Genomic DNA, 71,071 nt, shown 5'->3' with positions numbered 1-71,071 from the left:
CAACGCGTTTTATTCCTGTACTCCAATTCCCAATAAAAGCCAACACGCCATTTGCCTTCTTAATCGCTTGCTGCACTTGCTAACTTTTTGTCTTTGTGGTGCGAGTACATCCGAGTCTTTCCGAACATCAACATTTCGGGCAGGATTTTGTGTCCTGCGGGTGGGCGCCTGGTAGACCCGATCGAGCGTGAAGCCACGTGCGATGTCGTTGGCAAGTGTCACGACGTCATCGCGCACTCGTGCGTGCGATGTCGTTGGCAAGTGTCACGACGTCATCGCGCACTCGTGCGTGCGATCTCCCGGTCGGCGGGCGCGTCCGAGAATCGGCAGCGCGCCCACCGACAATTAAGAGGCCTATTAAGGCCCTTAGCAGGTAGTTAATTCGTATTTTTCGCTGCCCATCCAAGCGTTCGGTTGGCGGGCGGGCGAATTGGCCAGGAGGCCTCTGGATATTTTTATGAAACCTCATCCACGGGCGGGATGTGGCTTCCAGAAGTAATTTTTTTTAAAAATGTAAACATTTTAAACGTGTTTAAACTCTTCATGTGACTGAGTCACACGTGGGGACTATGTTTCTCTCATTTTTAAAATGTTTATTTTTGTGTCCACAGTTCTTCAGTTCCCTGAGGCAGCTCCGATCCCTCAGGGAGCTTTCAGTGAGCACTCCCCACCCCACCCCCGCCCAACGCATGCGCAGACTTCGGCACTCGCACTCCTCCAGCCCTTATCCTGGCCGCGCTGAGCTTCCGTTAATCGGCCAGCCAGCGTGAAATTGCAGTCGGGGCCTGATTGTGGACCATTTCGCAGCTGCGCCCAATGACCCCGCCCAATGACCAGAAAATCCTGTCCTTACAAGTTTCACGCCTTTAAAAAAAAATTCTGCTTTTCTATTCTTATGAACACAGTCAGACCTCCACACATTATACTCCATCTGCCACCTTGTTGCCCAACCATTTAACCTGTCCATATCTCTTTGTGTCCTCCTCACAGCTTGCATTCCCACCTAGCTATGCATCAGCAAAGTTAGATACATTACTCTGCCTCTTCGTCTAAGTGGGGAGACGGTGCCCAAGTAGTAATGTTGCGGGACTAGTAAACAATTCAGAGGTTCAGGCTAATACTGTAGTGGGATGGATTCAAATCCCACCAAGGTGGCTGGTTGAATTTGAATTCAACTTTAAAAAATTAGTCTCAGTAATGGTGACCATGACAATTGTCATCGATTGCTGTAAAAACCCACCTGGTTCACTAATGCCCTTTAGGGAAGGAAATCTGTCATCCTTACCTGGTCTGGCCTACATGTGACTCCAGACCCCCAGTAACGTGGTTGGCTCTCTGAAATGGCCTAGCAAGCCACTCAGCTCAAGGGCAATTAGGGATGGGCAACAAATGCTGGCCTTGCCAGTGCTGCCCACACCCAATGAAAGAATAAAGAAAAAAAAGTAATTAATATAGATTGTAAATAACTGAAACCCCAACTCTGATCCTTGCGGCACTCCACTAGTCAGAGCCCGCCAACTTCAAAATTCCCTATTTATCCCTACACTCTGCTTCCTGGCCATTAACTAATCCGCTATCCATAATACAAATCACTCCCAACTCCATGAGCCCTTATCTTTCTTTTTAATTCATTCATGGGATGTGGATTTCACTGGCTGGCCAGCATTTATTGCTCATCCCTAGTTGCCCTTGAGAAGGTGGTGGTGAGCTGCCTTCTTGAACCACTGCAGTCCCTGTGGTGTAGGTACACCCACAGTGCTGTTAGAGAGGGCGTTCCAGGATTTTGACCCAGCGACAGTGAAAGAACGGCGATATACTTCCAAGTCAGGATAGTGAGTGACTTGGAGGGGAACTTCCAGGTGGTAGTTTTCCCATCAACCTGCAGCCCTTGTCCTTCTAGATAGTAGTGGTTGTGGGTTTGGAAGGAGCCTTGGTGAATTCCTGCAGTGCACCTTGTAGATGGTACACACTGCTGCTACTGCGCGTCGGTGGTGGAGGGAGTGAATGTTTTTGGATGTGGTGCCAATCAAGCGGGCTGCTTTGTCTTAGACAGTGTCAAGCTTCTTGAGTATTGTGGGAGCTGCACTCATCCAGGCAAGTGGGGAGTATTCCATCATACTTCTGACTTATGCCTTGTAGAAGGTGGACAGGCTTTGGGGGATCAGGAGGTGAGTTACTTGACGCAGGATTCCTAGCCTCTGACCTGCTCTTGTAGCTACAGCATTTATATGGCTGGTCTAGTTCAGTTTCTGGCCAATGGCAGCCCCCAGGATGTTGATAGTGGGGGATTCAATGATGGTAATGGAGTTGAACATCAAGGGACGATGGGTGGATTCTCTCTTGTTGGAGATGGTCATTGCCTGGCACTTGTGTGAATGTTACTTGCCACTTGTCAGCCCAAGCCTGGTATTGTCCAGGTCTTGCTGCATTTGGACATGGACTGCTTCAGTATCTGAGGAGTTGCAAATGGTACTGAACACTGTGCAATCATCAGCGAACATCCCCACTTCTGACCTTATGATGGAAGGAAGGTATCTGGTATATTAACCTTTTGTGTGGCACCTTAACAAATGCCTTTTGGAAATCCAACTATGTTGCATCTACTGGTTCCCTTTATCTTCCCTATTGGTTACATCCTCAGAAAACTCTTATTAAATTTGTCTGATAGCATTGAGCTGGTGGACTGCAGGTATTAAATGAGCAACTCCCCATCCTGTGGTGCAGCCAGCCTATTCTGGGCCCAGTATATGATTAGTCTGGTTATGGGGTAACTATGTGGAGTCCGGAGAGGACTTCTGCTCCTCCTGGACCCAAAAATAAATTAAAACTAACCTTCTGGACTCCTCTTTGGCTCGACCACCAGCAGAAACTGTGCAGCGTGTGCATGCTCCACACAGTAAAGTCCCAAAATAGCACTCAAGGTCCCATGCCCATCGTCACAAAAGAGCCTATGGCCTGACTCAGGCAGGTGCCCCAATCTTCCAGCAGTACATCTTGGGAAGGAAGGTTGCTCATACCATTGACCAAATGGGGCAGTAAGTCATAGCCTGCTATGTTCAGTATACTACCACCCTGTTTCCACTGGGCGCAATGCCTCAAAATCCCCCCCAACTCCTCCCCCTCCCAGTAGGCTTGACAATTGCAGTCAACTTCATGTGAACATACCTGATCCAGATGCAGGATGACAAAGAAAAACCAACATCCCATTCATTCTCACTTGTACAGAGCCTCAACCAACCAGACGTTATCTCAGTGAACCCAAATTGTGTCCTGTTCACTCTAGTTAAAATTCCAAAGTGCTAAATCTCTTCAGATTGACATGGAAAAGACTGGAACAATGTAATTCACGTTTCAGTTGGAAAATTCATATAGGTATAAAAGAACTGCGTTGTAAGTTTAGATTGTCTAACTATTTTTTTCCCATGTTTTGAATATTTAAACTGTTCTCTTTCTCTTTGGCAGTGAGCTCTGAGGTTGGTCGTGCTGTGTGGCTCCGTTTTTCCCCTCCTCTTCCTTCTTCTGGCCCCCAGCCTAGTTTCATGGCACATCTGGCTGGTGCAGTGGTGGGTATCAGTATGGGACTCATCATCCTGCGCAGCTACGAGGAGAATCTCCACCAGCAGTGTGCCTGGTGGGTCATGGTCTTCTCGTATGCCATCTTTGTTGTATTCGCAATTTTCTGGAACATTTTTGCCTATGATCTCCTGGGTGTGCAGATCCCACCTCCGCCATAGGTAGGCAGACCTCGGCTTTGGAACCTGTCCCAAAAGAGGGGTTTATTTGGCTGCAGGACCTCTTTGTGAACGAAGAAATGTGAGGTGGACCTTCAATGAGCAACTGTTAAAACTGGCCTTTTGACTACCGATTTTTATCATCATTGTGATTGGCAGGATTTGTATCTCAACGACTAGACAATGAGTAAACACCGCAGAAGTGGTAGACATCACTTACAAATTATGGGATTTTGAGAGTATAGATAAATGAATGAATTTTATTTTGGTGAACCAGGTGTTGTGGAAGTCTAACACTGTGCTAAAGAATCTCCAAGCCAAACCACTGAAACATCTGTATAAGTGGTGCTTCTGTTTAACCTGATGTGGAGGGGTACATTCATTTCCTGTAGGCATGCACCCCGCCTGTATCAGTCGTGAGTATTTAAGCGCAGGTTGGAACAAGCCAACCCTTAGGAACCAAGTGTGCACAGGAATATAGCCAAGTGTTAGCAGCTAAACTGATTAACAGGTTACAAAGCACCCTGGCAAGCTGCCTGCTGCTTGTCTATCTAGACCATCCTTATCTGGTAATGATGGGTCTACACAGGAATTTAGGTTAGAAAGCCCAAACGTAAACACACACAAAATTCATTTTACTAGCTCTCCATTTTTTCAAGCACCTCACCGTATTTTGTGTACATAATCATCAAATGGGATGTGAAAATATATTGAAAAAAATTTAAGTGACAAGAATCATATTGTGAACAATGAACTCCACCATCCTCCCGTTGACCTATAAAGTCTAGTTAAACTGGTTAAGTCTAACGTGTTAAATTTCATACAGATGTTTTCAAGCTAAAATGTCTCAATAAATATTGACCTTGATCTCAAAAGGCTGTTTGTACATGTTTGAACCAAGCTCCAGATTGCTCGGTGTTGCACGAAGAGGGATCAGTGGCACTAGGAGCGAAGACGATCATTGTCAGATATTTTCACTCGATATCTACAACGTTAATTACCATAATCCCAAAACCATGGAGATAGCAGTTTTAAAAATTTCTATTGGAACTTCATCCAAAATTGAATACAAGGGAGGCTCCACCAGGCTCTGAATAAGCGAGCCCAGTACTTGTACCCAAGATTGAGACAAATCTAACCCAGCATTCTGCAGACTCGCCAGTTTTGCATCGATAACTCATAAAATAATAGAACCAATTATGAGGAGAAAACTCAAGGAACTGCCTCAACAGAAATAGTGTAGCCACAGCCAACATGGCATCAAGAAGAGGAAGATTCTGCCTAAACCAACTTTCTTGACTGTTTCAAGAAAGTGGAATTTTACGTGGAGGGTGGGAAATCACATCGTGCGATGCACTTGGATTTCCCAAAAAGCCTTTAAATTCCTTTTGAATGACTAGCGCATGAATGAAAATAGTAGGATTTTCCCAGTGTAACTTGTTAGAGGAGTGATGTTGGCTTAGATTCAGAATTCACATGCAAACAGGCCAAATTTACAGATGATGCTAAACTTGGAGGAGGGGAAGTACCCGGGGATAGTAAAAAATAGCTTGATGGAATATCTGCAAATGAGCAGAGCAGTGCCAGGTGAAATTTAATACAAACAAGTGTAGGGTACTGCCTATTGAAGAATGTACGAATACCATAGTGTACAATTTAGATATTGCTAAAAAGTGAAAGGGGTTCAGACATGACATTAAACTTATTACTTAATATGGTCCATCTTGTTTTCTGGCACAGTTAAGAGGTTGTTGGCTGCCTCAACATAGTTGTTCTTTTTAAGTCCCCTTACTTGATCCGAGCATTGAAGACTGAAAACACATAACAGGACAAATGAAGTGTGGTCCTACCTTGGAAAGCCAAACACCCAGCAACAAAATTCCACCGTCCCCAGGTGTATTCTGAGCGCTCATGTCACAGAACCACACAGTGCAGAAGAGGTCCTTCGGCCCATCGAGTCTGCACCTACTCGATGCACCTAGGTCAGGTGAGAAACACCTGACCTACCTAACTAATCCCATTTACCAAACAATCTCATAACAACTCATGTTATCTCACTGCACACATTTGACTAAATGCAGAGCCTTGATTCTCGGCTTGGCTGCATTGGGAGATGCAGAGCTGAATTTTCACAGAGGCGTTGGTAACCCGATACCAGCACATCTTGGAGGCTCACCACCAACCTACCTTTGTGGGTGGCAGCCAATTAACAGGACGGCTCCACATTCGCCGACTAATTAGGGACACCGAGTGTCACACAGGCGCAGGAGGGCCAATGGAGAGACCATAGTGGGCGGCTGGCCAACAGGCCCACTGGGAAAGGGGAGTGCTGCTGAAACAGACAAAGGGTGAGAAGGCACAAGGTGCAGGCATTTAACCAAAGATCCAAATAGCATTGTTTAAATTATGGCCAGAACCATCTTGGGAATCATTGTGCAGGGGGATCAGTTCCACATGCCAGTGGATGTGCTGCTTACAGTCTTTCTGTTCACTTTTACTTGACTCTAAAAGATCTGGCACTCTAAACTGCCAACGTGAGGCCACTTTGGATGCACTACCAGGTTCCTGGCACAACAGGAGGCCCAGGCAGCATCTAGGAAATTTCAATGCATTATCATATTAAGTAACTTAATTGGCTCCCCACCACTGTCATTATCATTGGGAGCCTACCTCCAGGAGAAGCTCATGGACTTGAGAACATGTCAGGGAGCTGGCCCAATAGGCTGACTCAAATTTCCACTTTCCCCCACCTTCACTGGGCTGGCTAGATTCCGGCTGCAGAGAGAATCAGGCTTAGGGTAGGTTTTAGGAGCTGGTTCTCATGACTAAAGTCATGGTTTACGGGGCAGCAATGATCCCTGCGCTCCTATATGTTTCGGAGACTTGGACAACCTACAGCAGGCACCTCAAAGCACTGGAGAAGTGTTACCACCGGTGCCTTCGCAAGACCCTCCAAATCCAGTGGAAAGAAAGGTGGTCCCACAGCAGCGTCCTCTCCCAAGCCAACATGTCCAGCTAATCACTCAAAACTAGCTCCACTAGGCAGGACATGTCATTTGCAAGCCTGACACCAAACTCCCAAAGCAACTGTTCTATTCAGAACTTGGTCACGGTAGAGATTCCCAGGACAGCGGAAACACTTTAGGGATGTCCTCAAACGTTCCTGCCGATTTCTTGGGCTTGTGAGCGACCAAGATGGAGGAGCTTCATTCAGGAAAGCACGAAACACAATTAGAGACTTTGTCAGGAACACGCAGATTAAAGATCCTTACATGCTGAGTCTTTGAACAATTACATGTTAGAACTTACAATTAGCAGGGCCTAAAATTTTGCATTATTCTCAAATAATCTTCTTCTATCCTCTATGATTTATCGAGTACAGATTGAACTTTCTTCTATTTTAGTCCAGTAATTGAAAAGCCCAGGAGTCTGTCATTCTTTTTCATGTGAGAACCACAAAGTACGGAATTGCATGAACGTTTGGATTTTTCCAATGTACTTACCAAGGTACAGCGTCAACTCTTCAACTCTTTCAGATAGTTTTTTCCTGTTTAGGTTGCAATATTCAAAGGGTAGTATGCAGCATGCAATGTGTGAGAGATGAAATGTAAAAGAATGTCAAACTTCAAAGTGTAATTTCTTATGTCGAGGGAAGTAGACTATTCACCCATATCAGCTGCTTTTATTTCATATTGAAGATCAAAAGCAATGATTTGTTCATTCAAATGGACGCATTTTTTGATCTGTAGAATATTTATCTACCTGCAGTGAGCAAGGAGCTATATAATTTTCCAGGTTTGAATCAAAATCAACTTGCTTCACTGTTTCTGTTATCGATTTCTTATAAATTCCTTTCCAAACTCTTTCACTGAGGATGTCCAAACCTCCCCCACTTCCACTCATCAGCAACCAGCCCCTCCTCCTGGAAAAGCATTCCTTTTGGCTCACTCTGAGGAATGGCATGGGAAATCTGCCTGTTTGCATGTCCAGTGTGTTTTGCCCATTTAAACCCTGGGCCGTAACCCCTGCGCTCCCCAGCCGGATTTCGGGGGTACCTTAAAGATGCACTGGGTAAACCCTCTGGGAAGTTCCCAGGTAAGGGTTTGCATGGCAAATTGCCCAGAAGTGCACACTTCCTCCGAACAATTGCGCTGCCCTGGGAACCATCAGAGAATACAGTTTAAATCGCAAAATTCGGATGGTTCCGCAGGGGTTATATCAATCATGACCCAGAAAAACTTAGAAGAATTAAAACCTCTTTTGGCTTCTGGGTAACTATTGTAAAGACCATGACAGGTCCCCCCAGGGGACTCCCCTCACAGCCCTGATCCCACAGGGGACTCCCCCACACCTGACTAATACCCCTGACCCCCTCTCCCATGTCCAACCCACACACCCTCAAATTCCAACCCCTCCCGAATGTCCGGCCTGATCCACTCCCCCCAAAGCCTGAACCTCCAGCCCCCCACCCCTCCCCGAACGTCCGACCCCCCCCAAACCCCCCCCCCCCACCACCCCGAAGGTCAGACCCCCACCACCCCCACAAATATCCGGCCCACTGCACTCCCTCCCAATGTCTGACCCCACCAGCCCCTTCTGATATCAGACTCCTCCCCAACCCCCGAATGTCCGATCCCCCAATCCCCCCCGAATGTCCAACCCACTGCACCCCCCCCTCCCGATGTCCGACTCCCCCCACACCACCTCCGATGTCCGACCGCCTTCTCCATCCCCACCTGACCTCCGAACACCCCCACCCCCCCAAATCCTTTTCACTTACTGCAGGCACTTATCTTCTCCCTGAGCCTGTCGATTTCAATGGGATCTTTAAACTTACCTGCTTTACGGCAGCTAGTGCTGTCAAAAAGGGACGCGTCCTCCTGCAATTCGACAGAGCTGGACTTTGACGCTGGACTTTGGAGACAGCTGCGCTGCCTGGATCTCGCCTGGCCTGAGTCGGAAGGTCGGGTGAGACAGGCACGGAAGGAATTTGACGTAGGCAAGTGGGCACGAAGTGGCAACCCGACGCCGATTGCCACTCCGAGGAAGTTACGGCCCTCTGTTTCTCTCTCCGCAGATGCCATCTGACCTGATGAGTATTTCCAGCATTTTCTGTTTTTATTTCCAGCACCTGCAATATTTTGCTTTTGCACGCAAAGCGGTTTCTGTATCACACTTCAAAATAAAGTATTTTGAAAGAGACAATTACAAACTTAGCTGGAGTCTACGGATAAACTGCAGAGAAACCCCACCAGCCACAGATTATCCCTTTTTGACCCTTGAATCAGGATGTGTATAACTTCCAATTACCTTAGCAATCACACTGAAAAGAAAAGCCAGCTTGACCTGTAATTAGCTGAACATTAATTTTAACAATGCAAAGCAATTATACTTCATAGTCTACAGTTTAGCAGCAGGATAGTACAGATTGTATTATGTGGCGTAATGTTCCTTCTGTGAAGTGACATAGACTCATAGATTAGTACAGCGCATACAGAGGTCATTCAGCTCACCAAGTCTGTAAGGGCTCTTCTGATTAATTCAGTCAGTCCCACTCCCCCTACTCTTTTAACATATCCCTGCAATCTTTTAACCTTCAAGTATTTATCCGTTCCATTTTGAAGGTTACTATTTAATCAGTATCCATTACCCTGTCAGGAAGCGCATTCCAAATCCTAACCATTTGTTGCATGAAAGGTTTTCCCTCATGTTGCCTCTGGTTGACAGATACTTTATCTTAACATGAGGAGCACTATGAGAAATCCACTCATATCTAAATATATTTTAAATGGAATAGTAACCTGGTTTTAAGGCGGATGTCTCAAGATGGTCTGGCTGTGGGAAAACATAGACCTTTTAATCAGGAATTAAGATAAAGCTTTTTTTGATCTCGTTTTCAATTGATTTGTAGATAACACTTTTTTTTAAAGGTGTTGGGCGCTTGCACTTTAGGCCACGTGGGTTAGAGTTTCCGCCTCTTGTCCAGTCGGCAATCCAAGTGCACGTTGCATTCAAACTTGCACTAGTTCTCAGAAGTGATTTTCAAACATCCACTGAAACTCATTTTAACATATCCCTGCAATCTTTTCACCTTCAAGTATTTATCCTTGTATTTGTATATCACACGAACTTAAAAAATCTGCCACAATCAAGCAGCATTCTAGAAAGTATTTTTTTTTAAATGATAAAATATTCCTTAACATATTTAAGAGCAGTAATTTGGTGCAGTTTTAATGCAGCTGAAAATGAGTTCATCACAGAAAAATAAATATTTTAATCAATGTAATGTTGTAATCAGATTAACATGCGCGACTAGTCTGCTTTTAAATAAGTGAAAATGACTTTAAAAACTATACAGAATTACTAGATTTATTGGCGGCCTGTTTCTTAGCAAATTATTTTTTTAATATTTAAAAGCGTTTAAAAAGTGTTATTGTGCGAGAAAAAAACCAGCTTAATCTGTGGGAGCTTCTTGATGACCAACAAACGGGTGGTTAACGAAAACTCTCCTGCAATATGGGGCTGTCGGATGTAATTTGCGCCTGAAATTTGTCGACCTTCTGCCTTAGTTTGGCTAATTTCAGGTGAATTGCACTGGGGGGGAAAAAAAACTCAGCAAAATCTGGCAGAAACTCCAGGCCACAAAATTTAGGTTCCCAGGGAATTTTCATTGTGTGCTATTGTGATTTTGAGGCTGCAAGTGTTGGAGTAATTGTTCTCATTTCATTGAGAACAATTTACAGGACTGTCTGCACAGGAAATTAAAAAGGTATATGGCATTAAAAAAAAAACTAAGTGGGTTAATGTAGGGCAACCTACTCTATGTAAAACTACTCCAAATAATTTACCTTCAAATAAGCAAATCCTGGGGGCTACAGGCTGTCATTTTCAATGCTAATTAAAAGGGATATTCATCTGCTTTGATTTAGAAAGCTTTGGCTGTCATTTTACTGGTAATTTACAGCGAGTTTTGCTAGGTTACATGCTTTTCAAGTGCTTCAAATGCCTAGGCAATCCTCTGAAATTTTAAGGGATCATTTCTTCAAAATGGGCATCAACAAGTAGAAGGAGCAGGAGAGGCTGCAGCTGGAAGGATATCAGCGGGCAGGAACTGAACACAGAAATCATTGAGTATCAGTTTCAGTTCTGATAGGGCTGGTAGAACTGCTCTATACTGGAGGAAAATACTGTCTTAAGGTAAGGGGGAACATGTGAGAAAATAAAATATTGCCCAATGTGCTATCGATTTCAATCCGACACAATATGTTCACTGCACAGGGGTAAACTTCATGCTCCGCTCCCCCCACTTTGAGCTACTGCATATCTTTACTGTAAAGATTTTCATCTCAATACTACTACATCTTGATTTATAAAAGATTTCTTGTAAATTAAAACCCAGAAGAATTTATATTTGACATTGAACGGATGCTTTGAAATAAATCCCACTCTGTGTAAGTTAACTTGGGGACGGAACAAACACTCGGACCAACTGGAAAACACGAGGAATTTATCCAGGTGATGCTGCGAAGCTACCACGGTTATTATTATTTTTCACTTTAAGTGGAAGTGTTGTGAAAAATGCCTTTAATGCAGGATATTATTTTTATTGTTCATTCATGGGATGTGGGCATCACTGGCTAGGCCAGCATTTATTGCCCATCCCCAATTGCCCTTGGTGGTGGTGAGCTGCCTTTTTGAACTGCTGCAGTTCATGTGGTGTAGGTACACCCACAGTGCTGTTAGGGAGGGAGTTCCAGGATTTTGACCCAGCGACAGTGAAGGAACAGTGACATATTTCCAAATCAGGATGTTGTGTGGCTTGGAGGGAAACTTACAGGTGATGGTGTTCCCATGCATCTGCTGCCCTTGTCCTTCAAGATGGTAGCGGTCCTGGGTTTGGAAGGTGCTGTCTAAGGATCCTTGGTGAGTTCCTGCAGTGCATCTTGTAGATGGTACACACTGTTGCTACTGTGTGTTGGTGGTGAGGGAGTGACTGTGGTGCCAGTCAAGCAGGCTAAACGGTAAATCTGATTCTCCCTCCACAGATGCTGTCAGACCTGCTGAGTTTTTCCAGCATTTTCTGTTTTTGATTTATATGGCTAGTCCGGTACAGTTTCTGGTGAATGGTAATCCCCAGGACGTTGATAGTGGTGGATTCTGCAATAGTAATACCATTGAATGTCAAGCGGGGTGCGATGGTTTGATTCTGTCTTGTTAGAGATGGTCATTGCCTGGCACTTGTGTGACACAAATGTCACGAGCTCTTTTTCAGCCCAAGCCTAGATATTGTCCAAGTTTTGCTGCATTTGGACATAGACTGCTTTGGTATCTGAGGAGCCGCAAATGGTGCTGAACATTGTGCAAATCGTGAGTGAACATCGCCACTTCTGACTTTATGACGGAAGGAAGGTCATTGATGAAGCAGCTGAAGATGGTTGGGCCTAGGACACTATCCTGAGGAACTCCTGCAGTGATGTCCTGGAACTGAGATCATTTGACCTCCTACAACAACAACCATCTTCCCTCGTGCTAAGTATGACTCCAACCAGTGGAGAGTTTTCCCCCCCATTCCCACTAACTCCAGTTTTGCTAGGGCTTCTTGATGGCACACTCTGTCAAATGCTGCCTTGATGTCAAAGGCAGTCACTCTCACCTCACCTCTGGAGTTGAGCTCTCTTGTCCCTGTTTGAACCAAGGCTGCAAGGAGGTCAGGAGCTGAGTGGCCCTGTTGAAACCCAAACTGAGCATCAGTGAGCAAGTTACTGCTGAGTAAGTGCCACTTGATAGCACTGTCAACACCACCTTCCGTCGCTTTGCTGATGATCAAGAGTAGACTGATGGGGGTGGTAATTGGCCGGGTTGGATTTGTCCTGCTTTTTGTGTACAGGACCTGGGCAATTTTCCACATTGCTGGGTAATTGCCAGTGTTGTAGCTGTCCTAATGGTGTAATAATGGTGATCATCATTGATTGTAATGGATATGCTACTCAGGAGATGTATGCTGGTTCTAGGGTCAGTACCAAATTTGACAGGGCTAGTTCTGCATCCAAAGCTGCCAATTTTAGTAAGGTTCTGACCAGCGAGCTGAATTGGGCTGCCTAAGCGGTGTCCACAGTCCCCTAATGGAGACCGAGGCCCAATTTGTGACCGTTCCAGGCCTCCAAATTCAGGTGTGGTTCTAGGTGTGTCACATTTTATGCCAGTTCCGGCAGCAACTGAATCTGTAGGCTGTTGATTCATATCTATTTCTTATAACTTATTAAAATTTCATAAATTGTTGAAATAACTCAAGTTACACGACATGCAAACCTGTAGTCCAGAGTTAATGTGTTTCCTGGTTTAAAAAAAATTAGGGTTTAGTTTATTGCTTTTTTTTAATATCTTTCTGGTCTTCCCTTGGAGAATAGTGGAAAAATTCACAGGCTGATTAACAGTCATAAAACAGCTAAAACCATCTTAATACCAACCAATTAAGCTGGTGTTAGGCTTTTATAGACTGTCACAGTTCATACAATGAGGGGGAACGTCACATACATTCAGTGGAGGAGAGTATCTTAAGATAAAAGCAAAATACTGTGAGGATGCTGGAAATCTGAAATGAAAAGAGAAAATGATGGAAAAACTCAGCAGGTCTGACAGCATCTGTGAAGAGAGAAACAGGGTTAATGTTTCAGGTCCGTATGACTCTTCTTCAGAGCCCAAGAGAAATGTGATGGATTTTATACTGTTAAAGGAGGGATGGAGCAGGTGGGACAAATAGGTCGGGGATAGGTGACAGCTAAGGAGAGATTGACAAAGATGTCATGGACACAAAATAAAGGGAGTGTTAATGGTAATGATAAAGAGTAAAGAAAGCACTGATAGTGGCATAAAGGTAAGATAGCAGAAGGTGTTAATAGCAGAAGAAGGGTCTGTACTCAGTGAAAGCAAAAGATAAAAACAAGCGCCAGATGGCCCTGTGGGGGGTAGGGGGGTGGGTTTGGGGAAAAAGGATTTTAAAAAATTAACAAATAAATAAAATAAAATGAAATTTTAAAAAAACAAATAAAACTTGGATTTAAAGGGAGTCAAGATGGAGGAGAGAGTTCATGGTCTGAAGTTTTTTTTTACAAAGACAAACTTTATTACAACTTCTCTATATACATTCAACACTCCAAGATCCAAGTGAGATGTTATTGCTGCAGAGTCCGTCAATGCTCTCTTCAAATGGGCTGAAGAAGCACACAGTCAGTCAGTCTGTCCACCAGAGAGGATCTTCGCCAAGCACAGGCAACTGCTCCTGTATATAGCCCGTGCAGATCTGTCCAAGGTCATGCAGCCCTATGAATCTATTTATGCCTCTGGGTTCCTTTCGTATTTCTCATAGGCAAATTCCTCGGTGTGAGTACAGTCATTGCACACAGCAACGAAGTCAATTTCTAGTTGGAATGGCCCATTCACTTTGTCAACCAGCGTGAAGCCAATTGTGTTGATCTTGTCCAACCACAATGGGTTATCCTGGATTTGACCCCGACTGGGCAGGAAAAACTTGGAGAACGGAATCTTCACATCCTGCCAATAGGGGCTGCCTCGGGTGAAGAGGAATTAATTGTAGAGGTCATCCTTCTGATGGGTGAAGTACATCTCACTGTTGATGCTCGCCATCTAGGTCTGGCTATCCCTTCAGTCCCGCCAGTGCAGCATGTTGAAATTCGACAGGTACAGTACTTCTTGAGGTCAAAGGCACCCTCCCCGCAGCCTCTCTCTCAATAACCACTACACAAGCTGTTGAACTCAATGTTACGTGCAGAAGGTTATAAGGTGCCTAATCAGAAGATGAGGTGCTGTTCCTCCAGTTTGTGTTGGAATGTTCACTGGAACATTGCAGCAGGCCAAGGACAGACATGTGGGCATCAGAGCAGGATGGTGTGTTGAAATGGCAAGTGACAGGAAGGTCTGGGTCATGCTTGTGGACTGAGCGAAGGTGTTCCGCAAAGCGGTCACCCAGTCTGCGTTTAGTCTCCCCAATGTAGAAGAAGCTGCATTAGGAGTGGCGAGTACAGCAGACCAAATTGAAGGAGGTGCAAGTGAAACGCTGCTTCACTTGAAAGGAGTGTTTGGGGCTTTGGACGGTGAGGAGGGAAGAGGTAAAGGGGCAGGTGTTGCACTTTCTGCAGTTGCATGGGAAGGTGCTGTGGGAGGGGATGAGGCATTGGGAGTGATGGAGGAATGGACCAGGATGTCCTAGAGGGAACAGTCCCTCCAGAATGGTGACAGGGAGGGGTGAGGGTAAGATGTGTTTAGTGGCGGCATCATGCTGGAGTTGGAGGAAATGGTGGAGGATGATCCTTTGAATGTGGAGGCTAGTGGGGTGAAAAGTGAGGACAAGGGGGGCCCTATCATGGTTCTGGGAGGGACGGGAAGGGATGAGGGCAGAGGTGCAGGAGATGAGGACACAGTTGAAGGCCCTGTAAACCACAGTGCGGGGGAAACCTCGGTTAAGGAAGAAGGAAGACGTCAGAAGCGCTGTTTTGGAAGGTGGCATCATTGGAACAGATGCGACGGAGATGGAGGAAATGAGAGAATGGGATGCAGTCCTTACAGGAAGCAGGATGTGAGGAGCTGCGGGAGTTGTTGGGCTTGTAATGAATATTGGTGAAAAGTCTATCACCAGAAATGGAGACAGAGAGGTCAAGGAAGGGAAGTAAGTGTCAGAGATGGTTCATGTGAAGATGAGAGAGGGGTGGAAGTTAAAAAAGAAAAATCGATAGATTTTTTCAGGTCCAGACCAGAGCATGAAGCGGCACTAATAAAGACATCGATGTACCAAAAGAATAATTGTGGGAGGGGGCCTGGAACAGGGAATGTTCCATATACCCAACAAAAAGACAGGCAGAACTGGGGCCCATGTGGGCACCCATAGCCATACCTTTTATTTGGAGGAAGTGAGACAAGTTAAAGGAGGAATTATTCAGTGAGAGAACAAGTTCAGCCAGACGGAGGAGGGTGGTGGTGGATGGGGATTGTTCGGGCCTTTGTTCAAGAAAGAAGCGAAGAGCCCTCAGACCATCCTGGTGGGGGATGGAGGTGTAGAATGTCTTGCTGGACATCAACCTAGAATTGAGAGCTGGGACTATCTGAAAATGAGCAGGACTTAGGCAGGGATGGCACACTTCCCACTCATCACAATAGGCAGAAGTTGAAAACTACCAGTTACTATTCATTTAGCATTAATATTCACTCGAGCACAACCCGTTCTTAACTATTCTTTAGTGAAAGTGTCTGTTTTTGTTTGATGATTTTTCCGTGAGGTGCCTTGGGGCATTTTACTGCATCAAAGATGTTATAATGTAGATATGAGCTGCTGTTGTTATTGAATGCTCTACTATAATGCACTAACAGACTGTGCCACAATCTGAAGTCGATTCTTCATCAAGACAAACCTTGGAAAAACATTGCGCTCTGAAGGGTTCACTTTGGATGACTCCTGCATCCAAATCTCTGCAATGCACTGAATAAAGTTGGTGGACATGACTGGCCTTGTAAACTTTCTACTGGTCCCTGGCTTTTATTAAAGGCACACACTTACACTTTCTATTCAACTGCTACATTTTATTAGAAAGGAATACATATATTCTCCGCAATTCATTTAAAAAAATACTGCAGTACAAGTGAGATGAAAAGGTTGGTAACATAAAAAAAAAAAATCGCTTTTAAAGAATTCAGCTAGAAAAGTTTGATTTATGAATCAGTGTTATTAAAGGTCGCCCTTAGCTATGGCATTTCTAGTACGTGACTCCACTGCAGATGGAATGTGTCACGGGTGGCAGTGTGGTGTTACAGTGAACAGAGGTACATGGAGTAATATCAATTTGCATGTCCAATTTATGACCAGACGCCAGGCACGAAATGATCATACAACAGACAATAAGGGGAAAATGTTGTTGTGTTATAAAGCAAAGTAACAGGAGGGTTGCAGGATTTGGAATGGCAAAATGTTCCCAGGTTAGGAATTTGGGAAGAATAGCAAATTGAACCACAGTAAACAGCTCAGTTGAAAACTGCACAATGCGCAGAGATTCTAAGGCAGTGAATTCCTGCAGAGTCACACTCACTGCTCACCGTAACTGTTGTGAAAACCCCAAAACGAACGGCATAAACAAAACCAAGTGAACCCCCGTGGTAATTCATCTCCAAGTATATAATCCAAATAAGGGGGTGAAATCTTCATTGCTTCAGATTGCACACTCCACCTGAAACTCAGCATGTACTTACAGAAAAACAATCACTATCTCCGCCTTCAAACTGTGGCCCAATTTTGACACTAAGTTTTGCGTGAGTTAAAGGCGGGGCCCTGAGTTTCTTATGGTTTCACCTCAAGTGAAACATTTTTAAATGTGTAAAGTCAGTTAGCGGATATTCAGGCCAGGAATTTCCTCAAGGCTCTTCTGATTGGCGGCCGTGACTGACGAAGAACCTGGGTAGACACAGAAATAAGGTTTCTGCCAAACTTACAACAAATGATCAACAGAACACCTGAGGAAACTCCTGGCGTAAAGTACTTTGTGAATGGGGCCATCAATTTTCAATGATTAGCGATGCAGTTCACTGCTCTATTAAGCAGAATATTTGGTCCCATTATAAGCAGCTCTATATAAAAGTTGTCAAAATGATCTTTGTTTTCATCAGATTGTATTGATGACACTTCTGATAAAAATCTACAACCTGATGGGTGTTAAATTTTCATATTTACACTTTGTGTATCCTCTAGTTCAGAATTTTAAGTTTATTTGTATCTATGTATTTAGGAATTAGGAATTACAGCCAATATCATGCCCGGGTGCAATCATCACTTCAGCATTTGTCATTTTGCACACAAACTTGGAGCATCTATAGAAGCTGTGGGAAACCAGGAAACAGCCAACTCATTACGCCGGAAATCATGTAATTCACTCAGGCATCAGCTCTGACTCATTTTTGTGTGTGTCACTATTTCATCTAACTCTTTTCTTGCCTGTACAAGTGGATCTTCTATAACACTGTTTGAGGTAAACTGGAGGACATTGACAGGAGCATATACCATGTAACATGCAATGCATTATTTTCTGTCAAAGTGGGGATATTTTAACCTGGTCTGCCCCTTTAAGACCATAAGCCAGATGTTTTAATGGCCATAATGTGAGGTCAATAAGTGGTTACACACTGTTGGTGAGCCAAGTGTGTAGCTGCTTATAAACTACACTATAGTTTTTACCCATTGAGGTTGGCTGGTTACTAAGGCCACAAGAAACCAGCAATAAATTCCTGCCTTCAGCCATTTTTTGAAATTGCACTTGGCTCATTGGGAAGTCACTTATCTGTTCGATGGGATTATTGGCTCATAAAATGGCAAAATAATCCCAATCAGGTCACATTACATACATTTTATACGTGCAACGCTGTCAAGTGTAACGGGATATGTTAGATGCAAGAATACATGAATAGCAAGAATTTTTTTTTATGCTGTGTGATGCCGAGGGATAATAATGTTGCTTGCCCTGCTTCTGGGTTCAATATCACTCTCTATTGTCTGGTTTTACTGCACAGTTTCATTCCTCAGTATTATTTGCTGCATCAACGAAGTGTTTGATGCTGGAATTTAATCTCTTACTCATGGTGTGGCTGTTTTCATCAAGGACTGATCAGCTCATCATTGCGTTTTCTGCCTTTTCACAGGTCTCGCTGCCATGACTTTTTCTTTGTCCACTGTTCTGTTTTGATGCAGCATGATGCCCTTCAGCAATGAGGGTTTAATCCGTTGGGCCACAGCCCAGGTCCAAAGACACTGTTCGATTCTGTGAGGGGTCCAGTCCTTCACCAAATCATCTGTAAAAGGTGAACCCATAATAGTGTTTGTGATCCTGATCTTTGCAAATGGAGGCATAGCATACAACAGCTTGGAAGTTATGGTAAACTTATATAAAAGGTGAACCCTCCATTACCTCATGGAAAAACCAAGTATTGTCATGTCACATTACAGTGTAGCACAGGCCATCACTGCATAATGCATTCCCTTCTAATAGAACTACACCACTGGGTACTGCATGTCTCAAAACAGAAGGTATAAAACCTCACACCAAGAGGTGAATTTTTAAAAATTCATTTATGGGGTGTGGGCGTTGCTGGCTAGGCCAGCGTTTATTGCCTATCCTTAAATGCCCTTGAGAAGGTGGTGGTGAGCTGCCCACTTGAACTGCTGCAGTCCATGTGGTGCACGTACACCCATTGTGCTGTTAGGGAGGGAGTTCCATGATTTTGACCCAGCGACAGTGAAGGAATGGAGATGTTTCCAAGTCAGGATTATGAGGATGGATGTTCTTTAATATTTTGGGAAATATTGTGTTTTCTGTAAGGAAGGCTGGGTGTCTGTATGTGTATGTATGATTTAATTAAACTGGGCAGAGTTTGATAGGAGTCAGTTTGTCTAGGGAGTTTAAAACATGAAAATAATAGGTTAGATCTAGCATTTGCATTTTTAGATAAGTTGAGAGTTTGTTTGAATATCAAGGGGAGTCAGAGGTAACAAGAAACATGTTTGCATCTTGCAGGAGTTCAATAGGTAAATAGTAGTGGGGATATTATATTTTATTCACCCAAAAACAAAGACAAGATGGAAACATGAAAGATCTTATATTTGGAAGGGTTTGAGTTTCACGGAGGTGTGAGAACAATGGAACGGAGATGAAAGGTGAAAAAAGTATATTGGAGTTACTGTGGATAGCTGCTGCTGTTTGAGCTGTTAAGCTATAGCTGGATTGGGATGGGAGAGGATGCAGTTTGAATCACCCATCCAGTCAAGCTAGAAAAGTCTTGGGCTGCAGTAAGCAGTTTTATTCTGAATGGATTCCACCGCAGGGTGGAAGAGAGTAAAGGTCATGTGGTATGCCTTTACTGAAGCTACAGCAGTTTGCCTTGCGTAATATCACTGGATTTCAGAGTAGACATCTATAATGGAGTGTTGCCTGGGTGGGTTCATGGGTTTCACCAAGTAGAGGGGTTTTGGGGGAATGTTTTATAAGGCTAACCTTAATTGTGCAACTGCAATCTTGTGTGCTTAAATTTTCTTTTACTTTTGTTCATAAAACTTCCACTTTTAATTTTTAAAATCCCAAAAGTGTTACTGGGCCTCTTACTGCTGAGATTGGTGCGTCTTCTTCTCGGTTTCAGAATACAAAAAAAAAAAATTATGGCCCGCAAGCCAAGTTTCTCTCTGGGATTTGCTTTGTGCAGCAATTAACACCGGCTGTGGTCATAACAGGATGGTGAGTGGCTTGGAGGGGAGCATCCAGGTGGTGGTGTTCCTATGTGTCTGCTGCCCTTGGTCCTTCTAGATGGTAGCGGTCATGGGTTTGGAAGGTGCTGTCTAAGGATACTTGGTGAGTTTCTGCAGTGCATCTTGTAGATGGTACACACTGCTGCCACCGTTCGTCGGTGATGGAGAGAGTGAAAGTTTGCGGTATTGCTGCCGTTCAAGTGGGCTGCTTTGTCCTGGATGATGTCAAGCTTCTTGAGTGTTATTGGAGCTGAACTCATCCAGGCAAGTGGAGAGTATTCCATCACACTCCTGACTTGTGACTTGTAGATGGTGGACAGGCTTTGGGGTGTCAGGAGGTAGGTTACTTGCCACAAGACTCTGACCTGCTCTTGTAGCCACAGTATTTATATGGCTAGTCCAATTCAGTTTTGATGGTAACCCCCAGGATGTTGATAGTGAGGGATTCTGTGATGGTAATGCCATTGAATATCAAGGGGCAATGGTTAGATTCTCTCTTGTTGGAGATGGGCATTGCCTGACACTTGTGTGACGTGAATGTTACTTGCCACTTGTTAGCCCAAGCCTGGATATTGTCCAGGTCTTGCTGCATTTGGACATGGGTTGCTTCAGCATCTGAGGAGTCATGAATGGTGCTGAATGTTGTGCAATCATCAGCGAACATCCCCACTTCTGACTTTATGATGGAAGGAAGGTCATTGATCAAGCAGCTGAAGGTGGTTGGGCCTAGGACACTACCCTGAGGAACTCCTGTAATGATGTCCTGGAGCTGAGGTGACTGACCTCTAACAACCACAATCATCTTCCTTTGTGCAAGGTATGACTCCAACCAGTGGAGAGTTTTCCCCTAATTCCCATTGACTCCAGTTTGGCTAGGGCTCCTTGATGTCACACTCGATCAAATGCTGCCTTGATGTCAAGGGCAGTCACTCTCACCCTCCCCAAATCTTTCAATGGTTCCTACTGTACATATAATGCAAACTCTTATTTACTTCCTGTTATTCTGTGGAATTATGGTAGATTTATCTGTGAAGGACGGGGTGTGTGAGGGACTCCCTGTTTGGAAAATTGGAAGGACATTGAATTTTGGACACTCATTCCCCCGATTTGTTTTTAAAAGTCTACAAGTTTAATTCTGGGCTGCGAATATGCTATTTAAAAAAACACACAGGTCAACAGCTAGATGTCTGGCTGGATCACCTAGTGAGAGAAGAGTTACTTTGTTCATCCGAGTTAAAGAAGAACTGTTGTTGCCGGGCCAGGGACTCTTGCGGATTGCTTGAAAGCAACTGGCCTGAGAGAAGTATTCTCTGAACATTTTATCCTCTTGAAGTCAAAGTGTGTTTGTGTGTGTGTGTGTGTGTGCCTTGACAGCAGGTTGCAAAAGGAAGACTCTCTCACTCTCTGTCCCTATTGTGAGTAAAGTTAAGCCTCAGTCAGAAAATTCTCATCGGAATAACTCATTTGTGTTTTGAAAGTCTGCAAGTTGTGACCAGTGAGTTATCAAAGACAGTGTGTCACCAAGGATCCATCTGAAAACACTTCCAGATCCACGGTGATCAGAATTCTGTTAGATCAACAGAATGAAGACCTTTTTGAACTTTATCCTTTTTAAAAATGTTCCTATACTCCAGCCACTGCAAAGACAGTGTTTGTTTTGTCCTCTCCTGTGTTTGTGTGTGTGTATGGGTGTTGGGATATCTGTTTTGTAAAAAAAAAGGGGGAAATTGTTACACTTCCAAATTACAAATTGCATGTTAACCGGTTTTGCAACTTGTTTTTAAAAAAGTTTGTTTTATAATAAATCAAGTATTTTGTATTTATTGAAAGAAGCCTGTTTAAAGTATTTTTATGCTGGGTATAGCAGTATCACAGGTAAATAATTGGCCAGTTTGGTGAGGGAATTAAACATTTAAACTATTGTTTCAACCTGTGGAGAAGTGGGGCTGGAATTGACCTCGCTCGTCTCCCATCACGGTCTATAACAGCTGTAATCATCATCCATTACTTATATCAACACCACTTACTCTGTAAATCTAGAAATGGTAGAAAACTTATTATTGGCGATTTCTTTCCCTTATTTTGTCCAAAGTGTCATCTGAGTTGTCTGAGTGAGAAAGAAGCTGTTAGGACAGCTTGCTCAAACTAGCCCTGAAAATGTGTTCAGAATCATAGAATAGAGCAGTGCAGAAGGCCATTTAGCCTCTTACAGCAATCCAGTTAGTCCCAGTCCCCTGCTCTTTCCCCATATCCCTAACATTTTTTTCAAGTATTTATCCAATTCCCTTTTTCAACCTGAATCCACCACCCTATCATTCCAAATCCTAAACGCTTGTTGAAAAGTTTTTCCTTGTGTCACCTCTGCTTCTTTTGCCAATCACCTTAAATCTGTGCCCTGTTGTTATTGGCCCTTCAGCCATTTGAAATTTCTCTTCATTTATTCTATTTAAATTTAACTCTATCTTAATGAATTTAACCTCTTCTATCCAATCTCCTCTTAGCCTTCTCTGTTTTAAGGAGAGCAACCCCAGCCTCTCCAGTCTATCCATATAACTGCAATTCCTCATTCCTTGAAACATTCTAGTGAATTTCTTCCGTACCCTCTCCAAAGCCTTCGTTACCATCTTGAAGTGTGATGCCTAGATTTAGACACAGTACTCCAGAGGGAGCCAAACTAATGTTTTACATAGCTTTACCATAGCTTCCAATCTGTTGCCTTCTATGTCTCCATTTCTGAAGAGCACTTTCTTAACTGCTTTGTTAACCTGTCCTGCCACCTTCAAATATTTTGGGTACAAATACTCCAAGGTCTCCTTAGTCTACACTCCCTTTAAAATTGTACCATTTAGCTTGAATTGTCTCTCCTCATTCTTCCTACCAAAATGTAATACCTCACTTTTCTGCACTGCAAGAGAACGAGGATGAAGGTATCGAACTCGGGGAGAGAGACTGCGAGGTTCTTGAGCAAATTGATTTGGGGAGAGACAAGGTATTGGAGGTGTTGGCAGGCTTAAAAGTGGACAAATCTCCAGGTCTGGATGATTTGTGTCCCATTCTGCTGAGGGAGGCAAGGGAGGAGATCGCAGGGGCTCTGACCCAAATTTTTAATTCCTCTCTGGCCACGGCTGAGGGGCCAGAGGACTGGAGAACAGCTAATGTGGTTCCGCTATTTAAGAAAGGTTGTAGAGAGAAGCCAGGGAACTACAGGCCAGTGAGTCTCACGTCAGTAGTAGGGAAACTACTGGAGAAAATTCTGAAGGAGAAAATCTATCTCCACTTGGAGAGGCAAGATTTGATCAGGGATAGTCAGCATGCCTTTGTCAGAGGGAGGTCATGCCTAACAAATTTGATTGAATTTTTTGAGGAGGTGACCCAGTGTGTAGATGAGGGTAGTGTGATTGATGTAGTTTATATGGATTTCAGCCTTTGACAAGGTCCCACATGGGAGACTTACAAAGAAGGCAAATGCACATGGGATACAGGGTAATTTGATAAGGTGGATTCAAAATTGGCTGAGTTGTAGGAGACAGAGGGTGATGACAGAAGGATGCTTTAGTGACTGGAAGCCAGTGTCCAGTGGCGTACCACAGGGATCTGTGCTGGGTCCCCTATTATTCGTCATTTATATAAACGACATAGATGACTATGAGGGGGGTAGGATTAGTAAATTTGCGGATGACGCAAAGTTTGGCCGGGTGGTTAATAGTGAGGTTGAGTGTCTTGGGCTACAGGAAGATATAGACGGGATGGTCAAATGGGCAGATAAGTGGCAGATGGAATTTAACCCTGAAAAGTGTGAGGTGATACATTTTGGAAGGAGTAATTTGACAAGGAAGTATTCAATGAACGGCATGGCACTAGGAAGTTCTGAGGAACAAAGGAACCTTGGCCTGTGTGTCCATAGATCTCTGGAGGCAGAGGGGCATGTTAGTGTGGTGGTGAAAAAGGCATATGGGACACTTGCCTTTATCAATCGAGGCAAAAATTACAAAAGTAGGGAGGTCATGTTGGAGTTGTATAGAACCTTGGTGAGGCCACAGCTGGATTACTGCGTGCAGTTCTGGTCGCCACATTATAGGAAGGATGTGATTGCACTGGAGGGGGTGCAGAGGAGATTCACCAGGATGTTGCCTGGAATGAAGCATTTAAGTTATGAAGTGAGGTTGGATAGACTTGGGTTATTTTTGTTGGAGCAGAGAAGACCGAGGGGTGACCTGATCGAGGTGTACAAGATTATGAGGGGCATGGACAGGGTGGATAGGGAGCAGCTGTTCCCCTTAGTTGAAGGGTCAGTCACGAGGGGACATAAGTTCAAGGTGAGGGGCAGGAGGTTTAGGGGGGATGCGAGGAAAACTTTTTTACCCAGAGGGTGGTGACGGTCTGGAATGCACTGCCTGGGAGGGTGGTGGAGGCAGGTTGCCTCACATCCTTTAAAAAGTACCTGGATGAGCACTTGGCACATCATAACATTCAAGGCTATGGGCCAAGTGCTGGTAAATGGGATTAGGTAGGTAAGTCAGGTGTTTCTCACATGTCGGTGCAGACTCGATGGGCCGAAGGGCCTCTTCTGCACTCTTGTGATTCTGTGAATTTCATCTGCCACGCGTGTGCCCATTCCATCAGCCTGTTTACGTTCTCTTGAAGTCAATCACTATCTTCCTCATGGTTTGCTACACTTCCAAGTTTAGTGTCAAGTGCAAATTCCAAAATTGTGCCCTATAGCTCACAGCTCAAGTTATTGATGCATATTAAAAACAGTGGTCCCACTACTGAACTCTGGGTGTCTTAACCATATACCTTCTTCCCGTCCTCAAATCAGCCATTCATCACAACTCTGTTTTCTATCCCTTAGCCAATTACGTATCCATTCTGCCACTGCCCCTTTTGAGCTTAAATTTTGCTAATAAGCCTAACCTGTGGTACTTTGTCAAACACCTTTAGAAAGTCCAGATACACAACTGAAAATGCAATTGGCTATTCTATCATACAAGCCTACTGCAGTAGTAGGTTCCAAGCTTAGCCCTACTTTTCCCAAATGGATCATTTCATTCAATAAAACCACAGTATCGTATTTGGGCAAGCTGGACCTGTCAGAGACGTGGCTAAAGAAAGATAGAGCCTGTATTTATCGAATATCTCTCACAACCTCAGGAAGTTGGAAAGTTCTTCACAGGCAATGAATTACTTTTGAAGTGCTGTCACTGTTGTACAATGGAGCTATACACTGAAAAAAATTTGAAACAAAGAAGTATCAATTTCAGCACCATGCAGATTGACTTCACGTAAGGCTCCCTTGCTTACTTTACCACAGTACAACAGCCTGCTCCCAACTCTTATTCAACCATCAATCTCTTTCACTGGTCCCTGTACTCATCCTACATAAAAAGTAGGGCCTTTGCAAGAGAATGCCTTTAATACATTGCTTAAAGTGATCAGTAAGCACATCGCCCTGTTCAGGCCAGTATGTGCAACGTTAACTCCTGGCATATTCTCAGCATTATTACATTAACACACCAGCAGGATTTCCTTTGGCGCACAGCAAGTGAAGAAAGTGTACAGCTGCGAAAATAGGAGAAACTTACTCTTGTTGAGTTGTTTTGCACACTCCCTCACTTTATCCAAGTATAGGATGTAGTGTTTAAGTGTGTACTTGATGGGAACCAAGCCTGGGATTGACTCCACCGCTTCATCAGCCATGAACGCAGCTTCTTGAGGAGCACCAGCCACAAGCACAGCTAAGCATGATTGAGAGAAAAGTTTTCATTAGGATACAAATGTATTGCGTGAACAAGTAATGCAAGTAATCTGACAATTGTTTTCTTTTCTACCTGATGCAGTAGCAGGTCCTACAGCTTTCAGCTTACTGATCTCTGTGATTGCAGCTGAGATGTCAGGAAGCAGCTTGAAAGCTTTCTGTGTGCAGGCCTCCACAGTGTCACTGGAATTACTCATTACCATCTGCTGGAGTGTTGGGCGGAACTTGCCTCTCTACGGGTATAGAGAAAGGAAAGGGAGAGAAAAATCAAATTAAAATGGAGTCAAGTTGAATGATTTCATTTGCGCTTAAAGATTTTAAAGTAAATAAATAAGTAATTGGGTCATCGCTTGGATCATTACACTGCCAACTACATCTATAGGCAACACAGGTTCCCATTCTGGTAACATTACACCTATATGGTACATTCCCCTTTAAGGCAATGTGACATCCTGGGACACTACATGTTCCTTTAATCCACTTGTCCTCCCATATCTACATACTTAAGATCCATTGGATCCTCTTCTAGTACAACCAGCTTATCTCTTTTATGAAGATATATTGGCATATCACAAGAATGGTAGGTCTAGTTCCAAGGGTACAATATCTGAATGTGAAGATATTTCAGGCTCTTGTGCATTTTTATACTGTGAAGGAGAATAGCATTCTGTAGCAGACTGCGATGCACTAGGAGAGTGGGCCAAAGTCTGGTGAATGGTGTTCAACCAAGAAAAGGTTACATGAAGAGAACGGAAATGAGTTGAGAGAGAACAGGATTTTACCGATACAGAACATAGTTCTCTAAAGGTATATGACTAGTGCCAAGAAGCCATAGCCAAAGCAAATAGGGTATAGGGTTGCAATACTTGGACGATTCGATATAGAACAGAAGAAACTATTTTGACACTGTACAAGACTTTGGTTAGACTGCATTTGGAATATTGCACCCAGTTTTGGTCACCTCAATCATTGGATGATGTAGAGACTTTGAAAAAGGTTCAGGAGGAGGGCCACTAAAATGATTCCTAGCTTTAAAAAATCTTAAGTGCCGAAAATAAGTTGAAAAAGCTGGGTCTATTTATGTTAAGGTATAAAACTAGTCAAAGCAGTAGACTGTATTCTGATAGATGGATTAGGGGAGACTAGTGTTCATCCACACAAATTATGCAAGGGTAGGGCCAGATTACTTTAGATAGTTATTTTTTCCCAGAGGAAAGCAGACCCATGTAATAAATTGTTCACTCGCTGCAACCTTTCAAAAGAGAGCTGGACTAGTCCCTGGTTGAGGAAAGAGATTACATTTTATAAAGAGGAATGTGAAATACCAGGTAATACAAGAAGGGTCAATGTGGTTTCCTGGCCCTGTAGTTGACTGCCAGGAGGATTTTCCAGATTTTGTTCCCTTATTGTACTTGGGTTTTTATTTGGTTCCTCCCTGGAGATTACTTGGCTTCTGGAGGGGCTGGGGGAAGGAGGTATCTAATCATGATGCTTCATCTATCAAGAATCTGTAGGGCACGTTTGCTGGATGAGTTTCTTTTTCCTATCTGTCACGTTTGTAGTACCAGAATTCACTTCAATGAGTAAACTCCAGGTATTGCCACACAGTCTACAGCCTTTGCACGGTAGCAACAATGGGCTTTTGAGATCTAGAAACACAATGGGGAAGACAGTTTGGTTACTGCACCAAGACAGAAGGCAAGTCACTCACCATCCTGACTTGGAAATATATCACCGGCCGTGGGTCAAAATCCTGGAACTCCTAACAGCACTGTGGGAGTATCTACACCACAGGGACTGCAGCGGTTCAAGAAGGCAGCGCACCACCATCTTCTCAAGGGCACTAGGGATGGGCAGTAAATGTTGGCCTAGCCAGCGAAGCCCACATCCCGTGAATGAATAATAAAAAAAGTCCAGAGGGAAACATCATCCATATAATAATACATTTTCTTATGATCCCAGCTGATGTTACTACTGGACAAGTCAGATCTCTGGGTGGAACCTGGCTTGATAGATCCTAACTCTTACTTTTTGTTTAGAAAGTGGAGGGCGGCTAGTGAACAGTCACTGGAGTCAGCTAATGAACTTTTAACAAAATAATAAAACATTTATTAAACAAAAAAAGATGAACTATATTACAAAATAATAAAACATTTATTCAACAAGAAAAGATGAACTATATTACACTACTCCTTCACTCACAACCATACCTTTACAGATATATACAGATTTGTAAGGATAACACAAGTTACAAAATCTATCTTGTGCTCTAATGTTCACAGTAAATATACAGTCTATGTAAAGGAGTAGGCGACCTGTGGTCGGACACCACACTCTGAAGCCTAGCGACAAGTGCCACCCAAAGCAGATGCTATGGATCCCTCATCAACTCTCCCAGACATTTGTCACACTGTGAGCCAACTGGTTTCACTGAAATGCTGTCTTTCACACGAGGGTTTCTAATCTCTGCTCTTGAAGAACTTGCCTTGGAACCTTCTCCCAAACGACGCTTTCTCTCGACGTCTTCAACAAGGGTCCACCTCCAGGGTTTCGATCCCTCCTTCCCATGTTCCTCTCCCCTGGAACGCTACATGCATTCAAACTTCCCCTTCCATGCACTCTTTCGGATACTCGACCGTGCCACAGAACACCACTGCTTTACAGGCCCGTATTAAGGAGTCACCAACTTTTGGCTGTCTCCTCAGATTTTCTGGCTTCTTGCAAGCCCACTTTGCCTTAATTCTGTTTGCAGCAGCTTTCCTTCTTTAACTCCGAGCCTTTTCCTCTGCTCCTTACTTTAACTGCACTGAACAGGAACTGCTCCAGATTCCTGTCCTCGTTCTTTGACTTAATTGGGATGTTTTCTTGTCTCACTCCCTGGTTTTGGGACTTGCTCTCTGTCCCTTTCCCATGTCCAGCTTCTTCTGGCACTGTCTGCCGAAAGGCGCTCTCCTCTGGGCCGCCTGACCCTCTTTTCGCACCGCTTCACTTTCATTTTCTTTTCTTCTGTGCGTGCGCAGAGCTGGCTTTAAATCTTAAAAAAAAATACTGGGCCATTTACCGGCCTAATGCCGAGAAAATGTACGTGTGGCCATTCTCCAGGCTGCACGCGCACAGAACCCGAAGATCGGGAAAAAAAAGAATGATCTGCACACGTGTGGCCTTTCCAGAGCTGCCGCATGTGCAGAAACTGCTGGGGCCCGTTGGGAACTGTAGTTCCCAACTCCGAGGGCCCGATTTTTGTTTTTTTTAAAAAGGTACGTCTTTTGTTCTTCTTCTTTGGAGGCCTGTAACGATTTAAACCTAAATAAAACGCTGTTGTTTAGAGTTTTCCCGGAGATTGTGGCATTCAGAGCTTCCTTGTTTAAATGGGAATTTTGTGTTCATAGAGCAGCTTATGACATCCTCAGGGCATTAGGGAGAACTGAGAGGAGAAGGAACAAATAATAGTTAACAATAATGTCACTAAAGACCCTGACGACCAGAAACAAGTTATATCAAATCTTAATCCCACTTACAAACATTAATGACAACTAAAAGGCAGGGATTTCTGTTACTCTGTCCATAATTAGCCGTAGTCCATGAGGGACTTGTTTGTGGAACTTCTCTGTTTACAGAGACAAGTGGTTATAGTTGAACATATCAAGCGTGACTGATCAAGAATCTGTCCCGCTTTTACCACCTGTCATTGGCGTATTGGAAGGATTAGCAGGTTAATTGTCAAACTGTTTAGCCACGTCATTCAAGCTATTTCTGCAGCCAACAAGTCCTGGACAGGGATTTGAACCCAGAGCTTCTGGCTCAGAGGCAGGGGTTGGCTACCCACTGCGCCACAAGATCTTCCCTGTCAGTCTGTACATGGGGGAATAGTCTTCCAAGATTTAAACATGAAAAGATCTCCTCCGAAGGCCTGGTCAGAGAATAACACTCCTCTGTGCAACACTAAACCACAGACTCAAAAGTGTCAAGTTTGATTCTAGCCTGCGCGAAGATAGTGGGTCTCAGGCCAGGAACAACATCTATACTCTCTTCCCTTAGGTGTGGAGGATGGATAAAAATAGTAATGTTCTCACTGTTGAATGTCATATAGAGATACACAAACATCCAGAACCAAACTTGATTTTTATGACATTTAATATTTAAATCCAACACTGCCCAGCAGACTTACTGTCAGTTTCCATTCCATCAATTGAATCAGCTCGGCATGAGTGAGGTATTTCTCTGCGCGACTACACACGGCTCCTGGTAATTCTTCTTGATACCTGAAGGATTAGAAAAGGAAGTATTGGCCAGATTGCCCATAAATAGCTGTCAGAGTGACTGAGTGAGCAAGAGTTTTAATGAACTTTTCCCCTTCCCTGTTATATTCCACACACCATTCATTGCCAGTCTACCGCTATCGACCCTCTCATTGCCTGCCTCCCCCTATCGACCCTCTCATTGCCAGCCTCCCCCTATCGACCCTCTCATTGCCAGCCTCTCCCATCGACCCTCATTGCCAGTCTCCCCCTATCGACCCTCTCACTGCCAGCCTCTCCCATCGACCCTCTCAATGCCAGCCTCCCCCTATCGACCCTCTCAATGCCAGCCTCCCCCTATCGACCCTCTCATTGCCAGTCTCCCCCTATCACCCATTCCTAAAGTGCAATTCATTCTGTATGAAGAAGCTCCATGTCCTCACCTGTAGAAAGGTTCATATGCCCATCACTCCTGCCCTCACCAGACTCAAATGGTTTTTTGTGTTGTGGAGAATCACCTTTATGATTCCTGTCCTCATCTTCAAATCCTCCTACCCTTGTTTCTCCACACCCCTATGACTTCCTCCAGCCCCCTGTGCTGTATGAACTCTGGTATGGCAGTACCAGCCTACTTTTCATTCCCTCTGTTCCACCATGGGCAACCACTCCTTCAGCCACCTTGCTCCCATACTCTGAACTGCCCACCCTCAGCAGTCTACTTTGCCACCTCTCTAGTTGCTTCAAAACTTCCTTATGACTATTTTCTTTGAGTATGAATTTGCTGTGTCCTGAGCCTATTATTTCCCACTCTGCTCTGTATGCTTGGAGATTTATCTTTCCACATGATGAGCACTATAGAGATTTAAGATACTTCTCTGTCTTACAAGCTGTTATAATAATGGAAGTTATTAACCACAACACTCATTTTTGGTGGTTTTAAGTTAAGGTATATCTTGTGTGAAGGGCACTTTAGCCTTCATCTTTTACCCATTACATCTGGGAGCGAAACAAGCAATGAAACAAAATATGAATGGAAGCAGTGAAAATTACCGGTTTAAGTAAGTGAACTGCAGTTTTCTAAATCTAGAACAGTTTTAGGGCTGGATTTTCCCGTCCCAATGTGGACTAACCGTATCGGGCAGGCTTTAAAAGTGCTGGGTGGGACCCGATTCCAAGATTCCCGCCCAATCCCATCACCAGCAATTTTGACCAGCGTGGATAGAGTGTGTGGCACGAGTCTGCATACAGCAATCCTGGCCATGCCAGCTCCATTGCGAGGGTGGGCATTTCAGACCCCTCACAATTTTTATGGAGTCAGGCCGGCTTTTGGAGGCGATGTGGTTCACGCCATCTCAGAGGAGTCATGAACCATGGGGAAACTCTGTTCTGGACTTGGGAATCGTTTTCCTAAGTTCAAAAGGTGTTGCTAACTTCACATCTCATAATGAAATGCTGTGTAAGTTATATATGTTTTTCATACAGTGCTTGAAGATGGGGCTTTGTTCTTAAAAGTTGTGAAAATGGATAAGTCTTCAGATGCATTAGAGTATGTTATCCACTGGATAAAACTTTCTTCTGCAGAGTAAAATACTCAAATTCTTTTTGACTGTGTCAATTGTCACCGTGCTCTACTTTTTAAAATTTAGTTTCAGCTAAGTCAAGTGTTTCACTGCTTTAAGGCTTGAACGGATGGTTGAGCTCTTTGAATGACTTCAAAGGCTTTAACATATCCAGTGTTGTGTGGCACTACTGCTGTGCTAAACGGGATAGATTTTGAACAGATCTAGCAACTCAAGACTGGGCATCCATGAGGCGCTGTGGGCCATCAGCAGCAGCAGAATTGTACTCAAACACAATCTGTAACCTCATGGCCCGGCATATCCCCCACTCTACCATTACCATCAAGCCGGGGGATCAACCCTGGTTCATGAAGAGTGCATGCGAGGAACAGCACCAGGCATACCTAAAAATGAGGTGTCAACCTGGTGACTACTTGCGTGCCAAACAGCTTAAGCAGCAAGTGATAGACAGAGCTAAGTGATCCCACAACGAACGGATCAGATTTAACCTCTGCAGTCCTGCAACATCCAGTTGTGAATGGTGGTGGACAATTAAACAATTCACTGGAGAAGGAATCCCCACAAATATCCCCACCCTCAATGATGAAGGAGCCTAGCACATCAGTGCGAAAGATAAGGCTGAAGCATTTGCTACAATCTTCAGCCAGAAGTGCTGATTGGATGATCCATCTCAGCCTCCTCCAGGTGCCCTCAGCATCACAGATGCCAGTGTTCATCAAAATCGATTCACAAGATATCAAGAAACGGCTGAATGCACTGGATAGTGCAAAGGCTATGGGGCCTGACAATATTCCGGCAATAGTACTAATGACTTGTGCTCCAGAACTTGCCGCACTCCTAGCCAAGCTACTCCAATACAGCTACAACACTGGCATCTACCTGGCTATGTGGAAAATTGCCAGGTAAGTCCTGTACAGAAAAAGCAGGACAAATCCAATCCAGCCAAATATCGCCCCATCAGCCTACTCTCAAACATCAGTAAAGTAATGGAAGGGGTCATCAACAGTGCTATCAAACGTCACTTGTTTAGCAATAACCTGCTCACTGACGCCCAACAGCACCTTCCAAACCCACGACCACTACCATCTAGAAGGTCAAGGGCAGCAGATAGATGGGAACACCATTACCTGGGAGTTCCCCTCCAAGTCACTCATCATCCTGACTTGGGAATATATCGCTGTGCCTTCAAAATCCTGGAACTCCCTTCCTAACAGCAATGTGGGTGTACCCACACCACATGGACTGCAGTGGTTCAAGAAGACAGCTCATCACCACCTAGGGATGGGCAATAAAGCTGGCCCAGCCAGCAAAGCCCACATCCCGTGAATGAATTAAAAAAAAAGCTCTGGCGGTTTTGTTGACACAGTTGTGCAATGGAGTCTCATTATGAATGCTTGGCTGAGCTCCAAGCCCACTAATGGATTCAGCTCAGCAGGGGTTGTTGATAACTGCTGTCAAGGGGAGTGAGAGTTTGGTTATTTTGACAGTTTTAGAATAACTATAACTAATAGAATAACTTTATTCCCCCCCAAGTGATATTTGAATGACATTGTTTATCTTGACAGTTTTATGAGATTCTAATAGGATGATAGTTCTTTTCAAGTGCATTATTAAGTTTTTTTTTTATTTTGACAGTTTTATGTGCGTCTTAAAGATTTCCCAATGTTATTATAGGGCTGAAGAAAGAGATTTTTTGTCGAAGCTTTTCATCTTGCACTCATCAGGACATTTCGCAAGAATACCAAATGTAAAGGGAACAACAATTTATGCTGTATGAGAAGACAGTGCTAATTGGCTGGCAAGTGGGCTCTGATTGGTAGAGAATGAACCAGTTGATGGCGACTGACAGTTAACTGCCAAGCATCGTTTGAAATTTAAACCAGGCAGCTTGACTCTGATCTGTCAAGGCATAGCCATTCGCTGGTTCATTCTTCAAGGCAATCACTTATTTTGTTTAGCTGAAACAGGCACAATGTGTGTACATGTTCTTTCTGTCCGCAAAGTATAGGGACCTGGGTATTAATATATATAGCTTCCAGTACACGTAAATACACCATACTGTGAGCCCGAGTGATAATCTTAAATTGGCTGTCAGCGTGATTCTTAGCATACTGAGGATTGTTTAGTAAATGTTGTTCGATCGCGGAATCACATCTAACATTGGACACGGTGTCTTGAGTTTTGCATGTACGGGCTGGATGGGTACAGTCTGTACCTTGCCCGTTGCAAACAGCAGAAGGAACATGCTGTTTGATACGATCCGCCAGTCTTTGGGAAATACGGCCTACATACCTAGCATCACACTGGCACTGAAATTCATATACTACATCACTCATTTGTGTGATTGGCAGAACGTCATTTTGGCTTGACAGCAGCACCCTGTTAGTGGTGAATACCGCTCGTGTTGCTACTGCATAGTAGCAGCGTGAAACAACTTGCTTCACCTGCTGCTCAAATTTTTGAGTTACCTTGCACTTCAAGGGTAACCTGAGGTAGACTGGGCACTTTTCAGGGCCGAAAGTGACAACTTTAGGCCCGTTCATGAGTTTGTACAATATACAGCGTGAAATGATCTGACCTGGGTAGCCATTATCCTGCAGGCTGCCTCTATTATGCCCTATTTCAGCATCAAGCTTGCATGGTGAGCAAATAGCTCTGGCCCTATTTACAAGGCTGCCGATAAAGAGGGAGTGAGGGTTAGGGGAGCCTCACACTGGCCCATGTCCCAGTAAATGGAAGTGGGCCTTCTAACCCGCCCACCTCAGCATCCACCTCCCTCCATTTCCACTTCGGGCTTACTTCCAGAGGCAGCAGACCTGACTCCAGCCCATCACTGACTCCCCACCATGACAATAGAACACAGCCAGGCAGGAGGTGGGATCGTGACGTCACGAAATGGCCCGACTCCCACCTCCAAGATGAAAATCTGGCCCTTAGTTTCAGACCTGAGTGTATAAATTAGCCAAATTGAAAAAAAAAGCAGAACAAGAGTTTTGTTCCCCCACTAGATTTTGTCTTTCTGCTTTAGCTGCCCCCCTCTAAATTATGAAAGATCTACCTCTCACCATTTGTCCAGTGCAGCCAGTTTGCCTGCCTTCCCTCCTTTCGATGCTGTTGTCTTTGCTTCAACCACATCCCCATAAAGAGCAAACACAGACCTCCATACAGCAGGATCCTTGCAGTTATACAATTCTCCACACATGGCTTCACTCGCCAAGCAGTTTCAACCTGTAAAGAAATGTCATTTAAAATGACTCCGAACTAGGTTTCCATGATTAAAACATTGCTGTACCTATTGCCATTGAGACCTAAAACTTTAAAGATTTGCCTGGCATGGGAAAAAAGACCCATAAAGCTTATCATTTTATCCTTAAATATGGGATTTGCTGGGTGACCAACTGCACTGTATTTTAAGGGGGTGTCTCTTATTTTGACTATTGGTTTCATGTCCCTTAAGGGACACCTTTTGTTCTGCGTTTCGAGGACAGCCTGTGGGAGACTAAGCCTGGGAGCCTCCAGAGTGGCTTTGAGTGAATCGAGCAGGACTGCAAGTGAATGAGCCGGTCATCAGAGAGATAATAACGTTGTGACTCAGCAAGATAAGTTGTAATAAAACAAAATACTGCTGGATGCTGGAGGTCTGAAACAAAAACAGAAAGTGCTGGAAAAACTCAGCTGGTCTGGCAGTATCTGCGGAGGAAGAAACAGAGTTAACATTTCGAGTCCAGCATGACCTTTCTTTGGAATTGCTGATAAATTGCAAGTTTTAGCTGATTTTAAACCCTTCCTCCCCTGGTCTGCTATTATGGTCTCAAGACCCCATCTCATTTTGAAAGCATCACTCCACTCCACCGCCTCCCTCAAAGTGTCCCTGAATTGACTTCATCAGATAAAAGCAAAAAACTGCGGATGCTGGAAATCCAAAACAAAAACAAAAATACCTGGAAAAACTCAGCAGGTCTGGCAGCATCTGTGGAGAGGAACACAGTTAATGTTTCGAGTCTGAATGACCCTTCAACAGAACTAAGTAAAAATAGAAAAGAGGTGAAATATAAGCTGGTTTAAGGGGGGTGGGGAGAGCTGGATAGAGGGCCAGTGATAGGTGGAGATAACCAAAAGATGTCACAGACAAAAGGGCAAAGAGGTGTTGAAGGTGGTGATATTATCTAAGGAATGTGCTAATTAAGGGTAGAAAGCAGGACGAGCAAGGTACAGATATCCCTGGTGGGGGTGGGGTGGGGTGAAGGAATCAAAAAAGGCTAAAAGGTAGAGATAAAACAATGGATGGAAATACATTTAAAAATAATGGAAGTAGGTGGGAAAAGAAAAATCTATATAAATTATTGGAAAAAAAGGGGGGGATCAGAAAGGGAGTGGGGATGGAATGGAGAGAGTTCATGATCTAAAATTGTTGAACTCAATATTCAGTCCGGAAGGCTGTAAAGTGCCTAGTCGGAAGATGAGGTGCTGTTCCTCCAGTTTGCGTTGAGCTTCACTGGAACAATGCAGCAGGCCAAGGACAGACATGTGGGCATGAGAGCAGGGTGGAGTGTTGAAATGGCAAGCGACAGGGAGGTCTGGGTCATGCTGGCGGACAGACCGAAGGTGTTCTGCAAAACGGTCACCCAGTCTGCATTTGGTTTCTCCAATGTCGAGGAAACCGCATTGGGAGCAACGAATGCAGTAGACTAAATTGAGGGAAGTGCAAGTGAAATGCTGCTTCACTTGAAAGGAGTGTTTTGGCCCTTGGACGGTGAGAGGGGAAGTAAAGGAGCAGGTGTTGCACCTTCTGCAGTTGCATGGGAAGGTGCCGTGGGAGGGGGTTGAGGTGTAGGGGGTGATGGAGGAGTGGTCTAGGGTGACCTGGAGGGAACGATCCCTGTGGAATGCTGCCGGGGGGGATGAAGGGAAGATGTGTTTGGTGGTGGCATCATGCTGGAGTTGGCGGAAATGGCGGAGGATGATCCTTTGAATGCGGAGGCTGGTGGGCTGATAAGTGAGGACAAGGGGGACCCTATCATGTTTCTGGGAGGGAGGAGAAGGCGTGAGGGCGGATGCGGGGGAGATGGGCCGGACACGGTTGACGGCCCTGTCAACGACCGTGGGTGGAAAACCTCGGTTAAGGAAGAAGGAAGACATGTCAGAAGAACTGTTTTTGAAGGTAGCATCATCAGAACAGATGCGACGGAGGCGAAGGAACTGAGAGAATGGGATGGAGTCCTTACAGGAAGCGGGATGTGAGGAGCTGTAGTCGAGGTAGCTGTGGGAGTCGGTAGGCTTGTAATGGATATTGGTGGACAGTCTATCACCAGAAATTGAGACAGAGAGGTCAAGGAAGGGAAGTGTCAGAGATGGACCATGTGAAAATGATGGAGGGGTGGAAATTGGAAGCAAAATTAATAAATTTTTCCAGGTCCAGACGAGAGCATGAAGCAGCACCGAAGTAATCATCGATGTCCATGGCCCTCTATCCAGCTTTACTTGTCCCACACCCCCTACCCTTAAACCAGCTTATATTTCACCTCTCTTCTATTTTTCCTTAGTTCTGTTGAAGGATCATTCGGACTCGAAACGTTAACTGTGTTCCTCTCCGCAGATGCTGCCAGACCTGCTGAGTTTTTCCAGGTAATTTTGTTTTTGACTTCATCAGAGTTGGTCACCCTGGTGACAGGATCCCTCTGCTCAAAGACTGAACGTTTGAAACTTGCGCCAAAACTCCCAGGAAACAAAACCCGACCTCAGATTAAAACCAAACTCGGAATGCTGGACGGAGGTTTCATTTCAGCTGCTCCGATGAAGTTTTCATTTATCGACAAGAGAAAAATTGCGCCAAATCCAAAGTCGCTGACAAAACTTTTTTAAAAAAAAATAACTTTCAGAACAAAGGAATCTGCCTGACTCCCTCTTCCTGACGATCAGGTTCACACCGCTGGATATTTCTGCGATTTAATTGATTTTTTTTTTACCCGGGTCCATCAATCGGATTCAACGGTCTCTGGGGGAAACTTGCATTGTCAAAATGGCGACGCTCCGGCTTTCCTGGGACGTCGCGCTTGGCTTCACGCGCCCTTATCGGCGCGGAAAGATGACGTCACTTGGCCTGAGTTGGGTCACCTGCCCAGCCTCGGCCCACACAGATGATGTCAGCGCCTGTGCGACGTCACTGGTGGGCGCCGTTGGATGACGCGGCTGGTTACCTGCGGTTTGTACACAAACAGCGGCCGCCGCTGTGGACACTCTTTTCGCGATCGGGTTCCCCACCCCCTGCCCCGCCCCCTCCTCCTCCTCCTCAGGCCGGATCCCCGAACCCCCGCCGGCCACCTCTGAACTGCATTCGGCCTGAAGTCACTCGGAGACCCCTCACCTCCCTCACACACGCTGGGCCTGGTCCCCAGCCTGGGACTCTTGCCACCCAACTACAGGCCCCTTAGCAGCTGCAGGAAGCCGGTTTCTTCCCCCTCTTACCCCTTCCCCCCCCCCACCCCACCCCACCCTTCTCCTCCCCTCCCCATCCCCCTCCCCACCCCTCCCTCAGCCCGTCTGTCTGCATTCACCCAGGGGGAAGGAACAACAACATGTCCGGAAGCCCCGAGAAGAGCCTGACCGCCCAGGAGCTGAAGGAGCAAGGGAATCGCCTGTTCCTCAGCAGAAAGTACCAGGAAGCTGCGGCCTCCTACAGCAAGGCCATCGTGAGTATCTCAGCCAGGGTCAGAGGGAGAGGTCATAGAGCAAAAATAAGCTCAGCTTCAGACACACTGCCCAGAGCACATGCGGTGCCCGTCATTCATTGTGCTTTGTCATTCCTGCTTTATAGTATTTGAATGTCAAACGCCAGAATAAAAGGGTTCATCTGACTTGTTTAGCATCAGCGATCGTGTTCAGGCTCTGGATGTTTCCATAGACAGTCCACCAGTTTGTTCTTCTGCCATATTCAGTGCAGCTGTAACCTAATCTTGATAGTCCAAAATCCAGCATGTATAGCATTTATTCTATGCATATGTACACATAGGGAAATATATATGCCATAAATTACAACACACCTGATCCAAAGTGGATGCCAATCTAAAGATATGTTTATGAACTTGTTGCATAATTGGGGAGGCGGGTGGATTTGCGGGGGCGGGGGCGGGGGGGGGGGGGGGTGTGGGGGGCAATGTGATAGACGGCTGTGTGTTTTGGAAAACTTCTGAATTGTGCATATTGATCATAAGTTTCCTAAGATTTGTTCTTAGTTGTTGATAATGTCATCAAAATCATTAATGGATCACACTGTTGTAACAGGCTTAAAAATTCCTTGTTCCACTCAGGCATTTTAATACAGTAATATTGGGATAAGATACAAAGATAGGTATGAAAGCAAGTGTGCAAAGAGACATGGATTAATTGAGTGTGGAAAAATGAGAGATTGTCCACTTTGGGAGGAATGGAAAAGCAGAATATTATTTAAATGGATAGAGACTGCAGAATGCTGCAGTACAGAGGGACCTTGGTGTCCTTGTACATGAATTACAAAAAGTTAGCATGCAGGCACAGGAAATAATTAGGAAGGCAAATGGAATGTTGGACTTTATTGCAAGGGGGTAGAGTATAAAATGTCTTACTACAACTGTTGGTGAGACCACAATTAAGTACTGTGTATTATTTTGGTCTCCTTATTTAAGGAGGGAAATACTTGCATTGGAAGCAGTTAATTAAGTTGATTCTTGGGATGAAGGAATTGCCTTATGAGGAAAGATTGAGCAGGTTGGACTTATACTGAATGGAGTTTAGGAAAATGAAAGATGATCTTATTGAAACTATAAGTTTCTGAGGGGGCTTGACAGGGTCGATGCTGAGAAGATGTTTCTCCTTGTGGGGGAATCTAGAACTAGGGAGCACAGTTTAAGAATCAGGTGTCTCCCATTCAAGCAGGAGATGAAGAATTTCTGTCAGGGTCGTTAACCTTTGGAATTCTCTACCCCAGAGAGCAGTGGAGGCTGGGTCATTGAATATATTCAAGGCTGAGTTAAAAAGATTTTTGATAGACAAAGGAGTTAAGGGTTATGGGGAACAGACAGGAAAGCGAAGTTGAGGCCATGTTCAGATCAACCATGATCTTACTGAATGGCAGAGCAAGCTTGAAGGGCTGAATGGCCTACTCTGGCTCCTTTTTCTTATGTTGTTATGTGATCCACTACAGTACACTGCCATTGTGCTGCTGCAAAGACTGAAGCAGGGTTTTAGTCTATATTTTATTAACTGGCCAGTTGTACGTGTGCACCTATGGGTGTGTGTCTGCGTGTGAGTGCGAGCGCGCGTGTGAGTGTGAGCGCGCGCATGTGTATGTGCACATGTGGGCGTGTGTGTGTGTGTGCGCACAAGTGTGTTTAGATGTGTGCATGTACATGTGCGTGCTGAGGTGTCAGCTGTGGCTCAGTTCATAGCACCCTCGCCTTTGAATCAGAAGGTTGTGGGTTCATGTCCCACTCCCGGAAACCAAGAACTGTGAATGTACTCGAAAGAGTTACATGCGATCTGTTGATAACTCGTAAGAGTTACATGTGCGTGCTGTGGCTGTGCGCTTGTGCATGTTTGTGTGTGCACTTGCACATGTACGTGTGTGTGTGCGAATGCACCTGTACCTATGCATGTGCACACTTGAGTGTGTGTGTGGCACACACCAATGTATGCGTGTGTGCATGCGTGAGTGCACACATATGGGTGTGTAAGCACAAATGCACACGTGAAGCTATGTTTTAAATCACAGTAATAATGTAAAAGAGGAATGATTCATCCACATGTAACTTAGAATCTGGGCCTTTGTTACAGTGATGCATGTTAATCAGTTGAATCAGTATTTGACAGAATGCCAAAAGACTGCGTGCAGTCTTAAAGCTATACACTTAATGGGCACAGTGCATTGAAGTTCTTGACAAGTCTTTCAGACTATAAGGACTTTAGATGCCAATTGTGCATGGTAGCATTTTTTACAAACAGTGCATGGCCTTTTCACCCGAACCAAAGTTCACAAGATTTGTTGATGAAAACACTGCCTCTTTATTTCTGGATACAAGCTAATGATTCATTTTTTTTCTTATTATAACAGATAGAATTGATCCTCATTATTCTTTGTTGACTATTTTTCATGGTGCAGTGCCCTCTCCTCTTCCCGATTTAGTTTAAGTTTAAAGACCCTCTGTGATGTCTCAATTCTTTCTTTGAAGTGTTGGACATTTTCCTGGTCTTGCTTTCCCCACAGTGTTCCAATATCACTATGTTTCAATGTACAGAATTTGAGCAGTTTTTTTTTTAAAGATTTATTTAACGCCCTCATCTCTCCAGAAATTACTGTCACAACTTTTCACTATGTTTTAAAAATATTCCTCTTGCCCTCTTGGATTTTAAACTATTTATATATTTTACTGCCCATAGGAATCTGTGGAATAGGATTAGATGGATATGAATGTGCTGCTACCATTTGCCTAGGAACAGGAATAAGACATTCAACCCTTTGACCCTCACCTCTCAAAAGTTCTAAACTCAAACTTGACAAAGGAGTCAAATGATATAGGGGGCAGATAGGAAAGTAGAGTTGAGGCCACAATCAAATCAGTCATGATCTTATCGAATGGCGGAGCAGGCTCGAGAGGCTGAATGGCATACCCATGGAATCATAGGAAGTTTACCGCACAGAAAGAGGCCAAAAACCGAGCCACCCAGCCTAATCCCACTTTGCAGCATGTGGTCCGTAGACCTGCAGGTTATGGCACTTGAGGCGCATATCCAGAGAACTTTTAAATGAGTGGAAGGTTTCTACCTCTCCTACTCTTACAGGCAGTGAGTTCCAGACCTCCTACAATCCTCTGGGTGAAAAACATTTTCCTCATCTCCCCTCTAATCTTTCTACCAATCACTTTAAATCTATGCCCCCTGGTCACTGACCTCTCTGCTAAAGTAAATAAGCCCTTTCCATCCACCCTGTCCAGGGCCCTGACAATTTTGTACATCTCAATCAAATCTCCCCATAACCTCTTCTATTCCAAGGAGAACAACACCAGCCTATCCAGTCTTTCCTCATAGCAATTTTCCTGTTCTGGCAACATCCTTGTAAATCTCCTCTGTACTCTCTCTAACGCAATTACATCCTTTTTGTAATGAGATGGCCAGAACTGCACACAGTACTCAGATTGTAGCTGAACTAATGTTTTATATAATTCCCTAACTCCTGCTCCAAATTCGTATTTTCAAATGAATGCAAACCAAATTTATGCAATCTACCCCACGGTTTTACCTGTAGCCTCATTCTGGTGAACCTGCAGTGTATTGCCCCCATGGCCAGTCGACCTTCCTTGAAATGCTGTGCCCAAGACTGAACGCTGAAGCATCATTTGCTTTCCCATTCCTTGAGGTAAAACTCAGCGTTCCAGAATCCTTTCTAATTGCTTTTTGTACCTGAGCACTGGATTTTTGCTGATTTGTGTAAATGGAAACCTAAATCCCTTCGCTCTCCACAGCTCTGAGTCTCACCATTAACAAAATATTCATTAGTCATTTGGTGATACAGAACTTGAGTATTGCTGAAAGAAGAGACATACGACCAAAGCTTTTCGTCTTGCACTCATCAGGACAATTCGCAAGACATTACCAACAGTAAAGTGGAACTGCATGAGAAGAGAATGCTGATTGGTTGGCAAGTGGACTTTGATTGGTGGAGGCCATGGAGAATGCAGCATGGAACAGTTAACTGCCCAGCTTTGCTCAAACTCAAACTGAGCAAGTCGACCCTGGCAGGCATTACCCTGGGGTATGAACCAAGGAATGACTGTTCCCCAAGCTTTTGTTTCATTGAAAAAGGCACAACGTGTGGACATGTTCCTCCTGTCTGAATGGGGCAGGCCCCTGCTTGTGAATATATGTGGCTTCTAGCATGTGCAAGTGAGCCATGCTGTGAGCCCCACTGACAATCTTAAATTGGTTTTCAGTGTAATTGCTGCACAATCAAGATTGTTTAGCAAGTGTTGTCCAATCGCAGAATCACATCTAACGTTGGACACTTTGTTTTAATTCTGATATTCTGATTTTGGATGACTTCACAATCCCTCACATTGATCTCCATCTGCCATCGTTTTAACCACCCAATCTGTTTATGTCCCTTTGTCTTCGAACATAATGTTGTCCCACAGGTTTTCTCAATTCTATATTTTATGAATGTTTTTAGAAAGCTATTTTCACAGCCTATTTTAATTAGATTGTACCTTTAAGCCTAACCCAATTTATGGCCTAAACTTGGCAGCAAATACTGTGTGAACGTACCAGAATCTCTTTGCCGGGGGAGGAACAGAAATTTGATGTACTTTCATAAGATGTCTTGGTAATTCTGCTCTGGTGTGAGCCTAGGCTGTATGATCTGTATCTAAATAGATAACATACAGTCTGTCAACTTTTAGAGCACATGTGGATCTTTACATTGTTGTTCAGTCGCATCTTATTTGTATAATCTAGGTATGGAGGTGAGGTGGTCTTCCCTAGGCTGTCTCATCAGTGCTCCCAAACTGTGTGCATTCAATGATTTGTCATGGAGCCAGTCTAAGGTTCTATCTCCCTAGCTCACTGGCACTATAAATATAAATATTTTTTAAAATCGGCAGGTCAGGAAGGAACTGAAGCGGAGAGAGTGCCCCTGTTGCTGGTGGAGATCGGTAAGGCTGCATCCTACCACTGATGAAATATTACTAAATATTAAGAGGATATAAGAGTGGAAAGTCACAGACAGAAACGCAATATATGGTATGAAAATATACAGCAAGATTTTGAGCCTGTGCACTTCCTGTTTATCCTAGCTGTGATGTTTTTAACGCAGTATGCCAAATCTTCAGGAGGGACATGGAGAGGCTCACACAAAGATGTGGGTGGTATGAAGGGTCAGCCTTCATATTTACAGTGGCGCAGGATGAAAATGAATACAACCATTATGTTTACATTGTTCACTTGGCCAATAATAAACTATTGATTATGGAATTATCACACTTGTTAGCAGAACTTGTACAACCTGTTGGATCCATGTTCCATATCAGGCAACTTGCTGTATAGTAACTGTATAGTCACTCCTCCATCATCCCCTACTCCTCAACCCCCACTTATGGCACATCCCCATGCCCACGCAGAAGATGCAACACCTGCCCCTTCACTTCCTCTCTCCTCACCGTCCAAGGGCCCAAACACTCCTTTCAAGTGAAGCAGCATTTCACTTGCATTTCCCCTAACTTAGTCTACTGCATTCGTTGCTCCCAATGCGGTCTCCTCTGCATTGGAGAGACCAAACGCAAACTGGGCGACCGTTTTGCGGAACACCTGTGGTCTGTCCGCAAGAAAGACCCAAACCTCCCTGTCGCTTGCCATTTTAACACTCCACCCTGTTCTCTTGCCAACATGTCTGTCCTTGGCTTGCTGCATTGTTCCAGTGAAGCCCAACGCAAACTGGAGGAACAGCACCTCATCTTCCGACTAGGCACTTTACAGCCCTCTGGGCTGAATATTGAATTCAACAACTTTAGATCTTAAACTCCCCCTCCCCCCATCCCCACCCCGTTTTTTTTCCCCCCCCACCCGCTTTTTTTTCAATAATTTATATAGATTCTTCTTTCCCCACCTATTTCCATTATTTTTAAATCTAAAACTAAAACCTTTAGTCTTTCCACCCCACCCCCACTAGAGCTGTACTTTGAATATCCTGTTTTCCATTCTTAATTAGCACTTTTCTCAGACAAAGACCACCACCTTCAACACCTCTTTGACCCTTTTGTCTGTGACATCTTTTGATTATCTGCTCACACCACACCCTCAATGTGTCTCTTCCCCCCCCCGCCACCCACCTTAAACCAATTTATATTTCTCCCTTGTTGAAACTATGCTGCAGTTCTGCCGAAGGGCCATGAAGGCTCGAAACGTTAACTGATTTCTTCTCCGCCGATGCTGCCAGACTTGCTGAGTTTTTCCAGGTAATTCTGTTTTTGCTGTATAGTATCCTTGGTGATTCCTTTCACAGGTAGTACCTGCATCACCAATAGCACTGATATCAAATGCCAATGCTGGGTTGCATGATGATTATAGCCTGTATTGTTTGAAAATCAGAAACAACATACAATATCAAAACATACCTTGGTTGGCCAATACCAACTCCAGTAAGAAGATTTTCTATAATATTTTTATTAGCCCATTCTGTTGTATTGAATGTACCTGATAACATTCAATAAATTACCTTAATTTTATTAGGCAAGGATATTAAGGGTTACAGAACCAAGTTGGGTAGATGGAGTTAAGATACGGATCAGCCATGATCTAATTGAATGGCAGACAGGACTTCAGGGGTTGAATGGCCTCCTCCCCTTCCTATGCTCTTAATAAAAGGGAAGAGAAATCTAGAGGGAGGATATTGGAAACATCTTTAGTTTGTTTTATTTTCATTTGTCAATTTTTGTCTTTGATATGGGGATCCCCGAGTATGATCTCCCTTCTTGCAAGGTTACACCCTTGACATCAGACAGTCCAGCCATTAATATGGTTCACTAGGGTGTGGTGGCTTAGGAGAGTCTCTCAGATTGCTTTAAAGGCACATCTCCTCTCCATTTCATTTGCAGCGGAGCTGCTCTGTTATTCATGGGGAACGTCTCCCAAAACTTAACATCATCAGGGTGACACAACTCCAGGATCACTGCATCAATGATTAAACAAAAATATCGAGCATCAGGAAGGAACATTATTTTCCAGTATATAAAGAGAAAGTACTTTGGGCAAGATGCCCTTCAACTTTCCCTGCCATTTACATTTCTAAAGCCGTGCAAGGTTTAAAATAATTTCTGATCATTTTGGTTTAAAATAGATTTTAGGAAGCTAACCCACCTTTATTAGAAGCAGTATAACTATGACAGTACTAGGCAGAAGCAGTTAGAGAACACAGACAGATAGATGAATCAAATGTAGGTTAAGTCATGCATGTGAATATATCAGATATTGCTGCATTTAACATCAGCTGCTCTTATTTATTAGGTGATTACCTGATGTAAGCAGTTGTGTCCTTTGAGCAAAAGCCAGATGTGCCAGGTATAGCAGCTGGTCTCCTTTTTCGGCATAACCGCCTGCTTACTGCCATGAACTGGATCCAGTGCCGAAGATCTCCATGTGATAGTGCTCTTTTTTAAAAACTCTACTCCCAGGTGTCTATTATTAATGTCATAGTAATAGCGTTCAGTAATTAGTTGGCAGATACCCTGGTTTTTTTTAATGAAAGCCTTATATAAATAGTAAAATTTGCTGAAAAAAGTTGTAAAGTGCACTACTTGCGTGTAATAACATGAATGGAAAGTAAGTATACCAAGTCGATGCCCTGCAGTGTTTTATGTGGGGAATCACGGGGTGCCAATCAAGCTGACTGCTTTGTCGCTGAGTCTCGTCGGAGCTGCACTTGCCCAGGCAGGTGGAGAGTGTTGCAGCATAAACCTGACTTGTGCCTTGAAAGTATTAAGGCAATGAAGATAATGTGGCCACAACTCCGAAATAATGCTGCAATCTGTCCCTGCTGATGGATTATATAAGATTTAAAAGAAACTTGGTTCCATTTCTTATCAAGTACCCTTGAAATGTGTCAGCATTTGAGTAGCCTTGCTGATGGTGATTACATATTGAATGAACTATGTTTAGTGAATGATTAGTAATCACGCAAAGATTGTTTGATGCCATATCCTAATGGACTTCACCCAGTTCTAGGTTTCCTGAATGACAGTTTCTGGTGTTTACTATTACACTGGGACTGGTCCTCACTGTATGGTGTGTTCTGTAGAGCTGTCACTTCCTTTAATAGTTAACATTGGTTTGAGTTCGGTTGTCATGTTCTCCTTTTTTACGAGGAAATGTTGATTTAAAGAAAAAACATTCCTGGTGCCTTACATGACTAAAATATATAAATACTTCGCTATTTTGAACTACTTGAGCTGAGATTTTACTGCATAAAATTCTATCTGTTGTTCCTTCCTACATCAGCTTAAAGGAGATTGAAATTTGGCACAAACGTTATTCCAAATATGACTTTAATACGCAGATTTTTATAAAGTAGCTGTATTGGTGGCAAATATAAGAATAACTTTGTCTTTAATTTATGATTAGTGTGCTAAACAGGAAATTGTTACTGTGGTGAGGGGCAGGAGGCGAGAAGATGTCTTAATGGTGGCGTCAGGCTCTACCGCTTCAACTTCTTTTAAATTAAAATTTTGGGGAATTTGGAGGTGGTTTCACATGATGAGCATGGTTAGCTATGAATACCTTCGAATATGCAATTTGTTATTGGGACTTACTAGTTTTAGGCTGGCTTTATGCTGGTGGATGTTGTAAACTTGGACTGACCCCCCAGTAGAAGTTTTCACACCTGGGGTCATACAATGATGCAGCACAAAAGTGCTTGTAGGGGCTGTTTGGTACAACTATCCAATTATTCCACCATTCCTGTTTCCCCGTAGACCTGTAATTTTTTCCAGCTATTTTTTTCAATGTTTTGAATGTTGCTGTTGAGTCTGCCAGGGAGGGGGACGGAGTCGGTGGCTAAAGACAGTTTGCGTTAGAATCGCAGTACCGGATGTTAGGCAAACAGTGAGACAATATAGAGACAGTGGAGTGGTTGAGAGTTGGTGTTGAGGTAGTGCTGGGGATTGCCAGTGTACATGTGGAAAGTGGCATTGTGTTTTCGGATGATGTCTCCAAGGAGCAACATATAGATGAGAAATAGAAGGGTCCAAGGGTAGATCTCTGGGGGACACCAGAGGTAACATTGCAGGAGCAGGAAGAGAAGTGAAGCCATTACAGGTGATTCCCTGGCTACAACTGGTTACATAAAGGAATGGAATCAGACGAATGCAGTTTCACCCAGCTGGACAACTGTGGAGAGGCGTTCGAGGAGGATGGAATGGTCAACCATGCCAAAGACTGTAGACAGGCCGGGAGGGACGAGAAGTGATAGTTCACCTTTGTCCCAGTCACCTAGAAGGTCATTTATGACTTTAAAGTCACTATATAAATGCCAGTTGTTGATCTTGGTGGGCCAGGTGTGCAGTTTCCTTTCCTGACTATTGGGATTACTGTTATCGGGTATGGTCTCAGATATTTGCGGATCCACTAAAATGCTAAAGCGAAAAACGAATGTAGAATTGTCCCAGTGACAACATAAGTTGGAACTGTGGGCTGTGGGATTCATTTGAAGCTCTCGATATCAAATAATGGATGTTCAACACTATCTGGTCCCAGTCTGTACCTGCCGACCTGTTCTATAGCATAAATGATTGAGAAGGGTTCACTGAGAGGCACCAGTGAGTGTATATGTATCTCCCTTTACAACACACAAGATTGGGTGACCATTCAGTGGAAAACACCTTTTCTACTAGAGCTTCAACTATATTTTTTTTCAGGCATTCCAGGCTGTATCATGCAAAAGCAAAATACTGCGGATGCTGAAAATCTGAAATAAAAACAAAAAAATGCTGGAAAAATTCAGCAGGCCAGGCAGCACCTGTGCAGAGAGAAACCGAGTTTAACATTTCCGATCTGTCTCAGATGCTGCCTGACCTGCTGAGTAATTTCAGGTTGTGTCGTGTCTGGTGCCTGGTGGTTGTAGTCTTCAGTCCTCGGATTGACTTCTGCGTTCAGAAACCTGTCATTGGGAAGAATCTGATGTAAACTCATTCCCACTAGCTACATAGAAGTTCTTGCTCTTGGACTTTCAAATGTAGATAAAGCATGTGACTGAATATATATAAACTACACCTGGAATGCAGGTTATCTGCCTATTTCCTGATGTCCTGACTTTTCTTACACATCTTGCAGCAGTTGGGCGCTTTGAGAGATTGTCTTTACCAAATTTGCAATACAGTGAAGAGCCATTATCATTGGATGACTGGGTCAAACTCCTGAGATATATCCAAAGATTCATTGGGTCCTTTGAAATGGGTAAGAGAATGCATTCTTGACAGAAAGCTCTGGGTGGAAATTAAGGCTTTCACTCATAAGTCACGCAGGAAGTAATTCTTTAGCCTAGGAGAAAGAGAAATGGCTTTTTATCCATCCCTTTTCTCATTCCTTTCCCAAAGCAAAAATCCAGAGTAAGTGTACTGAAGTGGGACTCGATGCACCTGATTTGGAGAGGCTCCACTCTATGTTGTAAGACACTACTTTGTCGGTCATTGAAAACTCCCAACATTTTCCTGTGCTTTAATTTTTTAAAACAATATTCTTATACTCTTGCCATTGCCTTAAAAAGCAGAATGAGAAACAATTTATTACAGAAAAATCAATCTCAGCAGTTAACAAATGTGCAAGCTCCAAAAGACATTGCATTCTTCCTGATTAAGATTTCAAGGGAATTCACTGTCTTCTAATATAATATTGTCCTGAGTGCAGCACTGATTTATTTGCGTTAGCACTGTTTAGTTTGCTGATTAAAGCTGCAACTTTCCAGTTTACCTCTTTACTCTCATGATATTTACTTCCATCTCTTTGGCTTTGTTTTTCAGAACCGTAACCCATCTGTGGCTGTGTACTACACTAATCGTGCGCTGTGTTATGTAAAGATGCAACAGTTTGATAAGGCAGTGGCAGACTGTAAACATGCCCTCGAGTTAGACAGCCAGTCTGTTAAAGCCCACTTCTTCCTGGGACAGTGCCTACTGGAAATGGAGAATTATGATGAAGCTATCGGCAACCTGCAACGAGGTGAGGGGTCCTGCTTTTCGTCTTCATAGCCAATCAGTGCAGAAGTGTTTACTGAAATGCGTCAATAGGAATGGCAAGCGATCTTATCGCTGTAGGCCTACAGATAAGAGTTGCTAGCAATTGCGAACTCTGCATGAGAACAATTATGGGTGCAGATTGTAACACTGTATAGAGCTGGTCATATGTGTCTTTGATTACTGACTTAACAATTTCATTGCTTTAAACTTTTTAAGGAAACTTTCTAATCGTTTAAGTGCTGTTAAGCAATGACCTTAAAAAGTGGTGACTGTTTAGTTCCCTGATATCTCTCCACAAGTTTAAGAATATATCTGTGCTCCCTTAAATTAATTGGACTTCCACTGTCCCACTCAGGTATTTTATAGAAGTACATTGGATTTTTTTTGTAACTATTCCCACTGTGAACTTAATCAAAGTGAGATTTTCACCGGATAAGTGTAATCAGTTAGCTGTGCTCAAAAGTGTATGAACACCCAGTGTTGTGGAGTCAAGCGCTTTCTCTCACTTTTTTACACCAATATCCAGCATTTTCAAGATCTGGTGTAGCACAGGCCAGATGCAGTGTAGAGCTCCTTGTGTCTCGCCAATGTGCTGACCCTCTCAATCCAGGTGCACCGCCATGGCAATTTCTATACTAACCATCGCTAGGTGTCCCTGAACAACACTACCAGATGTGTGCAATTTTGCATTATAGTTAGATGATTAATGGAGCCAAGTTGAGAGTGCTTTCAAATAATTTCATAAAAAACCTAATAGCTACGCTCCAAGGGGAGAGACATTTGTCCCATCAGATAGATAGATGAAGGTAGGAGAGGAATGAAGATTCACTGTGGTCACTCCTCAGGACCACTGACAAGTTATTTCATCAGGTCCTTTTGCACTGTGAAGACCAGTTCCAAAAACATGTCACTCAGCAATGTGACCAAGTCAAATATTGATGCTTAACTCCTTGATTAGCTGGAAAACTATTCCAAGGGTCAGTTTTTCAACCAAATCATATTGCAGGTCTGGGAAGGAGGATGGAATGATGCAAGAAAACCAAGTCAATTTTTAAAAAATAAAATAAATTATGTAAGATTTAAAACAAATATTGAAGCAAAGTGATACAGAGGAAAGTATAACAAAAAGCAAGTAAACTTCGAAAACTTTATAATGAAGCTACTTCAGAAACTTTAACATTATTCTTAGCGTAATCAGGTTTTATCTACCTTTGTGTGTGAACTGGAGCTTTAAATTTGTTGACCAGGCTAAGTTGTGCAAGTGGTCTAAGGGTTAAATTTATTGTCTTTGCAAATCCTTTATCACTGACAGTTGGGTGCTATGTACAAGCTGCTAAAGTCCTATTTATGTCAAGACCCTGGTGCTTTAATCTGGTCTTGACATATGGAGCCACATCACTGTTGGGCCGGTGCAGATCTCTATTAAATTTTTTTTTTTAAAGTACCTAGGTGTGCATATTTTCCCTGTGTAAACGTGCACAGACTTTTCTTATTTAGATATTTCACAGCCATATGAGAGCGTAAGTGGCGAATATAAAACAGAAGAAACTCTCTCAAATTGAATCCCTGTAAAATAGTTACTATCAGTTCTAATTAAAAAAGGACCCCTCTGAATTGACATTGTTGTAAATCTGTTCCTGAGATTTAAAGGGAAGTGAACTGCAATCTTTAACAGGCTGCTGTTATTGATGAACATTAGCGAGATAATAGTTTGAGGTGTTGTTAATCCCAAAGAGTTATTGTAATTAGTAATTATTCTGAATGGAACAAGTGTTATGCTCATTTAAGTTGCCGATAATACTTGAGAAGTCAGGGCGGGGGGGGCGGGATATGGAGGGTGGGTGGAACACTTTTACCAGCTGTGGGCAGCAGTGTGTGCTCTATGTCAGGTACGTCATTGGTTGTATGCATAAAAAAGGCTTCCTCTCCACTAACGAACAATGTTAATGCCACATTTAGAACTTTCTGACAATTTCACTTCTGACCCTGGTCAGTTTGGATTCAGTTCCTTGATTTATATTTGGTTAAAAGTATGAAAGAAATGTAATGCTTGTTAAGTAATGGCTGCCCTTATTTGAGCCCTGCTCATTCTTGGGAAGCTTGGGTGATTTGTTGCTTTCTGTTTTTATAGCTTGTGTACAAACTCCCTTTTTCCAGCTTATAATTTGGCAAAAGAACAAAGGCTGAATTTTGGGGATGATATTCCAAGTGCTCTGAGGATAGCAAAGAAGAAGCGATGGAACAGCATTGAAGATAAACGAATTCAGCAGGAGAATGACCTCCACGACTACCTCACCAAATTGATCCTCTCAGAAAAGGAAAGGTATGGAGTGGCTAGTTTTGAGTGCCTCCATTTATAGGACAGAGAACAACCAGATGGGCTTAATTTCCAAACACTCTGAGAAAGCTTGCTTGATTTTATTTTCATTAAGGTTAGAGATTTTACCAAGAAGGCAGGGGTGAAAAGGAACACTTTTACCCCTTGTTGCCAGGAGCCTGCACTCTCAGGACAAGGTACAGATTTGGTTCCAGTATGAAAAAGCTTCCTCGACACTTATGCATAACATTAATCCCAAATATAACATTTTAACAATTTCACTTCTTATCCCAGTATTTATTTATGTTGGCTTTTCCGGGATCTTTTGCCATCCTTGTTGCCTGGAAAATGGCTCATACAAAAGATAGATGTCTAAGCTACATTAAATATGGGGTAGAAAGACCATTACTCCTTTTTTTAAAAATAAAGCACATTCCACAGATTGTTAAGGTTGGAATTACATGAGAAATTCTGCTGCTTAAGGCATGCCACTAAAATAGTATGAACGTGCAGCCATTGGCAATATCCATCTCGTCAATCCCAAACAGCACAAAATTAATTAATTTTGTAATTTAATTTGCAGTTTTGGGTCTTATTTACCATTGCTGCCAGACCATAACTGTGAGGTTCAAATTCACACCAACAGTTTTTTTTTTTGTTTTGATTTTGTTTCCCTTCAGATTTCTAAGGGTTCAGTTTAGTTTCCTATTGCTATTTTGGCATTAATTTCAGACATTGTGTTGAAGGCTTTAAGCACTATGAATTGCTACCAAGAATATACATGCACTAGTAGATCATATCGTTGGACTTAGTTTAAGCTCCCAACAACAACAATGTGAATCTATTTAGCACCTTTTAATGTAGCGAAAACATCCCAAGGCACTTACAGATGCGTAACCAAACAAAAGTAGACACACCTAAAAAAGGGAGATATTGGGAGGGCTGAACAAAAATTTGGTCAAAGAAATAAGGAAGGCCCTGAGGGGTTTGAAAAAAGAATTAGAAAGCGTTGGGCCTAGAAGGCTGAAGGCACAGCCACCAATGGTGGCAGAAGTTTAAGGGGAATGTACAAGGCAATGTATTTTGTGGGGTGGTGGGAGGGTACTTGTGGTGCTCAAGGAAGTTACAGAGTTGGGAAGGGTGAAGTCATGGAGGGATTTAAACGAGGTGCCTGCCTGTGCCACAAACTGCACCATACTGTGCCAGGTTAAGAGCGGAGGTTTTGCAATTGCTGATGGATGAAGTGACACCTCCTCTGATCTCTTAATGAAATTGTTTTTTAAAAAAGTATTTGTTTTTAAAAACCGCAGGAGTTAAATCTTCACGGTCCAGTCTTAGCCTGGACACTGGTGGGTGCCATTTGGAGCCTGCTAGGCATGGCGTACTACTGCCAATGTGCCAGCTGATGTGCACCTTGTATTGCGTGAGCTCCTTGTAATAGGAATCCATGGTCACCCCACCTTGCGTAGCTTATCTTGTAGGCAGAAGCTCCTTCAGGTACTGTGCGATAACAGGGTGTTGGTGACAATGGACTTCCATTGGATTGGGGTCCATAATTATGCTTGGCAAAGTATTGCAATGGTTTGCTGTTGTCTTCTGCAGTATGGCTGACCAGAAAACTTTCCTACTTTTACCACCTGCCATCAGGCTCATTGGAAAGATTTACAGGCTGATAATCAACCTGTTTGGCTACGTTATGAACACACCTTGCAAGACCATCAGGTCATGAAGTGGGACTTGAATCCAGAGGTAGGGATGCTACCACTGCACCACAAGACCTCCAGTTGCTGCCTTTACAAACTCATAGAATCCCTAGTGCAAATCCAGAAGTGATTGAGTTCTTCTGACACACTCCTGGTGGCATTATGGTAGGAGTGTGTAGGAAGGACCCTGGATCTTTTGCCTCTCTGATTTTGGTGGACTCTCAAGTCAAAGCAGTTTTGCTGCTCTGGTGACAGGAAATAAACTCCTACAGTGTTAAAGTTCCACTGCATGAAGACGTGTTGTTAGTTAGTTACTGTATTAGTTCTTTCCATTCAATAGGGAAGTGGAACAATGTAAACGGAAACACTATGAAGAGAACGTGGATGATTCCCGAACTCGAATGGAAATTGCAAAGATAGAAGCCAGACATGTAAGGCCTATTTTCTTTGTTGTGAGTGTTTTACTGTTTGAATATTAAAATGGAATAATATAGATGCACAATCTTTGGTCTTCATGAATCCAGTGAAGGAATGTTGTAGTTCATAGTTAAAATTACTTGAGCAGTACCAAGAATTTGATCACTTCCTTTTTTTTATTTTCCTCTTCAGATGGTATTTTATGTTATCCCCTGTGGTGTGTTTGGAGGCAAGGAGGGCGTTTAATTAGGCAGGTTTTGTGGTGAGTGGGGAGCCCACCACCTTCTTGCCTGCACCCTGATTAAATCTCTCTGCCAATTGAGGCCCTTAAGCGGGCAATTAATGCTCGATTAAGGGTCTCTAGTTGCTGCCACACGTATTAATCCAGCGGCAGGTGGGTCTATTGCTGTGCGGGGAGCGCGACGTGCAAAATTGTGCAGGTTGCATGTGGCCTCCAAAGGTTTTGGGGGGTGGGGGAGTGTCCCTTGTTTAAAGGCAATCACTGCCTGATTTAAAGGGACTGACATCAGGAAAGGGGGAGCCCGCTGCTATACCCCCTGCCACCAATTTTTCCCATCCCTCCTTGCTGCAGATCTCCCTACACTCTGTCCCCCCTGACCCCACACCACGAAAGCCCTCCCGCCATAATTTATCTTTGACCTGAGTCGCTCCGTGATTCTTGGCCTTCAGCGGATTGTGTTCTGGCAGCAGCCACTGCCTCCCCAGTGGCACTGCCGTTCAGTAGAGTGCTTGGCCTCTGATTTGCCAGCAGGAGGCAAGGTGGGTCATTCAAAACCAGCAGCCAAGAATCCTGTCGCCTCCAAAAAATTTCCCCTGTTGTTTTATAGCTGGGGAAATGATTTTCTCTTTTTCGTTTACTTTAATAAAATATTGAACGTGGGCAGTTTTTCCAATGCATTTTTCTTGTGTTAATGGTAAGTTCTGTAACCAGACATTGTCTGCCATGAACAGAGTACCCCAGACCCAATACTTAACTTTAGTCACAATAAATTGCTTCTTGGAAACTATGTATAATGTCCATTATAATTCGGGCATCAATAAATAGCATGTTTAGTTAACTTTACACAGGCTAAACAATTGTTTACGTTTATGTAATAATAAAGTTAACATGATCAAAAACATAGGATACTTTGAGAAGACTGGAATCAGTCCAGAAAGTGGTATATCCTTTTCAGAATATTAATTGTAAGGATGGATAAGCTTTTTTTTGATGAAGGTGATACATTTTCAGGTGTTCTTTGATAAATTGAACACTGTTTTGAACTGTATCTTTTGGAATTAGGTGTTACACATGGAGCTTCCAATGTTGACAGAGTTGGATATGCTGTTGCTAGAACTGAGATCCATTGGATTCTGTTTGATGTAAAGACATTTATTTTAAGAAATCAAGCAAAGAACCATTAAATCTTGGAAGGCAATGGGATAAGAGCATAAGAAGCAGGAATAGGCCATTTGATTCTTTGAATCTGCTCCGCCAGTGTCAGGAAGATATAATAATTCTCATAACATTATTGGAATTTATTGTGAAATAGTATCTGTGTCTGTAGGTGTCTATGTGTGTGACAGACTTAATAGGCTTAAAGGCAGCTGGTCTGAAGGCTTTGCTGTAAACATGGGGGAAGCTTAGAATGTAAGGAGTAAAAGGACATTCGCATTTTAAAATAAATCAGAGTAGATTGTTTTCAAAGCAGGGGTGAAATGTGTCACCTAGCCAGGTGAAGTTTAGAAACTGTGTGTTTATTTTTCTCAAAGATTACTGGTAAAACTTAGTGCTATGAGAGATTTTTATTATCAGAAAGATAAAGTCCAAAGACATAGTGAAACAATGGGAATTTGCATTCAAAGGGGAAAATATTTATAAAGGTGCGAAGGCTGTGTGTAATGGTAGGCATTTTTATAACTGGGGAAATAACTTTCTCTTTTTTGCTTACTTTAATAAATAAAATATTGAACGTGGGTTACAGTTCAGTTTTTCCAATGCATTTTTCTTGTGTTAATGGTAAGTTCTGTAACCAGACATTGTGTGCCATGAACAGAGTACCCCAGACCTTTTCACAGTGTGAAAAGCCTTCAGCATCTATGCCTCAAGCTGCTGTTTTCAAAGAACTGAAGTTAAGAAAACTCCCCTTGAATCTGACTGGTTCAGGGTAGTGTGTGTCACCTTGCCTGGGTCTTTTAAAACTTATGTGTCTTACTGTTGCCTTAACGGAAGTGTAAGTGCAAGTCAGATTAATTAGGGGATTTAGAAGTTATCATAGTAGTAATTTGTAGATCTGTGTTTAAGATCATTTCTCTTATTAATAAATGTTTAATCTAGTTTTGTAAAAACCTTTAAGACTTGGTGGCCTTATTATGACTGAATTCAAGGCACGTGTCTCAAAATTTATGCAAATTGCAAAACAAATTGTGGCAGTTGCTTCAAGGTTCCCTTTGGGATTTGAACAACTCAGCATTGACCATCGGCTCTGCCATAACAGCCAGTCAATAAGATCATTTGGTCCTTTTGAGCCTGCTCTGCCAAATTTGCTAATTTGGATAGGGGAAAATAGCTGTAACTCTTTCTGTAAAATTGTGTTAGAATTGCTCTTTTAGGTAGTGTTATCTTAAACTTCTTCCTAGCTAACTACAGAAATTATCTGACTTAGCTAATTCCCTTCAGCAGTTCCCTCTTCAAAGACTCTAGATCACTATCAGTGATTTGATAAAGAGAACCTGAAAACCCCTGAACCAATAGCTGGAGCTTCATGACTATCAGATGCAATCAACTTAAACTTGAATTAAGGGACTTTAAAGACACCAAATAATTTGCATTATCCAAACTATTAAACCATTCACAGTTCTTACTGCAAAAAACCCTTTTCCATTTATCAGTTACAGACTGCCTGTAACTTGTAACGAAACATATGGGCATATTATACAGTCTATATTTGCTTTAATATTTCTCTCCTCCCTCAAGCATACTATCTGGTGACCAACTAAGCAATTGTCATATATTGCATCGAGCTGCTGATGCTGGGTTTAGCTCTCCATTGTTTTCTGTGGTGATGCTGGGTTGGTTCTCACTTTCAGTGGTAACACTGGGTTTAGTTCTCACTTTCAGTGGTGATGCTGGGTTTAGTTCTCACTTTCAGTGGTGATGCTGGGTTTAGTTCTCTGTTTCTGTGGTGATGCTGGGTTTAGTTCTCTGTTTCTGTGTTGATGCTGGGTTTAGTTCTCTGTTTCTCAGGTGATGCTGGGTTTAGTTCTCTGTTTCTGTGGTGATGCTGGGTTTAGTTCTCTGTTTCTGTGGTGATGCTGGGTTTAGTTCTCTGTTTCTGTGTTGGTGCTGGGTTTAGTTCTCTGTTTCTGTGTTGATGCTGGGTTTTGTTCTCTGTTTCTGTGTTGATGCTGGGTTTAGTTCTCTGTTTCTGTGTTGATGCTGGGTTTAGTTCTCTGTTTCTGTGTTGATGCTGGGTTTAGTTCTCAGTTTCTGTGTTGATGCTGGGTTTAGTTCTCTGTTTCTGTGTTGATGCTGGGTTTAGTTCTCTGTTTCTGAGGTGATGCTGGGTTTAGTTCTCTGTTTCTGTGGTGATGCTGGGTTTAGTTCTCTGTTTCTGTGTTGATGCTGGGTTTAGTTCTCTGTTTCTGTGTTGATGCTGGGTTTAGTTCTCTGTTTCTGTGTTGATGCTGGGTTTAGTTCTCAGTTTCTGTGTTGATGCTGGGTTTAGTTCTCTGTTTCTGTGTTGATGCTGGGTTTAGTTCTCTGTTTCTGAGGTGATGCTGGGTTTAGTTCTCTGTTTCTGTGTTGATGCTGGGTTTAGTTCTCTGTTTCTGTGTTGGTGCTGGGTTTAGTTCTCTGTTTCTGTGTTGATGCTGGGTTTAGTTCTCTGTTTCTGTGTTGGTGCTGGGTTTAGTTCTCTGTTTCTGTGTTGATGCTGGGTTTAGTTCTCTGTTTCTGAGGTGATGCTGGGTTTAGTTCTCTGTTTCTGTGTTGATGCTGGGTTTAGTTCTCTGTTTCTGTGTTGATGCTGGGTTTAGTTCTCTGTTTCTGTGTTGATGCTGGGTTTAGTTCTCTGTTTCTGTGTTGATGCTGGGTTTAGTTCTCTGTTTCTGTGTTGATGCTGGGTTTAGTTCTCAGTTTCTGTGTTGATGCTGGGTTTAGTTCTCTGTTTCTGTGTTGATGCTGGGTTTAGTTCTCTGTTTCTGTGTTGATGCTGGGTTTAGTTCTCAGTTTCTGTGTTGGTGCTGGGTTTAGTTCTCTGTTTCTGTGTTGATGCTGGGTTTAGTTCTCTGTTTCTGTGTTGGTGCTGGGTTTAGTTCTCTGTTTCTGTGTTGATGCTGGGTTTAGTTCTCTGTTTCTGTGTTGATGCTGGGTTTAGTTCTCTGTTTCTGTGGTGATGCTGGGTTTAGTTCTCTGTTTCTGTGTTGATGCTGGGTTTAGTTCTCTGTTTCTGTGTTGATGCTGGGTTTAGTTCTCAGTTTCTGTGTTGATGCTGGGTTTAGTTCTCTGTTTCTGTGTTGATGCTGGGTTTAGTTCTCTGTTTCTGAGGTGATGCTGGGTTTAGTTCTCTGTTTCTGTGTTGATGCTGGGTTTAGTTCTCTGTTTCTGTGTTGGTGCTGGGTTTAGTTCTCTGTTTCTGTGTTGATGCTGGGTTTAGTTCTCTGTTTCTGTGTTGGTGCTGGGTTTAGTTCTCTGTTTCTGTGTTGATGCTGGGTTTAGTTCTCTGTTTCTGTGTTGATGCTGGGTTTAGTTCTCTGTTTCTGTGGTGATGCTGGGTTTAGTTCTCTGTTTCTGTGGTGATGCTGGGATTAGTTCTCTGTTTCTGTGGTGATGCTGTGTTTAGCTCTGTTTCTGTGTTGATGCTGGGTTTAGTTCTCTGTTTCTGTGGTGATGTTGGGTTTGGTTCTCTGTTTCTGTGGTGATGCTGGGTTTAGTTCTCTGTTTCTGTGGTGATGCTGTGTTTAGTTCTGTTTCTGTGTTGATGCTGGGTTTAGTTCTCTGTTTCTGTGGTGATGCTGGGTTTATTTCTCTATTTCTGTGGTGATGCTGGGTTTAGTTCTCTGTTTCTGTGGTGATGCTGTGTTTAGTTCTGTTTCTGTGTTGATGCTGGGTTTAGTTCTCTGTTTCTGTGGTGATGCTGGGTTTATTTCTCTATTTCTGTGGTGATGCTGGGTTTAGTTCTCTATTTCTGTGGTGATGCTGGGTTTAGTTCTGTTTCTGTGGTGATGCTGGGTTTAGTTCTCTGTTTCTGTGGTGATGTTGGGTTTGGTTCTCTGTTTCTGTGGCGATGCTGGGTTTAGTTCTCTGTTTCTGTGTTGATGTTGGGTTTAGTTCTCTGTTTCTGTGTTGTTGCTGGGTTTAGTTCTCTGTTTCTGTGTTGATGCTGGGTTTAGTTCTCCATTGTTTTCTGTGTTGATGCTGGGTTTAGTTCTCAGTTTCTGTGGTGATGCTGGGTCTAGTTCTCTGTTTCTGTGGCGATGCTGGGTTTAGTTCTCTGTTTCTGTGTTGATGTTGGGTTTAGTTCTCTGTTTCTGTGTTGTTGCTGGGTTTAGTTCTCTGTTTCTGTGTTGATGCTGGGTTTAGTTCTCCATTGTTTTCTGTGTTGATGCTGGGTTTAGTTCTCAGTTTCTGTGGTGATGCTGGGTCTAGTTCTCTGTTTCTGTGTTGATGCTGGGTTTAGTTCTCTGTTTCTGTGGTGATGCTGGGTTTAGTTCTCTATTTCTGTGGTGATGCTGGGTTTAGTTCTCTGTTTCTGTGTTGATGCTGGGTTTAGTTCTCTGTTTCTGTGGTGACGCTGGGTTTAGTTCTCTGTTTCTGTGGTGATGTTGGGTTTGGTTCTCTGTTTCTGTGGTGATGTTGGGTTTGGTTCTCTGTTTCTGTGGTGATGCTGGGTTTAGTTCTCTGTTTCTGTGGTGATGCTGGGATTAGTTCTCTGTTTCTGTGGTGATGCTGGGTTTAGTTCTCTGTTTCTGTGTTGATGCTGGGTTTGGTTCTCTGTTTCTGTGGCGATGCTGGGTTTAGTTCTCTGTTTCTGTGTTGATGCTGGGTTTAGTTCTCTGTTTCTGTGTTGATGCTGGGTTTAGTTCTCTGTTTCTGTGTTGATGCTGGGTTTAGTTCTCTGTTTCTGTGTTGATGCTGGGTTTAGTTCTCCATTGTTTTCTGTGTTGATGCTGTGTTTAGTTCTGTTTCTGTGTTGATGCTGGGTTTAGTTCTCTGTTTCTGTGGTGATGCTGGGTTTATTTCTCTATTTCTGTGTTGATGCTGGGTTTAGTTCTCTGTTTCTGTGGTGATGCTGGGTTTAGTTCTCTGTTTCTGTGTTGATGCTGGGTTTAGTTCTCTGTTTCTGTGTTGATGCTGGGTTTAGTTCTCTGTTTCTGTGTTGATGCTGGGTTTAGTTCTCCATTGTTTTCTGTGTTGATGCTGTGTTTCGTTCTGTTTCTGTGTTGATGCTGGGTTTAGTTCTCTGTTTCTGTGGTGATGCTGGGTTTATTTCTCTATTTCTGTGGTGATGCTGGGTTTAGTTCTCTATTTCTGTGTTGATGCTGGGTTTAGTTCTCTGTTTCTGTGTTGATGCTGGGTTTAGTTCTCTGTTTCTGTGTTGATGCTGGGTTTAGTTCTCTGTTTCTGTGTTGATGCTGGGTTTAGTACTCTGTTTCTGTGGTGATGCTGGGTTTAGTTCTCTGTTTCTGTGGTGATGCTGGGTTTAGTTGTCTGTTTCTGTGGTGATGCTGGGTTTCGTTGTATGTTTCTGTGTTGATGCTGGGTTTAGTTCTCTGTTTCTGTGGTGATGCTGGGTTTAGTTCTCTGTTTCTGTGGCGATGCTGGGTTTAGTTCTCCATTGTTTTCTGTGGTGACGCTGGGTTTAGTTCTCTATTGTTTGTGACAGAACTAAAAGAGCCAAAGCCGAATCGAGTGCACCATTTTTGTTGGCGACCTCATTGGCTTTAAAATAGCTGGTTTTCAAGCTTCCTGTGCCCACTATCATTTTGAAAAAAACTGGCTGATTGTACAGGTGCTTTTTGGTATCAACAGGTAAAAGAAAGCATGTCCTCTGCCTCCCTACCTGTTATTTTCCTCTCATAGTTGGATTGTGTCCCATTTTTTCATTGTTTTTTTGACAACTGTGCAGTGATGAAATGAAAGAAAATCAAACCTTGAGGTTTTCTGGGCAAGCAAATAAGTATATTATTTAGAAATGTGGGTAAAATGCTTCTGAATTGTTAAATTAAAGAAATACATTTTTTTTGTTTTGCCTTTTCACAGCAAATCTATCTTGCAGGCGTGCCTTACGTTGGTAATGTACAGCTAGGGATTACAAGTTGTGTTTTTGTTTAAGTTTAACTATTGATTTTACTTGTATTTCACAGGACAAGTACATGAATGAAATGGATGATTTATTCTCCCAGGTGGATGAAAAGAGAAAGGTGGGTTGCTGAATGGGGAAATTAGGGTTTGATACATATAAAGGTCAAACTGATGCAAGTTTTTGTTGGTATCAATACATTTATTATTCATAGAACCCAATTCCCCTAATGCTCTCACACTGTATTGGGGGGGTGGGCGGGGATGGAGAAGGACCGAGAAAATATATGGTGGCGAACCTGGGTGACAAATGAAAATAAACTTGAATTGAAGAAACATAATGTGGTAATTAACCACATTGTATAGGTGATGTTGCTATATCTTGCTGCATCATGTAACTAATTTTTTATCTTTCTTTTATGCTTGGCCTTTTGGGGTAGATATGGGTTGCTGACTGTTGGCTAGGCTGTAACCCATTCACAAATTGGAGGATGGATTTACTAATGCGCTGTTACACACACAATAGCCAGATCAACAACAGCATTGCTAGACATCTGGAAGCAGGTTTCCTATTCATACTTGCAACTGGAGAATAATTTAAGGCTGAGAATCCTGAAGGAGGTCTTGTGGTGTGAAAGATGTGGTGGGGTAGAAACTTCTGATAACCCCCATTTTCTGAACCTTGGGTGAGCAGAATAATTAACAATTGCAGCTACAGATTTTAATTTGCAGAAAATGATTTGTATTTCACCATTAACAATTAATCTACCTTGTGCCAGATTTGAGATGAATCGTTAGTGCGTTGTTGTTTGATCTGGTTGGAAAAAACTTGGTCTTCAGGTATTAAACTTTATCTGAAACATATCTTCAATCTAGCAGTAGGGACGTGAAAATCCAATTAGATAAAATTCAAGACGACCGCCACAGGTGCTATTAATTATTGTGATAGATAAAAATCATCTGACCTTAAATGCGATCCCACCAACCAGATTTGAAGTAAATTTTGCATCAATTGACCAGATTTGAGATGCCTATCATGGACCTGTCTTTTTATTTCAGTCCTGCTTTTTCTAAACTATTCGTCAATTGCTAGATTTTACCTGTAAATTTCTGTCAGACTCGCTACTTAATTGTGCAGAATTCAGGACGGTTCTCTAGGGACTGTTATGAATGATTCTGTGAATAGGATGTCACCATATTAAATCATAATTGTTCTGACAAACAAGTAACTCCAATCATATTTTTTTCAAATCCCTCTTTGCCTGGGTGACCACAGTTGGCCTGATAGGTCTATTGCAGTGACAATTTTAACCCACTCTGTAGTCCAAAATTGTCTGTTGGGAAGGATCTTTGTCTGTACATGCCACCTTGCTTCAACAAACTCAGATTGCCGTTTCATACATTTGAGAAAGCTTTTTATTTTAAAATATTTCTGTTTTCGGAGTGATATAGGGAGAATTATGTATAATTAGAGCTATTTCATAGTGGTGATTTAATCAAAGGATCATGTTCATTTATATAGTGAATAATTGAAACTTGGGATGAATTTAAAAGCTATAAATGAATTCCCGTTTAATACATATAATTGTAAGATAATTCTTCTATGTGGGTATTAATTATGACAGTTGTTGCTTATCGAGTAATTAACAGTTTGTTACTGAGTACTAATCAATATATATATTAAATTCCTTTGTTATTGCTATATTGCATCTAATGTGATCCACTCTTCTGTATAGAAGCGGGATATTCCTGACTACCTTTGTGGAAAGATCAGCTTTGAGTTGATGAGGGAGCCGTGCATCACGCCAAGTGGAATCACATATGACAGGAAAGATATAGAGGAACACCTTCAGGTCAGGAAAGGGAAACATTGATGAACTGTGACACTTAGCAAGTATTATGGTCCTCTACTGTACATCAAAGCAGATGTAGTTAATTTGTATATTTCTTTTTTTTTCAGCGGGTGGGCCACTTTGATCCTGTAACTCGAAGCCCTTTGACCCAAGAACAGCTGATTCCAAATCTGGCCATGAAGGAGGTAATTGATGCATTTATATCAGAAAATGGCTGGGTGGAAGAATACTGAACTGGAATAACACCATCAGGACTTGCACATTTGCACTGCAGTGGCAACTCGATGAATTGTACTAACCAGAAGAGTGAGAGTGAGCAAGCCACAGAGACCGAGCGAGGGAGAGAAAGGGGATGCGCAGGAGGCGCCCGTGGCTCTGTGCCTGAGGGGGGGACTTATCATTTTGCTTGTGTTTAAACTTCTTTACGTGCATGTATATAAATCTCATTTGCCACAGAAAATCTGAACCTAGAACAATTATTAAAGTGTTACAGGCTCTTTAATAATGCTTGGTGCAGTGGGGGTAGTCTCTTTCACTCAGCTTTTGTTTCTTTGTCTATTTTAGTCTTTTAAGTATGAGAGATAAATGAGTTGAATTCTGTTCTGTAGGCCTTTGAGATGAGGTTTTTGATTGTGAAATATTGGTATCTGTTCTCGTTTGAAAAATGAAAGTCCCTGACATCAAGTGCACTTGAGCAGTCTGTATGACGGAATGTGTAATTTGTGTCCTGCATTTACATTTGAGGGCAGATTTAAACTTGTTTTATGCACAGTTCATATTTCAATCCTTGTCCCCTCCCCTCATTAGATCTGCTTGCTGACATAATGCTTTGCCTCTCAGCTGGTACGCTGGTTCCACAAGAATCCAGACTGCGGAGTTTATTGTCAGTACTATCATCAGCTGGTGTATCTCAAGAGGACATTGTAGGACTGGACAGTGGAATTCATGACTCTGTTCATTGCTGGTCCTGGGTTCTCCCCAGACAAGGTGATAGGTGTCTACAGGTAGGGAGTGTGAGATCGATGTGAGCCAGCGCTTTTCTGGAGCTGATCTTTGTGGCTGCACCTGCGGAATTAATTGAGTGGTTTGTTTTCTTCTTTTCCTGAAATTTCTATGGATCCCTAACTAATTTATGCATGCCATGCCAGTAATAGATCAGGATTTCAAGGGCAAGAGCTAGCAATCTGTGAATTGAGGACAGTGCCTGTGATTGTTTTGAAAAGTTGTGACCTCAGTAGAGTTTTTCTTTGCAAGTACCTATGGATCATTTTAGATCAGCAACTAAAGCAACATGCTCACCTGTGCCTACAGTAACGTGGCCACTATAAGCCATTCAGAGTAGCTTGTCCATCAGGAAGGACAAACTAATTACTTGCTGCAAATGTGCATGAAATGCCTACAGACCGTAACTGAATACTAAAGCAGAAAACCTTGGAATTCAAAGGTATGCAACCTCGTCCATAGATCTTTGGAGTTTGCCCCTCCTTTCAAGTAGGAAGATAACCCTCTCAGTGAAAATGTTAATTATTTGCCCCATGTAGTGTTTTTGATCTATCTTAAAAAGGTTTCTGAAAAATGTGTGCTATTACCCGGGTGATTCCTGTCTTGGGTGTATTTTTATCAGTATTTCACTTAGCACTCTGATGATTCCCATCACTTTTATTTCCTTTGATACTTTTTTCAGAAAATTAGAATATATCTGGCACATCTGAATGCAAGTATTGAAATATTCATACTTATAGGGTGTTAAGTCCCTTTTAAAGACGGTGTTCATTATGTTAATAAAATTATAAATAATTGGAATTTTGATTATTATGTAAATTATTCAGCTCTGTACCTGCCAATACTGAGATGTCTCATATCCCTCCCCCCTCCTCCTACTGCTTATCTGTGATTTTGTAAATGGAGATGGTGGTAAGATACCACAGCAAAGTATGAGTTTCAGCACTGGTGGTATCCAGCTGCATTGAAGGAATGATGGGTGATGGAAACAGTTGTTCTACAAGCATCCTAGGGGTGTAATAGCTTTGGTTTACATCTGCTTCCATTGGAATTTTGGCCACTGATTAGTCCATGCCCAGTGTATGTCATTGTGCTATCCCTGAATACAATCAGGAACTCAAGTCCAAGAAAAAAGTTTTGTTTTGTGTACCTGCTTTGGGTGGAATGGGCTATTCTAACTTTGTATACAGTTGTTCCATCAGCTTCATGTTTTATTTGGTTTTAGTTGATCATTGTAACAAATGTACACTTTCTGTTTCAATCCATATAAGTGTAAGTAAAAATGTTGGAGACTTGCAACTGTTATGATTTCTGTTCAGTTTTACCTTGAAGATTAAATACTTTATGGATTTCGGGGCAGTTGTGTTTTGCGCATGCTTTATTAAATTAACACAGAATTAAACAGTTGTAAGAATTCACAGTTTACAGTGCACTAACTAATTCGTACTATATGTAGGCTGGTTTGGATAATCTAAGGCAAGGCTCAAATTACTCTTTTGTTCCTCAAACTGTAGAGAGAATACTCCACTGCACCAATGTCAGTTTAAAAAGTGTCATTTCTGTGTGATCTTCCTGCAGCTAAAGAATGTGACTGATCTGACTTGTTCATTTATTCATTCAGCATTGCTCTGTACCATGGAAGGGCATGATTTGCAAACCAAAACAGGCTGCCTCACTTAAGAAAAAAATTAAATCTCCAAATTCATCCCTCTTACCCACCTCCCTGCTTCATATAGTCCAGAAAGGAGGGCAGCCTAACTTACGAGTTTTCTGAATGCTGTCCTGACTATTGATCACAGTCTGGGGTTAATGATCCTCAGATGACTTGGCCATGACTAGGAAACATTGCTGGCATAGGAATCTAGAGTGTGAACCCCAGTCAAGTATGGAACAAGTTGAGTGTATTGCTCTACTGTTACAGCTACTCAAACATTTCATGAATTGCTTCCTAGACTTGTAAACTTTCTGAATGAGACATCTTTAAGTCACCTTTTGCTGTGGATTTGCGGCCTCTGTCTAATTAGCTGTCCGAGAGGGCAAATCATCCTCTCGTCCTGGATCAGATTTAATACTATGTCTAAGACTTGAAGAGTCAATGTTTGTTTAACAGTGTGTTGACTAGTCATAATAGTTAAGAAAGTTTTACATTCTGTAATGAATTCCAGAAATTGATTGACAATGTTACCTGATCAGTATCTGACTAGGAGTAAAACCATGTGATCTAATAAAATAACAGGAGTTTCTTCTACATGTCCATGGGAGGAATTAATTTGTGTTTATTGTTCTGTGACTTTTCTTTCTTTGTTCTTGTGTGTGAAGAATGTATTTGGAAGTACTTTTTTTTAAAAAAAGAACTCGTTCATGGATTTGCTTTCATCTCTGTCCTTCCATCATCTCAGCTAACCTCCCAGACATCTGATAATGCTAACCCATTCACCAAGGCGTGCAAGAGTGACCTGGAGAGGGAGATATTCCTCAGTTCCTTTCCTTTCCTAAACTGCCAACATCTATCATAAATCTTTGGAATGACATTGGACCTACATTGGGTTTTATAAGACTTAAATTGGGCTTATTGGGACGTGGTTTTGGGTGGAGGGGAGAATAGTGTGTGTATATAATGATACATATATTACAATTGCGTAGGACAGGCTGGATGGATGATGGGATCTTCCATCTGTCATTGCTTGAATGAAACAACTTTGCCCTTCTGGAGTTGGGCAAACTACTGAAACTCCACCTTGAGTCTATTGCCCAAATGAAGCTACAGAACGGGTTTGGCACATGTTCTGAGTGCTATCATGCAATCAAATGTTGATCTGTATGAATTGAAAATGGAATCATGTGATTTTACTCTTCCATGTTAAAATAATATTGAGAGCAGATACTGGAAAACCTTGGTAAAATGCTACTTGTGTGGTAGTGAGGGGTAAGACATGGCCTGAACTTACTAGTGTTCAGTTACTAAGATGTCTTAATTTTGTTTATCTGGTGAGATTTATTACCTCACTTCTAATCTTTTTCAGAACAGTAATCCTATTTGGAGTTAATAACTTATTGAACAGATATATAGTCAATTTCATAATATAGTACTGTCTCAATGTGCTGACTTAAGTTGCTGCCCATAATTCCGTAGTAGTAGGTTCATCTTACTATGATATGGAAGATGCAGAATAAAGGCTCTGTACCTTTGTGATTGGAGTATGCTTGTGAATGGTTACAGGGAACAGCATTGGTAGGCACCTAGACCAAAGTCCAATGGTAAAGAAGAAACTTTACAGAGGACTAAAATCAATGTTTGGCGTTGGCCAATCAGAGTTAACTTGCCCACCAATCGGTATCCCTTTCTGCTGTGGTATAAGTTGTTGTGATTGTTCGAAATTTGGCATTCTTGAATTTATCCTGATGAGTGCAAGATGAAAAGCTTCAGTAACATGTGTCACCCTGCAGCAATATTCAAAATTAATCTTCCCGCAAGACACCATTGATCTGGCATTCTTGGTTTCTTCTGAGTCATGCAACGCTACATGCTGAGAACGAGGAGGCTTGATTCCATGTTTACATTTCACTGGGGTGGGCCAATGCATCTTTACTACAATACTTACGTTTGCCTGCAGTCTTCCTCCTGAGAATGACCATTGGTCACTTGAATGTCTTAAACAGCTGTATGGTCCATCAGAATTATACCTGGTTCACTATTGTGCCCAATCCTTGTGTCTCTGAAATATGCAAAATTGAAATGCAAAAGCAGCAGATAAAAGCAACTTTTGGAAGTGCCATGGAAATTTCCACTTTCATTCAATAATTGAAGAGCATCAGAACCCCATCAGGCCAGATTCTAGTATTTTCTGCTATGTAGTTTTTTTTTACTTGTTCATGGGATGTGGCCAGCATTTATTGCTGATCCCTAATTGCCCTTGAGAAGGTGGTGGTGAGCTGCCTTCTTGAACTGCTGGAGTCCATATTGTAGGAACACCCACCATGCTGTTAGGGAGGGAGTTCCAGGATTTTGACCCTGCGACAGTGAAGGAACAGCGATATATGCTCAAGTCAGAATGGTGTGTGTGTTGGAGGGGAACTTGTATGTGGTGGTGTTCCTATGCATTTGCTGCCCTTGTCCTTCTAGGTGGCGGAGATCGCAGGTTTGGAAGGTGCTGTCTAAGGAGCCTTGGTGAGTTCCTGCAGTGCATCTTGTAGATGGTACACACTGCTGCCACTGTGTGTCAGTGGTGGAGGGAGTGAATGGTGAAGGTGGTGGATGGGGTGCCAATCAAGTAGCTGCAAAATGCTGGGTTGGTGTTTAGTATTGTTGGAGCTGCACTGATCAAGGCAAGTGGGGAGTATTCCATCGCATTTTTGACTTGTGCCTTGTAGATGGTGGACAGGCTTTGGGGAGTCAGGAGGCGAGTTACTCGTTGCACAATTCCTAGCCTCTGACCTGATTTTGTAGCCACAGTATTTATATAGCTAGTTCAGTTTCTGGTCAATGGTAACCCCCAGGATGTTGATAGTGGGGATTCAGTGATGGGAATGCCATTGAACATCAAGGGGCGATGTTTGGATTCTCTCTTCTTGGAGATGGGCATTACCTGGCACATGTGGCACGAATGTTACTTGCCACTTATCAGCTCAAGCCTGAACATTGTCCAGGTCTTGCTGCATTCGGGCACACATTGCTTCAGTATCAGAGGAGTTGCAAATGATGCTGAACATTGTGCAATCATCAGCGAACATCTTCACTTCTGACCTAATGATGGAAAGAAGGTCATTAATGAAGCAGCTGAAGATGGGTGTGCTTAGGACACTACCCTGAGGAATTCCTGCAACAGTGTCCCACGACTGAGATGTTTGACCTTCAACAACCACAATCATCTTCCTTTGTGCTAGGTATGACTCCGTCCTGTGGAGCTTTCCTACTGATTTCCATTTACTCCAGTTTTGCTAGGGCTCCTTGATGCCACACTTAGGCAAATGCAGTCTTGATATCAAGGGCAGCCACTCTCATCTCGCCCCCTGGAGTTCAGCTCTTCTATCCATGTTTGGATCAAGGCTGTAATAAGGCAAGGAGCTGAGTGGTCCTGGTGGAACGCAAACTGAGCATCAGCGAGCAGGTTATTGCTGAGTAAGTGCTGCTTGATAGCATTGTCAACGACACCTTTCATTGCTTTGCTGATGATTAAGAGTAGACTGATGGAGTGGTAACTGGCTGAGTTGGATTTACATACAAACATACGAAGTAGGAGCAGTAGTAGGCCATTCGCCCCCTTGATATTGTCTGCCATTTGATAAGAACATAGCTGACATGTTAATGTTTTGAATTCCACACTGACATCTACCCCTGATAACCTTAGATGCTTGATAGGCAAGGGAATCAATCTAGCTCCATCTTAAAAATATTCAATGACCCTGCCTCCATCGCCTTCTGAGGCAAAGTTCCAAAATCGCACGACCCTCAGAGAAAAAATTTCTCCTCATCTCTGTCCTAATAGGGCGACCCCTAATTTTAAAACTGTGCCCCCTAGTTCTGTACTCAATCACAAGAGGAAACATCCTTTACATGTTCACCTTGTCATCCAGGATCTTTTATATATCAATCAAATCACCCCTCACTCTTCTAAACTCATAGGAACAAGCCCGATCTGTCCAACCTTTCCTCATAAGACAACCCACTCACTCCTTTGGGGAGGTGATGGCATAGTGGTATTATTGCTAGACTAGTAATCTAGAGACCCAGGGAAGGGAGTTCCAGGATTTTGATCCAGTGACAGTGAAGGAATGGTGATATTTTTCCAAGTCAGAATGGTGAGTGACTTGGAGGGGAACTTCCAGATGGTGGTGTTCCTATCTATCTGCCACCCTTGCCCTTCTAGACAGTAGTGGGTTTGGAAGGTGCTGTCTAAGGAGCCTTGGTGAATCTCTGCAGTGCATCTTGTAGATGGTAGACTCTGTTGCTACTGTGCATCAGTGGTGGAGGGAGGGGCTGCTTTGTCCTGGATGTTGTCAGGCTTCTTGTGTTGTGGAAACTGCACTCATCCAGGCAAGTGGGGAGTATTCTGTCACACTCCTGACTTGTGCCTTGTAGATGGTAAACAGGCTTTAGGGAGTCAGGAGGTGAGTTACTTGCTGCACAATTCCTAGCCCCTGAGCTGATCTTATAACCACAGTATTTGCATGGCTAGTCCAGTTCAGTTTTTGGTATTTGGTAACCCTCAGGATGTTGATAGTGGGGGATTTAGTGATGATAATGCCATTGATGTTCAATCATTCTTGATATCACATGAATGGAATTGGCTGAAGACTGGCATGTGATGCCAGTCCTTCTTAATTAAGTTAGAATAATTCCTATGTATATTATACCTCTTTCCCCCATGCACTGAATTCCCACATGAACCTAATTCGCTACTCATTTGGTCACTGTCTCACTCAGGTGTAGTCTCCTGTCTTTTTGCACATCCCTTACTGATCCCCTTACGCTGTCAGATAGATGCCAGTGTTGTAGCTGTACTGGAACAATTTTGCTAGGGGCATGGCTAATTCTGGAGCACAAGTCTGCAGTAATATTGTCAGTATGTCGTCAGGGCCCATAGCCTTTGCAGTATTCAGTGCCTTCAGCTGTTTCTTAATGTCACTTGGGTGAATTGGCTGAAGCCTGGAGGAGGCTGAGATAGATCATCCACCTAGCACTTCTGGCTGACGTTGGTTGCAAATGTTACAGCCTTGTCCTTTGCACTAACGTGCTGGGCTCCCCCATCATTGAGGATGGGGATATTTGTGGAGCCTACTACTCTTCCTGTGACTTGTTCAGTTGTCCACCACCATTCAGGACTGGATGTGACAGGACTGCAGAGCTTAGATCTGATGGGTTCTGGACTTGCTTAGCTGTCTATTGCTGCTGCTTTCACTGTTTGATATGCAAGTAGTCCTGTTTTGTAGCTTCAGCGGTTGACACCTCATTTTAGGTATTCCTGGTGTTGCTCCTAGTATGCCCTCCTGCACTCTGAACCTCTGTGGCGTATCTGGCTTGATGGTAGAATGAAGTACATGCCGAGCCATGAGGTTACAGATTGTCGTTGAATACAATTATACTGCTGATGAACCACAGCACCTCACAGATGCCCAGTTTTGAGTTACTAGATT

The 71,071-nt window shown here is 43.0% G+C and overlaps 3 protein-coding genes across 6 annotated transcripts in view; 2 read left to right on the top strand and 1 right to left on the bottom strand.

Annotated features, from left to right (window-relative positions):
- Positions 1-4,606, top strand: part of LOC144691266 (rhomboid-related protein 1-like) — a 10,675-nt gene extending 6,069 nt beyond the window's left edge. The window contains exon 3 of the mRNA XM_078559314.1: positions 3,463-4,606. Coding sequence (XP_078415440.1) covers positions 3,463-3,734 — 272 coding nt within the window. The 3' untranslated portion in view covers positions 3,735-4,606. The remainder of the gene's footprint in view (positions 1-3,462) is intronic.
- An 11,695-nt stretch (positions 4,607-16,301) lies between these two features.
- LOC144691047 (uncharacterized) lies at positions 16,302-37,772 on the bottom strand. Of its 2 annotated transcripts, none has more exons than XM_078559064.1 (6): positions 37,562-37,772; positions 34,661-34,823; positions 29,946-30,039; positions 25,851-26,010; positions 25,605-25,757; positions 16,302-18,575 (listed from the first exon to the last, which is right to left on the bottom strand). In XM_078559064.1, the coding sequence occupies exons 2-6, from the start codon at positions 34,795-34,797 to the stop codon at positions 18,400-18,402; spliced, it is 720 nt and encodes a 239-aa protein (XP_078415190.1). In that variant the 5' UTR covers positions 34,798-34,823; positions 37,562-37,772; the 3' UTR covers positions 16,302-18,399. The 2 variants fall into 2 exon arrangements, with proteins under 2 accessions (XP_078415190.1, XP_078415191.1); XM_078559065.1 differs by having other exon boundaries at positions 37,333-37,627.
- Positions 37,773-37,859: 87 nt separating this feature from the next.
- stub1 (STIP1 homology and U-Box containing protein 1) lies at positions 37,860-66,185 on the top strand. Of its 3 annotated transcripts, XM_078559061.1 has the most exons (8): positions 37,860-38,284; positions 43,223-43,273; positions 49,127-49,325; positions 51,500-51,665; positions 53,703-53,793; positions 61,148-61,204; positions 62,819-62,935; positions 63,043-66,185. In XM_078559061.1, exons 1-8 carry the CDS (start codon positions 38,171-38,173, stop codon positions 63,166-63,168), a joined length of 921 nt encoding a protein of 306 aa, XP_078415187.1. In that variant the 5' UTR covers positions 37,860-38,170; the 3' UTR covers positions 63,169-66,185. The 3 variants fall into 3 exon arrangements, with proteins under 3 accessions (XP_078415187.1, XP_078415188.1, XP_078415189.1); XM_078559062.1 differs by lacking the exon at positions 43,223-43,273 and having other exon boundaries at positions 37,967-38,284; XM_078559063.1 differs by lacking the exon at positions 61,148-61,204 and having other exon boundaries at positions 38,125-38,284.
- Positions 66,186-71,071: the final 4,886 nt, after the last annotated feature.

Source organism: Cetorhinus maximus, chromosome 15, assembly GCF_964194155.1.
Source record: "Cetorhinus maximus chromosome 15, sCetMax3.hap1.1, whole genome shotgun sequence".
In the NCBI taxonomy this organism is placed as follows: domain Eukaryota; kingdom Metazoa; phylum Chordata; class Chondrichthyes; order Lamniformes; family Cetorhinidae; genus Cetorhinus; species Cetorhinus maximus.
Note: the sequence above shows the minus strand (reverse complement) of the source record. Positions and strands in the feature narration are given on the sequence as shown.

What these genes read in the sequence shown, in the direction of transcription:
- LOC144691047 (XM_078559064.1), bottom strand. Translation starts at nt 34,797, where the DNA reads ATGTGTGGAGAATTGTATAACTGCAAGGATCCTGCTGTATGGAGGTCT. An exon ending in CTGGCTGCACTGGACAAATG is followed by an intron (nt 30,040 to 34,660) that starts GTGAGAGGTAGA and finishes CTAATCCTTCAG; the next exon opens with GTATCAAGAAGAATTACCAG. An exon ending in TGCAAAACAACTCAACAAGA is followed by an intron (nt 18,576 to 25,604) that starts GTAAGTTTCTCC and finishes CACCTTTTACAG; the next exon opens with ATGATTTGGTGAAGGACTGG.
- stub1 (XM_078559061.1), top strand. Translation starts at nt 38,171, where the DNA reads ATGTCCGGAAGCCCCGAGAAGAGCCTGACCGCCCAGGAGCTGAAGGAG. An exon ending in TATCGGCAACCTGCAACGAG is followed by an intron (nt 49,326 to 51,499) that starts GTGAGGGGTCCT and finishes CCCTTTTTCCAG; the next exon opens with CTTATAATTTGGCAAAAGAA. An exon ending in ATCCTCTCAGAAAAGGAAAG is followed by an intron (nt 51,666 to 53,702) that starts GTATGGAGTGGC and finishes TCCATTCAATAG; the next exon opens with GGAAGTGGAACAATGTAAAC.